Source organism: Pseudonaja textilis, chromosome 7, assembly GCF_049901715.1.
Source record: "Pseudonaja textilis isolate UNSWEBS1 chromosome 7, rPseTex1.2, whole genome shotgun sequence".
In the NCBI taxonomy this organism is placed as follows: domain Eukaryota; kingdom Metazoa; phylum Chordata; class Lepidosauria; order Squamata; family Elapidae; genus Pseudonaja; species Pseudonaja textilis.
In genome coordinates this window covers 19,573,989-19,646,077 of record NC_141996.1, presented here as the reverse complement: position 1 = coordinate 19,646,077, position 72,089 = coordinate 19,573,989, and the positions used below count along the sequence as shown (strand labels likewise).

The following is a 72,089-nucleotide window of genomic DNA, read 5'->3' as shown; positions in this document are numbered from 1 at the left end:
ATTTCCCCAATCTTCTGAAAACAATGGGAATTAACTCAAATAATCCATCCTACTTTTTCTAACACTTTCCCGAAATATTGATTTAATCAAACATGAAATAAATATTTCCCTAAGATGTGCTTATGTGCGTGCACATTTTGGGCTTATGAAGCAGTTCTTAAACAAATTCTTAAGCAGTTCTTAAGAGTTATTTGCAAGTTCCAAGTTTCTGCACTGATAACTTGCTAATTATGGACATACACGCTCTGCATGTTCCAATGGATGCTAGAACAAACTCTCCATCACACTGCAGAAATAAAGCAAAAATAAAACAAAAAATATCTTCAAGGTACCATTTGCAGTTATTTATTATTAACATTCCCTACATGTCAATTTATAGAAAGCAATTTCTAATGTCATTTTTTTTCTTGGAGAATTCTGGGCAATGTGCTAGACCAGTGGTGGCAAACTGGATTTCTTTGAGGGCCAGATCAGCATTGTAGTTCTCCTCCGCGGGTTGGTGGGGGGAAACGGATGCCTCCTGCAGCACTCTGCCAGCCATATTGGGGCGCAGGGGGTCCATATGCAGAGATAACAGATAATCAGAGTTGGAAGGGGCCTTGTAGGTCCCCCGCCCAATGCGACCACCTGCACCTTGTTTTCACCCTCCATGGCCTCCTGCAGCACTCTGCAGACTGTTTTCAGGTCCATTTCAGCCTGTTTTTCAGCCCGTTTTTGGCCCTGGTTTTTTGGCCAGTTTTCAAGCCAATTTTCCAGCCTGTTTTCAGCCTGTTTTCTGGATTGTTTTCAGCCTGTTTTTTTTTTTGCCGGTTTTCAGCCAGTAGAGTGCTACAGGAAGCCATGGAGGGTGAAAACAAGGCACAGAGGCCCACACAGAGTCCATTTTAGCTACCAGAGGCACTGCAGGCTGGTCCTTTGATATTTCCAGGCCAGCACCCTGGGCCTTGGATCTGGCCCATGGGCCCTGAGTTTGACATCCCTGTACTAGACAAAATATTATTTTTTTTGCCTTAGCATTAACAGGCAAGCACTTATATAATCACCTTAAATTTAATATAAAATACTAGGTCAAACCCAAAGAAATAAACAGCAATTCATTTCCCCAGAGTAATAAACCCCAGCTAGATTGCTAAGAGTTTTCATTTGGAGCTGATGCAATAAAAATGATTAAAAGTATATTCACTTTAAGGATGGTTGTTGTGTTTTTATTTCCATCACACCTTACCTATTCCTTGCTTAGCCAGTGCCAGTTTTTCCTGCTTCAATCTTTTTCCAGAGTACTACAATTACTTTAACAGACTGTGGCTGAGAAGGTGATATGCTAAAACATTTTTCTATGGTGTGTGATTTTACTTTTTTATAACCCTCACATGTATGTATATATGGTTCATGAACCCTTCTGAATAGAAATGCACTAGAACAGAATATGGCATCCAGTGGTAAGGAACAAGTGAGTCTTCAGATTCAGAAGCTGAACTGAGCAATAAAGTCTCACTTCAGTCTTCGCCAGGAGAATGATCTGAAGAACATTCAGATCTTTACAGCTGTCTAAGTCATCTAACCCAGAAACTGAATGGCAGAGCAAAGAAAGTCAAACCATCTATTCAAAAGAAAAAAGTGTGATTTAGCAAGCAGTTAACTTAGCAGAAAGAGTTATCGTTAAAGAAACCTGCATAATGACTGCCTTTTTATGGCTATTAATGTTCTATTGCCTGCTAACTCCCTTCCAACTCTGTTATTCTGTTAATTCTATCCATCCATCTGCTTGAGATTCCCTGGAGCACTTCTGGATGGAATCCTGACTACTTATGGATTATTTTTGAACTAGTGTTCTGTCTCCCTGGAGTGGATTATCTGAAAAATAAGCTTTTGTGATTTCATTCCCTAGAAAGTTTGTATGCTGCAATATGTTTCTGGTACTAGAGTTAAGGATTTAGGACTGTAATAAATACCTTGAGTTGTAACAGAAGCCGATTCTGCATGTATAATTGGCATTCAGGCAGATGTATGAACTTCAACTCCCAGAACCTTCAGCAATAGCAAGGGTGGTGATACTGAAGGTTACAATTGCTGCATTTGGAGTGCGCCCAGATTGGGGAAACTGGGTAAACAATAACTGAACCTACTATGTAACCAACCATTTCCTATTTTTCTCCCTATTCTAGAGCCATCTGACACTTTTGATTCCGTAGATCTGTCCTTAATAGACATTATCTTACTGTTGACCTTATCTTGAGGGAGGTAATTACACAGCTGCTAAAATTATAGAAGCAGCCATGACCGCATAATTCCTCAAGATGGCAGATCACCCTTATCTGTGAGAAGGAGTATTATATTGAACCTGTGGAAGCAACATGGCCAAGGAGTAACCTTTGAGGCTGTTTTGTCAGGACACATGACAAGAAGGTACAGTTCCTTATCAATCTGGTGCTGGGCTTTGTGAAGGTCAGGGACACCTTCTCACAGGTCCCAAAGAAAAAGCCATGTCTTCCATCAAAAAAATATTCTGCAGACAGTCACACTTCCTAGACTGCTGATAGAAAAGTTTATAGAACTCATGTTTCATTATTTTTAGGACATATAATAAACCATGTTGGATCAGATCAACCTAGCATTTTGTATCCACAATGGCTGACTGGATGCCTATAGGGAATCTATAAGTAAGTCATGTGAATGTATTTTTTCCATGTATGACGACATGCTTCATATATTTTCAGACCAACTACACGAACCAACAAGCCAAACCATGCACCAAACCAACCTGTGTTATTCGCCTTGCCTTCAGCAGCCTGTATTCTCTCGAAGAACTATGTGTCAATATTTTGATCTACTAATCACGCAATTTTCTTCAGCATATATGCTAATTCTTTTCAATTGAACAATTAAAAGAAATTATATAGATAATGTAGTTGTGTATGTAGTGTTTTTTGAAAATTCACAATTCAATATTAGATTGCCAAAGGCACTGTACTAATATTTTGCCTTTCTCATTGCTTCTTTTTTGACTCTGACATATAATAGTGGAAAAGAGCCAATTACCTAAACATTAATTTTTCAGTAATGCTTACATTAAGTGTCTGTCTACTCACACTATAATTACATCTATTATGCCAACAAATACCTACATACAGGTCTTTGTGGACCAGGTGTACCTAATGTGTAGTTGCTTTATCTCTCAGGAAAGATACACAGATGTACAGAGGAATTTGACAGGCTTTGAAGTGATTACTTAAAACATTTCAGTAAAACCAAATGTACACTTCAGTTCCTCAGTTCACATCATTCCATTTAGTAATAAACATCTGCTGCTATCATTTTAAATATCAAATAGCTATGGGAAAGTCACTTTTAGTGTTTGGTAATTTTCATAATTACAGTTACTTCAGAAACCAGTTTTTAAGTTCTGTGGGGTTCTTCACCCAAGATTTGTCAAGTTCAATTCTTAACATCAGAATAGTTATAAACATTAAAATGGCCTCTTGATATTATCTTCATGTCAGATATTTCCCCCTTAAAAACAGAGTTTGAGTCTAAGTATGTGAGTTTGCCTTGTTCTGTGACATGCAATGTACAGGGAAGACATTCTTGCTTAAATTTGAAATTCGGTTCTTAACTACTTACAGATTATAAAATCACCACAAAAGATAAATTTGTAGTATTTTCTAGAATTAAAAGATGTTTATCTTATTACTAATATGATGGACAGAAGAAAAACACTCAGAATCATCTTGGTAACTGGCTCATTGTCCCTTTATTTGCATATAATTATGTTTTAAATCACCTGAATATGTTTTCTATGGAATAGTGCACTGTGGCAAGATAGGTAGCAAATAAATTTAATTAATTAATTAATTAATTAATTCAATCTTCAGAACTCCAGCCAGATAGTTTTTTCACAATACTCCTTTCTAGCCCCTGTTCCCCAGAAATATGTACATTATCTGCTTTTTAATCACACATAATCTCTATTGGCTTTTAGGTGGAGAGAAGGCAGTGTTTTATTTTTGAACATATTTTGTATTTCCACTCTATTCTGATGGAACCAGAATAAAATATTTTTTTTAAAAAAAGATCAAAGTCATGAAGGAATGGAACACAAACCACTTTTACTTATCTGTGTTTCCTTTCCTTCCTTTATATGGGCAAGAAATGTCAAATTCCTCCATGCTTTCTTAGATACCACGGGGATCGTTCCACTATATTGCTATTTCTGTCCTGCACTAAACCAGTAACTAGAAATAAAGCCATAACAATTATGATAGCCCATAGAGGTGTCTACAGCATGAAAGAAAATGTGACTGTCCAGGGATTGAAAGGGAAGATGTTAGACCATATTGCATATCTTAAAATGGCCAGTGAGCTCTGTTCTGATCCTACCCATTACTAGTCACCTGATTCTGCTTCCAATGTAATGGATAGCAAAGAACAACATATTTTACACACCTTACAGCTGCCACCAGATCTATTACCTTAAGGTGAAAAATGTTAATTTATTATTTTATTGGTTGATTTAACTTACATGACTCCCCATCTCACCATAGTGATTCTGGTCAGTTACCACCACATAAAACCCAATACAATATAAAAAGCATATGTTGGCAACCAAGGACAAAACACAACTAACAATAAATTAACCCCTTACAGCAGGGGTGTCAAACTCGCGCCCCGTGGGCCAGATGAGTCATATGCTGGCGCCACCCTTACCCAGTTTAGCAAAGGGGGGGAAAAGTCCCAATATGTCACGTGACACTGCCATGATGACGCAAATTTGACACCCCTGCCTTACAGTGTCCATTTATCTTCCTGATTCTAATGTCCAGAAACACATCCAAGTTTTGAAATTTTTTTGAAAAGAATTATTGGGAATTGGGCAGCATAGATATTTAATGAATAAATAAGGGGGCACAGCAGTAAACAGATGTTGTCCATTAAATAAAAAAGTCTTAGATTACATTTGAGCAGAGATGGGATTCAAAAATTTTTACTACTGGTTCTGTGGGCATGGCTTGGTGGGCGTGGTAGGGGAAGGATATGTAAAAGGATTTGTCAGAGGTGGTATTTGCTGGTTCTCCGAACTACTCAAAATTTCCGCTATCAGTTCTCCAAACTGGTCAGAACATGCTGAATACCACCTCTGGTTGTGAGTTACTATAAATTAAATCATACTTCTTTGACTATTATCACAAAAAACAGGCGGTTGGGTTTATTAGGATATTTTGAGGCAAGGTAAATTTTCTCTACCTGCTTATTATCTATAGTTATGGTATATGTTTTTGATTCCTCATTCAAATAGAAATTAGTTCTGCAGACAGTCCTCTACTAATTTAAATTCAAATAAAGCAATTGCTTGCCATATTGCTCATATTTTATATCTTGCTTTTTTAAAAATGTTGAAATATATCTAATGAGGAATGCCATGAGGTGGAATTACTATTGTATAACTCCAGCTAAATTCCTAAAACTGCACAATTAATCCAATATGCATGAAGCCAGAGTATTTATTCCAACTTGTAAAATTCCTTTAAGTGGTATAAAAGTTATGTTTGAGCAAATTGGGGATTTTGCATCTCTTTGATGTCAAAGTTTACATCTTAATTAAAAACAGGAAAACTCAGTGTTGAGAGTGTTTCATATGTTGTGGAACTGGATATGTTATGCATGTCATGTGGTCCTTATTAAATGAATTTAGTTGCTTCCTATCCTAGTCTTGACTTTACTCTGAGAACTTCATAACACATGTCATTCCAAATTTTGCACCGACGTGGCTGCCTTTCCACTTGGATATATAATAGATGGCAGACCACTGCTGAATCTTCCAGATGAAAGTTAATCCAAATGAACTCTCCTGTAGTAAGAGATTCATATCTGTGGTTGTCAAGTCTACAGCAGTGCTTCTTAAAATGTAGCTGCAGGTGAGGTCACATATTTATATGGTTATGGACACATACTGGCTCCCTCATAGTAATAGTTCATATTAAATCCACACTAATACTTTACAGTTGCTATATCGCAATCTCTTTCAGCTTTAGAAGAGATAACTAAAAACAAAACACATGTATGCATGTGCAAACAAAAAGATAACTACTCACTTAAATGTGGTAGTAGAGTAGTAGAATGTTGGATTACAATCAGCAAAATTCAAATTCAGAATTCCTGTTAGCTGTAAAGTTTACAGGTTGACTTTGGCCAATCAGTATCATTGTTGCTATGAGTGCATTCATAGCTACAGTACACATATTAAAGTAATTTGATGACATGCTGTCCAAGAGTCATGGTGGCGCACTGGTTAGAATGCAGTACTGCAGGCTATTTCTGCTGACTGCTGGCTGCCAGAAGTTTGGCAGTTCAAATCTCACCAGGCTCAAGGTTGACTCAGCCTTCCATCATTCTGAGGTCGGTAAAATGAGGACCCAGATTATTGAGGGCAATATGCTGATTCTGTAAACCACTTAGATAGGGCTGTAAAGCACTGTGAAGCAGTATATAAGTCTATTGCTATTTGCAGTATATAAGTCTATTGCAATTTGCAGTATATAAGTCTATTGCAATTTGAAGCAGTATATAGGTGCTATTGCTATTTGATGAAATAAATGTCAACTAGTAATCTGTATTACCTCATATAAGGTTGTGATGATAAAATAGGGAGTGGGAAATCATGTAATTTTGTTAAGAAAGCATGTAATAAAATCAGTAATTACCCAATAAAATAAATACTGAGAATCATTAGTCAAAATGTAGTCAGCAACTGATAGTGACTTGCTGAGCCAATTGGGTGGAATATAAATAGGATGTTTAAATTATAAATTATAACTTTTACTAGTATAGGCTTATGCCTGACAGACTAAGATGGTGGGGAGTCCTTGGTGCTCTCTGAGCTTGGTTGTTTTCTTGTAGACATTTTATTACCAAATTAAATTACTTCATCAGTGGTCAAAGAGAGTGAAGTTTGCTCTCATTTTATATACTAGTGGTTTGCTCTGTCAGTATTGGTGAGCATGGTCTTGGTGGTTCTTTGGGGTACAGGCTTGCTGCAAGCTTGTTTGTCCAAATATATAATTCCTTTACCGGAGTATTGTTTGTTTCTTGATTGTTGGTCTAATGTTAATATTGCTATTAGTCTCTGCTCCTCTAGGTGTTGATTGCTGGTGAGGAAGTGTTTTGGTTTTTTTGTTTCCTTTTTGATTACCTCTTTTGAATGGTATGTAATAATATTGTTTATCTCTTTGTGCCTGTTCATGGCTGATTTGTCTGAATGCCAGGCTTTCAGGAATTCTCTTGTATTTTTTAGATTTAACTTGGTCTAGGATGCTCACAGTTTCCCAGTTGAAACTATGCTAAAGTCTGTCCATGTGTTGTGAAATTAAGGAGTTTTCACCATGTCTTCTGACTGCTCACTGGTGTTCATGAATGCACTCTGCTAACCTTCTACCTGTTTGTCCTATATAGTGGCTGTTATAATCCTTACACTGTATGTTGCAAATGGGGCTGCTAGGTCATTTGGTTTCCTTAAGATGTTTTGGAGGATTTTAACTGGTTTATGTGCTTTGGTGGTTTCTGAGATGTTTTTGAGGTATGGCAGACTAGGATGGATTTCAGCTATATAATGTTATATTCATTTAACCCATAGGTGCTAAACATTGGGGTGAAGTAAGAAAATGAAAGGCAACTTGTGCATCTTGGGAATTGCATAGCGAAGGGACAAAGCAAATGTGGGCAAGTCCAAAATGAAAACCATATTTTTTTTTTCCTAAACCTAATCCATTTTCTTCATAAACAGGCTCCACTTACATATATGTATCACATAATCCTTTCTTAAAAGCATTAAAGTTAAATTTAACTCACCAGTAAGGGCTAAGACCAGAGATTAGTCTTTTAGAAATTCTGAAGTTCCACTTTGAATCTTGAAGACAGTTTACTTTACTTTATTGTCATTGCACCTCGTACAATGAAATCAAACACCATCTTCAGTGCACATCATGACCATGAAAATAAACACAAACACACATCCTTCACACTCCACACATTGAACCAAAAATCCGCAACACCGCACCATACAGCAGAATTTAAAAGAGCTACTGCCCTGGGATAGAAGCTGTTTTTCAGCCTATTTGTCCTTGTTTTTATTATTCTCTACCGTCTGCCAGCTGGTAATAGTTCAAAAAAAGGGTGCCCAGGATGAAATGGATCTTTGAGAATGTTTTGAACTTTCTTAAGGCAGCGGGAGCTATAAAGTTCTTCCAAAGAGGGGAGAGGGCAACCCATGATCTTCTGGGTGATGACGTTAACCCTCTGGAGTGCTTTCCTATCTGCCACTGTGCAATTGGCAAACCATACACAGGTGAAGTATGTTAAAATGCTCTCTATGGTGCAGCGGTAGAAGATCACCAGCAGTTTCTCATTCAGTTGTTGTTTTCTGAGAAACCTCAGGTAGTATAATCTCTGCTGAGCCCTTTTGACCAGGGCTGCAATGTGGGCACCCCAGGTCAGGTCCTCTTTTAGGGTAACACCCAGAAACTTAAAACTGGCCACTTGCTCCACTTGGTCTCCACTGATAAGCAAGGGCTGGATGTCTCTTCTGTTCCTTCTATAGTCAATTATAAGCTCCTTGGTCTTATTGGTGTTGAGGACCAAATTATTGTCTCCACACCATGAAAGCAACCAGTCCACCTCATCTCAGTAGGCAGACTCTCCCCCCGAGATAAGTCCCGCCACTGTTGTATCATCTACAAATTTGGTAATAGTATTGCTAGCGTGAGTGGGAATGCAGTCATGCACATAAAGAGTATAGAGTAAGGGACTCAACACGCAACCCTGTGGTGTACCAGTGTTAAGAATAAGGGCTGAAGAGGTATGATTACCTAATCTGACCCTCTGTGAGCGGCCAGACAGGAAATCCATAATCCAAAGGCAGATTGAATTAGAAAGCCCAAGGTCCAGAAATTTAGACACTAGTCTATGTGGAAGAATTGTGTTAAATGCAGAACTAAAATCCACAAAAAGCATCCTCACATAGCCCTCGCGCTGTTCTAGATGAGTCAGAGCAGTGTGAAGAGTGATGGCTATAGCGTCCTCTGTAGATCTATTCCTTCTGTATGCAAACTCGTGTTTATTAAATGTATGCGGAAGACCAGAAATTATGTGCCGGCTTGTTTTTAAGGGGGGCAAAGAGCACCTCTCTGGTCACCTTGCTCTTCTTTTCAGACCCCTCTCATGTGGCATTTTTTTAAACAGGCCTCCTTTGTTACTGGTAGTAGTTGCTGAACTTAATTCTGTGCATCAGCCAAAATAGAAGCTACTGGTCTCAACCTGCTTCGTTTGTACAATGACATTTTTGCATTGCGTTGTCACAAAGTGCCATGCAAAGAACAGGAATAAACCAAGTCACCTGAACTTCTTCTCACAGTTACAAAATTGCGCAAAATCTTTTAGGACAGAATAGAAGATAAACTCATTTACAGGGGGGACAATTAAGTTAATAATCTCTGGCCTCATAGTTATTTTATGAGGAGAGCCCACATTAACATTGACAATCTGTATTTGGTTGATATCCCGCACTGAAGGAAGTATACATCTTGTTCTCGCCTCCTAATTTTCCCTGCAATAAAAAACCCGTGTGATAGTGGATCAGTCAACCAATAAGCTGGCATGGTTGAGGTTGAAATAAAACCTGGTTCTTCCTTCTCCAAGACTTTAACCACTACACCACAAAGTTCTTACTAGAAGATTTTTTCAGGGGAACCAGGGGTGGGTTTCTACCAGTTCTGTCCACCTCTATAGAACCGGTAGCTCTGAAGAGCAGCAGACATAGAACCGGTTCTATGTCTGCTAATGTGTTTGCCCATCCACCCACCCGGGCTCTTACCTGATCTTTATTTCCGGATTTTTCAACTTCAGCTGCTGAACAAGACACAGCTGCAGTTAGAAAAGCAAGAAAAGAGGGCTGTTTCAAAGGCTGCTTCTCTGCAGGAAGCTGCTGATGACAATTTACAGGCGCGCAGCGAGCAGCCTGCAAGGAAGCTCATAAATCCCGAACTGGTAGTTAACCTTGTTGTATCCCACCCCTGAGGGGAACCCCATTGCTGTGAGCTTCTGAAACTCAAAAAGAAATTGCACTATGAAGTTGTAATGTTTCTGCCACAAATTAATTAAATTAGACACATCTTGGATACACAAATTGGTAACCAGTGATTAGTGCATCACCAATTAGATATGGCATTTTAGAAGTACATTGGGCTACAATCGTACAGTTCACTATATTTCAAAATGGGTATCCTTTTTTTGCTCCTGCTATCAAAAACCGGCTGCTTTCATTAAAGAAAGACTATGACATTCAGTTCAGCAATCTCTTCTTGACATCAATTGGAAATTACTTGACAGATTCACAGTTCTCTCATTTTCTCCTAATCCCTTCAGCCAACCATAAGGCATATAAGCTGTGAGGGGAAACTCCTCTTCCTTCACCACATTTTGAAATTTTTATTTTTACAATGCCTAACTGCACCAAGAAGCTATTCTTGGTCTTTTAATATGTTATACATTGACACATTAATTTCAACACATTAATTTTGACCCTTCAAGATTCAATCCATGACTTTATTGCAAAAAGTCAACGTGATACCTAAGGATGCTTATTCTTTCCACAGCAATGTATCTTAAAGAAGCAATTTACATTTTATAAAAAGTGATTATTTACAGCAGTTCTCTTGAGCTCATGGTTTTATCTGAAGGTTATTTTTGGCAAAATAAGCTTACTTCCTAAACTGCAATACTATAAATGCTCATTTTAATACATTCTCTTGCAATTACATCCCTGGTCATTCTGGTTCAAAATAGTGATTAGAGAATGTTGTTCTGTTTCATACTCATTTATGAAATGGAATTGAACATTTTTTATAAGGTACCTGATTTGTTTCTAACTTTGTAGTTTATCATCATGAAAGTAGCAGCATTTGAAAGACACCCCAAATGTTCCCCAACTATTTCTCTTGCCTCTGAGTTCAATTTCCAGCGCCTCCAAAGATGGTCAGAAGAAAAAGAGCAGCAGCTGTTTCTTCTTGCTCCATTTATTCATTCATGCTTTTTTCCTCTAGGCTAATGACCTAGAAAAAGAAGAGTGAAAATACAACAGAAATGCTGCCTAATAATACCAGTCCTTGATTTCTAACTTTGATACAAGCATATCTCCAAATAAATTGCTATAATCTTCTTCCTTTTCTGCAAAGGTTCCTATCCACCTCACCTATATATACAGAAGTTCCTGAGCTATTCTCTCTCTCTCTCTCTCTCCCTCTCTCTCTCTCTCTCCACCTTTCTTCAATAATAATAAGTCTTTATTGATTAGCCCTTGGGCCATATCAAAGTGCAAAGTTCCAGCAACAATTTGTTATTAAGATTTAATAAAAGCAATTCAAAATGAAATTTGATAAAATACAATTTAAAATGGAATCTAGACAAAATACGATTTAAGATGAAATAGTAATAAAATACAATCCAAAATAAAATTGTAATAATGTACAATGATTTAAGATATAGATAAAATATAATAACGTTATATTTCGGAGTCACCCTTGCAATCTACCCCAATCAATCCCACATATGCAGATCTCAACCGAATCATTTTGTTTAAATACTGTGCTACTTTAAATGTTATTTTCAAGTTCTGGACGGACATGAGGTAGGTTATTTTGATATGGGTATCCCAATGGGTCATTCGTCTGATATATAGACCAAGATACCTGTCTCTCATCCTCTTATACAGGCAACAACCTTTCTTCAAGTGGTCTACTTGCTTTGTGTTCAAGCCCTTGCATGTTTACCCAATCATATTTCTGACACTTTATTTTTTAAAAAGAGAAAAAGAAAGAAAACAGGTTTGTGCACTTGAGGCAAAGGAAGTAACTATTTGATTTAGCACCCGGTGGACTTATCCCTGACTTGCCTGAATTTTTCCTAATGGGGATGATTTTGGATAGGGGTGGGGTTCCCCCCCACCCCCACTTTCTAGCAGGCTACACCATTGCCTCATGAGTTTTCATCCATGACTGTCAAGTTGTTCAGCTGCAAACTTTACTGGGTTATAAGCCTGCAAATAATATGTATATAGCAGTGGTCGTAACAATAGTACTGGGAAACTGGATGCTGAGGAAAAAAAAGTGGGAGAAAAAAAACATTTTTTTAATCATGGATTTCAAGATAGTTGATAATTAGACTCTCATGGACTTCAAAAAGTACCTGTGAATTAATGTAGAGATATAGCAATATAGACAAATAGAGATAGATAGACAATAAAGAAGATATATAATATCCAGAAAAGAGGGGGGGATGTCCTGAAAGAACTACAACTTATGACTAAACAAATGTGAAAATACTAAGCATTTAGCTATGCAGTCACCAGGAGCAGTGGTGGTATTCAGCCAGTTCGCATTGGATCGGGAGAACCGATAGCAAGAATTTGGCATGGGTCGCCAAACCGGTAGTAAGTTCTGGCTGGCTGCGCCCCCCACCCAGTCACCCTCGCGCCCGATGCTCGCTGACCCCGCCCGCCCACCTGACATTCGCCTAAAGTATTTCTTTCTTTTTTCCCCCTCCTGACAATCAGCTGTAGATAAGATCAACTGTGTCGAGATTCTCCTTGCTGAGGCCCACGAAGGCAAAAAATGGAGGAAGGAGCTCAGCCCCCTTTCCATTTTTTGCCTTCCAGAGCCCCAGAGGAGCCTTAGGAGAGCAAAAATCCCACCCCCAGGCTTCTCTGAGGCTAGGAAGCTCCCAAAATGGAGCTTGGAGGAGTGCTGCATGCCCCTCCCATGCTCTGTTCCTTTTCTTCCAGAGCCCCAGGGGAACCTTAGGGGAGCACACACACCCCAGGCTTCTCTGAGGCTAGGAAGCTCCCAAAAATGTGTGGGAGCTGCAAAAAAAGCCACGCCTACCCAGTCACATGGCCACGCCCACCAAGCCACACCCACAGAGCCGGTAGTAAAAGTTTTTGAATCCCACCACTGACCAGGAGCCAAACATTACTTCACAACATCTAAGTGACTTACTTTTGAAGGACAGAGTACTGCCACTTAAATCTAGTTATAGCTAGGTATATCTAAATGACCTGTTTTCCATAGAGGAGAGCTGTTCACTATCAGCAGCACTGCAATTGAATTGTAAGTTGCAGTGATTGCAACAATTATGTTTTATCTCTGTCTGGAGAGTAATATTTGATCCTTACTTTCTAAAAAAAATGGTTGAGACTTTTAGTTAACTATAATAACTTGTCTTACAGTATTTAGAACAACATATTTAAATGCTTACAATAAAAAATGTCCTACTCAGTATTAATAAGGATTGTTCTGTCTAAATAAATAGTTGATTTATCTGTCTATAGAAACTAGTTTCTATAACATGCAGTCTTCACTTTGTGTGTCATTATCACAGCCATCATGCTTGAAGAGAAGGAACACAATGGAAGTTGTGATCTTTTTGGTGATAGTACCTCAGTCTCAGAGTCTCTTGGAAAGTTCATTTGAGTTTATCAAGATATTATCATATAGCCATTATGTTTTTTAAAACCATTTATTAACATTAGATATTGTTAAGATCAATCTTGGGTGCAGTCTCATGATACTTAGAACAATTGTGTACTTAGTTACTCTAAGGTTTGGTAGTTACTATAAGTTCACAAATAGGAGCTCCAATTCACTTTCAGATTCTATGTGGCATCACTTGTTATTTTTATCTCTTAAAATTAAAAGAAGAAATTACATAACATTCAGTTTAAACATTTTGTCCAGCAGCACTAAAGTGTCTGTATTTGCATTAGGACAAGCAGGATATGCAAATGAACTGTAACTCTTCCATAATTGATATACTTGTCCTCGCATTCTAAGCACAATGTGCCTTTTCATACATATTTGCCAACTTCAGCTCATTCTGAGAGTTGCTTTTTCTCGCTTTACAGAGCACACCATGCATTCACTCCACCCATCTTTTCATCTCTTCTTTGTGTCCTTTTTTTTCAGGTCTTGATTAAGCTTTTTGCGGCATCACAATGGCTGATGCTTCTTCGATCCACCATTTTTTTCTTCCTGGAATTGTTTGTCATTGTGCTTGTTAATGTCTCGAATTTTGAAAGGAATTTTCATCTATCTTGAACTTCTTTTCCCACTGGCTATTCCTCCATAGAATTTTGCTTAACATATTATGGAGTTTATTAAAACCTGTCTTTTTTTTTAAAGGTATAACTACATCAGTTTAAATTTAGCCCCAGCTAGATTTTCTTTTAACTGAAGATCTTCACATTAACTCACATATTTTAGTTTGCTTTTTCTGTGCAAAACATTGATGGAAATGCAGACAATTGTGAAGAAGGCTTCTTTTTTCCAAGATTTTCAATTTTGCTTTTCTTTTTTTTTTTTTGCAGTTGGATCTGTGCTTACGGTCATCTCCAGCCTGTCACTGCAAATCTCCTATATTGTGTTCTTGGTCTTGAGGTGAATGTGACATGTCTTAGTTCAGGGGTCTCCAACCTTGGTAACTTTAAGCCTGGAGGACTTCAACTCCCAGAATTCCCCAGCCAGAAACTCCCCCTGTGCCACTCTCCAGAATTCTGGGAGTTGAAGTCCTCCAGGCTTCAAGTTGCCAAGGTTGGAGACCCCTATCTTGGTTTACCTTTCTTAGGCAATGGATTGATGGTGCAGCAGACAAATCCAGGACAAGATTGTTTTTGTATTGTCAGGTCTGTTTTTGTGTATTGTGATTGTAACAAGCAGAAGTCATACTCCTTTTCTCGCACACAGATGTGACAGTATGCCATCCTTCTGAACCAATCTAAAATACTATTCTTAATGCTAAATAAATGCATGGAGTTCCTTAAGCAACTAGGTCTTTGCAATAATTAGGATGGACGATAGGCAAGTTTTCTATTTCTTAGTAACTTTGGTCCTTGAATTTGCCAGTGAGCTCTAGTTACAATCTGTCTTTTCCCACATCAACTCTAGTAGATACTTCTGCAATTACCTAAATTGAAAATCCAGTGAAATAGAAAAATATCCTCCGAGCTGTTCGAAATAAGCAAGGAGAATAATAAGGTAATTTTTGTGCCATATCCAGAGTTTCATTTACATCACTTAGGACGTAAAGTCAAATAATGTTTTGTCCTATATATTCAAAGCCCAGTGCTTCCCTGTTTCTCCCAAAGGCCTTCCATCAGCATAAAAAAATGCAGTGGCAACGGTCCATTTATCTGGACACAGGATGTCTCTGTTGCAAGAAAACATGTGCACATCCACCAATCCCTCATTTTGTACTAGCAACTAACTATTATTTTGCTCTTCAAAGATAATAGTGATCCCTACTATTAGGTCAAATCCAACAACATCAGAGATAAACCAAATATATTATGACATAATAACGCTTCCAGCTTAACAATTTGCTTAGAGTAACTCAGTCTATCATAAAAGAGAGAGAATGTTTTGAAGTAGATCCAATAATGACTCTTTTTCTGATTTTCAACTCTGTGTACAACAGTAAGCATTATGCTTCACTGAATTTGTTTTGGAGTCAGCAGACAAGGCAGAGTTGTTGGCATAAAAATGTGAAATCCTCTCCACTGCTAACTGACAGATATCACTGCAAGATTTTCTTGCACTTTTGCTGACTCATTGCAGCACTGATATTTTTTGTAAAGGATGTGCATAAAAAAATCCATTAGCACATTAGATAAAACTCAAGATCTGCCAAAATGACTTGTGAATCAGCTTTTTTAATGCATACATTTACATATTTATAATACAGGGAATCAGCTCTCCATTAATTCTATATTATCGTCTCTATCCCCTATATCATCCCTTCTAAGGAAAAGAAAGAAGCTAAGGATTAGCTGAAATATAGCAAGAAGACCAACTTCACACGGTCACAGGGACTAATGCTGCATATAGCCTTCATGTCAGTGAGAGCGGGCAAATAATTAAACGTGGCAAGAATTAAATGGCAAAAAAGTGCCAAGTTGACTTGAATAATGGTCTTCCTGGAGTAATTTGAGTAGTTTATTTTCTATAATCACTGTTGATCAGTATCTTTGGGTAGAGACTAGGAGCTTCCAGTATAAAACTCTATGTTTAGAGCTCTTAAATGTTGGAACAATTTCTACTGTTTGTGGCAGGCTGATTTCAACATTATGAATTTTGAAGTGTCTTTCATTATTATTTATTTGACCTTTGCTGTAACTTTGTTGATAATTTCCTGCCAAACTACTGAACCTGCAATTGATAAGGAGCAGTACTTTTTCCTATAATTGCCTTGTTACTATAATTATCTTGTTAGTTTTGACCTTGAATTGTCAGCCTATAGTTTCTGCCCTGCCATGGGGGCCCTAAAATAGGTCAAATCTGCCTGCAGTTTGATTAATTTCTTACATATCAAAGGTTACATGAAACAATAATTGCAATTGTATACTATTTATGCTTCTAGGATTAGCTTTAAGAACTGATATTCTTGACAAAATATTGAGACATGACAAGATTTCTTCTCCATCCATAAAAAGATGCTTTCTGTTTGTTGATGTTGGATAAATTATAGGTATACTACATTAAATCTGCAGTTCTGAAAATTCTTGGCCATTGTTTCGTCAAATTATAGGTACACTGTTCAGTGTTTTTTTGAATGTGAAAAAAGTGAGATTACACCAGTGGCACATAACAGTAGTGATACCACTTAGACTTATATATTGACCAATAGTGCTTTACACGCTCTCTGAGTAGTTTACAAATGTCAGCATATTGCCCCCAATAATCAGAGTCCTCATTTTATTGATCTCAGAAGGATGGAAGGCTGAGTCAACCTTGTGCTGATCAGGATCAAACTCCTGGCTATGGGCAGAGTTAGCCTGAAATGCTGCAGTCTAACCACTGCACCACCACATCTCACATAAAGACTCTACTCTGTTCTCTATACACATACAGACTTTATACATGAAAAAGATTATGCTTCTTCTTAGATATCCAGCTGCATGAACATAGCTTTGCACAATTACTGGATATTCATATGTTACATGGGAGGGGTTCAAATTTTTTAACAACTGGTTCTGTGGGCGTGGCTTAGTTGGTGGGCGTGGCTTGGTGGTCATGTTATTGGCTGGGTGTGGCCAACTCAATATTACTCACATCGAGGCACATATCTCCTCGCCTGGCCTCTCTGTGGGGATGCTGCAACAGTCGTACGTGTGAAAAATTGTCATATGTCACTTTTTTCAGTGCCATTGTAACTTTGAATGGTCACTCCACACAAACAAAGTTCCAGCAAAGGAGGGGGAAAAAAACTCCAGAGACGCTCCTGAGACAGGAAGTCTAGTCCTGCCAAGAATGTAATAAGGGTTAACGGAGAGGCAATTTCTGTAAGCAACACCAGAATGTTTCCTTCCTGCCTTCCTTACAGGATTAGGCCAGTAATTTCTTCTAATAACCGGTTCTCTGAACTGCTTAGAATGTTAACAACTGGTTCTAGCGAATAGGTGCGAACTGGTAGAATCCCACCCCTGCATATGTATATAGGAATATATTATATTATATATGTTATTGCACTTTATATTATTATATTACAGAATATAGATGTATGGCCTTAACTGTAGCCACTCCTTTCCTCTGTGTAGGTTCAGAAAATTCTGTGAAATCCAGCTATCTATATTTCATCCATTCATCCTTCCAGCTAAGGACTGAATGAAATCTTCATGTTATAAGTCACAATACTCCGATGTGCACTACTGATGTGCTAAGGTCTGGTGTATTATTCAGCATTTGGGTTTTTATTTTTTCAGTTGTTGACAAGTTGCTCTGAGACTAAGTTTTATTATTTGTGAAATAAAATGAAAGCAGTGAGAACTTATCAATGCAATACTTTATGATTTTTGACTGCTGGAAACATCTCCAGAATTTAAATTCATTGCCAGATGCAGATTATTTATGGTTATGACTGTTGACATGACTGGGGCAAGAAAAATATAAAAATCAGGAACTAGGAAGAACTGATTCATGTGATCAAGAATGAAGTGGATGGCCTGTGACAGCGGTAGGTAGTGATTTTTACGTGAGAAAAATAGATGATCCGATTAAGGACAATTGCAGAATTAATCAAAGAGAAATTATTTCAAGTCTGGCATTTTCTGGAATGTATGGGTCACGTTACCATTCTTTTTTCAATATCAGAAAAGTTGTACAAGATGGGTTTCTTACATGCTGATGGCACAGATAAAAGCTCTAAGTATTGGAATATGCCAGGAATTGTTGTCATGCTATAAGAAGCTGAGGAATTTCTTCATACCCTTGTTACAGACAAGTGAAACATTAGTTCATCATTATGATCCCAAAATTTGTGTAAGTCTATGGAATATCATCACCAAGTTTTAACTACGGGGCAGGGGGAAATCCAAACTATACTTTGGCAGGAAAAGTCATGATTAGTTTTCTGGAATCAGAATGGTATATACATGGACTTTCTTGAATTTGGCATGACTGTCCATTCTGGATGCTAGATCAACAACACTCCAGACTTTGAAACAATGATTAAATTCAGGAGCACAAGAAGGAAGTTCAGCTTCCTTGTTGCATAAAGAGAGAAAAACTCTAAGGGCTCTACCAATTAATTTCTTGAAAAAAGTACTAAGGAAAAATCTTGTTGGAAAACTACTTGTCTTCTTTATTTCTGGTAGCTAACTTAAAGAGATATAATCTAGTTTAACAGCCCTCTGAAAAGGAAACTAAAAACTTAAACAGGGCCAGATCTGGGTAATTTTTTAGATAACTAGTGGCCTCCTGGGATCTATCTCCTAATCTGCTAGAAACAGCAGGACTTAAGTTTCTGTCTCTACCATGCTATCAGACTTAAACAGAATTTGTCGGCTTAAGTACTATATTGACAAAAATCAATAATGACATCTACATTTTCACTTACCTAGCAAAAGCAATGCAGCTGACTTTTTCTCATGTTTAAGAGATATACTTTATGATATAATAATGCTCCAATACTGTAGTTCTTAAGATCTGAAATTGCCTTAAATTACAATTGGATGGTTTTTATGGAATTTTAACAATGTTAATATTTTAATTATGCTACTATCCCTTAATAATTTTATAACTGTAAATTGGGTAAGATAGAAGGGGAAGGGGAAATTTACTAAATTCAATGACTATTAAAAATGGGCTTCAGTGAAATTCAAAACTAAGGCAGATCTGAATAAAATGTTACCAAATATTGTCCAAAAACTTTTGTTAGTTTTCATGAGTGAATTAAAGTCAACCCTGTCTATCTTGTAAACTGAGATTAATCAGTGTTCTATTAGCAAGAATGTGTCTCCAAAGTGGTGACCGAGATAAATTCAGATTTTGGTCCTAAGCAATTGAAAAGGTGAATCACTAGAACACTGGGTTAAATGCTATTACCCATAATTATAATGGAGGTAGAGTAAATGTGAATGTGAAATCTATTCATCTGTTCTAAAAATAATGTATAGATTCTTTAATTAAATGGCATGTTGAAGAATTTACTAGTCAGTTAGTTTTGTCTGTGTTCTGCAGAAATGGCCCAACTATTTTTGCCACAGGGCTGATTTGTTAATGGAAAATGGGAGAATCTTACTGATTTCCTTGAGAATAGATTGGTCCTTTAATATATGATAAATAACATATAGAAACCAAAGCTAGGCATCACCAATTGTTAAATATAGTAGCTCCATGGATTCCAAAGTATATTTGAAGAACACAAAATTGCCCCACAAAATTTAAGCGGTTTCACATAACCCACTGATAGGCAGTTCTGTGAATACAATTTTACAGCCAATTGTAAATCCTAACAATAAATATATACAAAGTGCAAATCTATTTTGTCTTTACAGTTTCATGTAATTGGGTAACATTTATGGGTTTAGCATTTTTGTTTGTGTGAATTATTAAAAAGTGCCAGTGTTACATAACACTGTATATAGAACTGAATAGCAACAATAAAGATTTCTTCATATTACAAATGTCTCCCCAAAGTCAGTAGGTTATAGTAAAATCATCAAGATACTGACTGTGATGGTGTGATTAAAGTTTGCTCTTTATACACAATATATCCCTGGCTAGAAACCAGGAGACTGCTGGCTATGGAGATTCTGTCATAGAGGTTGTCCCAATGCTGCTTTTACAAAAGCCTGACTGCAAGGAATATAAATCCTTCCATTCCCCACCATTTGGTCAGAACAGAAGAAGCTTATTGGATGAGAAGCTAAATGTCTACAAGTCCAGTTACCCTTTGAAAAAGCACCTTTGGGACAGGAGACCGTGAGTTCTACTTCTGCCTTAAGCACAAAGACAGTAGGATGACCTTGGACCCATCACTCATTTCCAACCACTTCTGAAATGTAGCCAAGAAATTGTCTGAGGCTACTCCAAGCAGTTGTGATGGAATGTAGTCCAGATTTTCAAGAGGGAAGGAGAGCATTCCGGAGGAGCAAAAGATGAAAAGACTTAAAGCCACTCTTCCCTAGTCGTTCTCCGAGTATGTGTTAATGGCAGAAGTTGTCTATAGGCAAAGAACCATAAAGGAAACTGCTTAGAAAAAACTCCATATCTTTGTTTTTGGAGCTCAACGGGCAGTTAAATGGAGTCAACACTAACTTTAGACCCCCAAAAATCACATCTACCATCTTTATTTTTTTCCTGCCATACTTGGAAAACCCTCTCTAATAGAAGGCACTTTCTTTGCCTTTTCCAAATGCAAGTGTTAGATGTAGCCTTGTCTATGAAGACCTGTTTGGAATAAACCATTATCTGTAAGGCCACACAATTGATATAAAAACAAATGTCTATACAACAAGGGTCAGTAAAGGGTGCAACCCTTGAGATTTAATTGCTGATGCCTTATGGCGAAGAAGATAAAATTGATCCTAATTCTGGAATTATTGCATCTTGCTTAGAGGAATAAAAGGATAAGATAGGTAGAAAACAGTGTTTTGTTGAATGGAAATTGTTTGTCCAAGAAAATATCTATGATAATTCCGTATCTCTAAATATTCAAATATCCAACACAACACTATGGGTTATTTGAATATATTGGTTATAGTTTATTGTATCAACTGCCACAAAGTCATAACATTTTTTTCTTGCTTATTTTTAGTCCTTTCTTTAAAAAATACAAAAAAATAAATTAAAACACATTAAGTAATATTAATGATCTGTCTGTGATCAACCCCTCCCCCTCCCCCAGCAAATTCCACATTAAGGCTAAAAATATGGTCTTATTTATTCTGGTCAGTTGTGGCAAAACTGACTTTGCTTATGGGTGTCCTTAATATTTTTGTGGACATAGTGCAAATCTGGATGCTTATTGCTCCTTGAATCCATCTTTATGCAACTACATAGGTAGACATGCATACATACACACATACCTATATCTATCATACATATAGATAGATATACATATACATACTTTTATCCATATAGATATACATGTGTACATCTTTCTACTACTAGATGTTGAACATGCTGTCCTTTATCCGACTTCCTCGTAAGATGATCAATTTATCGTCCAAATTTTAAGGATACAGTTGAAAAGTAATTTATATTTAAAATCATCTTAAAAACTCTTTTATCATTTTTCCAGTGAAAGTGGTTTGACCATTAAAACAAGAGGTCTGTGCAACTTGTGAACCATCAAGTTGAATACAGACCGGCATTAAGGCTTATCAGGTGCTTGACATGCCACCTATGTCTGCAGTCTCTGGCAGGCAATTTTATAAAGCTGTAGATGGATTGCTCATGTGCTTTCAGTGAGCATTGATCTTGTTACTTAATACTGTATTGCATGTGCCTATTTTATAGATAAAGATGCAACTGATTCATTATTTCAATGTGAAGCAAAGGTTAAAAAAAGATAACAGACAAGTGGTGATAAAAAGGTTATTACAAAATAGACTAACTTCTTAAATAATTGGCTCTGAGCAAAAATTAACAGTTCAATCCTGGTCATAGTTATTAAAGAAGTCATGCTGGATTTCAAAGGGTTGATTCTCAGTTCAGTATTCAAGATACCACTCGAAATATATTTATATGGTTTACAGGTTTAATTGTTCTGTAATTATATGTTTGGAGTTTCTTGGGATCAATCTAGGTGTCGATTTGAAAGGATTGATCCTAGTCTAATTTTCTTAACAATTCAGAACTAAATTGAGAAAAATAGATTGGTAATACCTTTTTCATTTTAATGTCATGGAGAGCTCTCGTTGATCTTAGTAAAATGAGCATTTTTTGTGGTAAACCAGCAATGAATAATGTACATATTATGACATTCACCAATGTCTTGAGAAAAGGTGGAGGTTGTTTTAAAAAAAAGGCAAGATGGCATGAAGGCATTACAAGAGACACATGCAAATTCACAAATATACACAAAGGGCTAGAGTTTCTACTGTGCTGTCATGACCTCATCTTGACTTTTTTGATGTCCTTCCCCCTTTTGGATGCTGCTTATGGCATTCACACCAATACAGCTGATAGTTATATGGGACAGCTCTCCAACAAACTATAATCATGAATAGCTGCATCTTATCACATCTAGAAATTACCCAAGACTAGGTTTTGTAGATTAGCTAACACTATGGATAGATTTGACACAGGCTTATTCCTAAAATAGTAGTCCCATATTTGTTTTCCATCTTTCATTGTATGTATGTCGTGTTTTCAAAACTAGTCTTGAACCACTGATTATTTTAGAAATGGCAAGAAAATGTTTAACTCACTGGCTTCAAGAGTAGAGATGGCTTAATACTTCAGGAGAACAAGTAGAATATAAGAAATTGTTCTGACCTAAAGCTGATCTTATGAATTCACTGCATTTTCTTGTCATCTTTCTTTCCAAAGGACAACCATTTAAAAAATGTTTAATTCATCTTGAACATATTAACCATTTTTTCAGTATATTCGCAAGCACATACATCAAGATTTATTCCTAACTGCCTGCTACTTCAGACCTGAAATGGCTTGTTGTTTGAGAAGACCTTCTTGTGGAAAATCAGGGTATAAATATATGGTTCTGGGGTTGCTTCAATAGCAATAGAAATAGCACTTAGACTTATATACCGCTTCACAGTGCTTTACCGCAATCTCTGAGCAGTTTACAATGTCAGCATATTTCCTCCAACAATCTGGGTGCTCATTTTACCAACCTCAGAAGGATGGAAGGCTGAGTCAACCTTGAGCCCCAGCAGGATTGAACTCCAGACTGTGGGCAGAGTTAGCCTGCAATATTGCATTCAAACCATTGCACCACAAGGGCTCCTAGTAGCTTCCAGTAGAACTGTCCTGTTTTAGCAGAGGTTGAGATGAATTTTGAGTTCACAATGAGCAACTCTTTCTAGCAAATTATTTTTGCATTGCAGCATAATCAGTGCATATGCTAGTATTCTCCTACAATTCCTTTAGGCTTGGCTATAATGCAAAGCATATATTTCTAATGTGAACTACTTCTGCATCTAATTCCAATCCAGAATTTTTACCCATGTTTTATTAAACATCAATTTTGCAGGTGAAAAATATATTTTTTTTTCTAATTGCAAAAAGAAAAGACCAAAACAAACCAAAAAAGGCAGGATTTTGGTATATGACAAAATATAATGAACACAAGCCAGGTCTTGTAACTCAGCAACAACATTAATTTCAGACTGAGGTTTGCTGCCCCCAAATAAGACACATTTTCTTTATTGGGCCGCTCTGCATCTTATACATCGTGAATGTTAGTTACTAATCTTTATTGTATGGCATAGTGTTATGTGCAAATCCTGCTACAGAGAACAATGGAGCACTCCATTTTACATAGAATCCAGGCTATAACCAGAGCCATGTTGAGCTGACTGTATTACTGTAGTCTAAACTCTCTACATTTCCTCTGCCAACTTTTATTGAAATGGTATGTACATGTAAGTGCATGAACTGCAGTCATTGTCAAGGTTTCTGTGGCCTCTGTTGATCTTAGGGCTTTATGACAAAGCCTCTCCTCTATGGGTAAGCCCAAATTATAGCTACTAACAAAAGGTATGCTTGCACTCATTATGTTACACAATCCTCACTGATACACATTATGCAGTGCAGCCAGCACAATATGCTTTAAGAACATTTGAAACATAATTTAAGTATAGTACTTTCACCCACATTGTAATTCTCAATAGAAATGTACTCTTGTCATCTGCAAGAGTCCTCTATGTATTATAATAGACCACAATGAAAGCATTTTTCCCATGAAAGATAATAACCCCACATGGAACTTGTGTAATTTCAGAGTAGATAATCAAGTGCACAATTAAACAAGTTTACAAGAGTGAAAGCCTTGTCTCTGGTCTTTGTTACTACTTGTGTGAGGCAACCTTAATTGGTATAAAAATATCCTAATAGGCATTAGAATATTTCTGATATTCTGCTTAAGTAAAAAAAAACCATACATATTTATGATGTAATTTTGGTATTATATGCAGTAGGTTTAACAAGTAAAATGTATCATATACCAACCCTTCTTTTTATTTCTTTGCGTTTTTTATTCCACAATGGGAAGTTTGTAGATTTTAAGTTTGATAAGTTGCTTATCAAAGAGGAAATACTACAGACACAGAATTAAAGTTTTGAAGACCCAGTTTTATCTTTAATCCTCAGTAAGAGAGGGAGAGGAAAGGGGGAGATTTTAAGCTATGAAACAAGCAGTCAGAAGAGTGAGCACTCAAGAGTTATGAGTGGTGTGCATAATTTTACAATAATATGGGCACAAAAAATATTGTCGCCTTTAATACATTAGGATCCCTAGATTCCTCCTTGCCTCCATGCATCTTTATGTTTGACTTGTATGAATTTAATCACACGGTCGTAGCGGCCTTTGCTGTTGAAATGTTTTTTAGAGCTTATAACTTTCAATCTGCCTATCTGGCCTGTACACTTGTCATTAAAAATAAACTCTATGTAATAAATAAATATATAAAATAAATAAAATGTTGCCTTTGGATTTCTATAAATAAATTTAACTTTTTTTAAAAAAAAAATCCTGTATTACTAAGAGGTCTTTACTTAAAATTCATTAAGGAAGCAGTCAAACTGAAAATAAGTCTCTTTTTTCCTATGTGGATTTTAGACAGACCATACCCTCCATGCCTTTGCTTTAAAAAAAATGCAGCGTACACTTGAGCAGGCCACCAGCCAAAATTCTTCATGAGTCAAAGTATGGCAGCTATGCTGATCTAGGATGAAGTATACAACAGACCAAAATTTTTTTAAAGCGTGTCTATTTCCCAGCATGCATCAGGCCTTTCCCCCCTTCCTTCGTTCTTCAGCTTCTGCTTTCACTCTCAAACATCCTCACTCTTTCTTTCTCACTCAATAAATCAAGCAATGGGCATAGGCTCTCTTCCAGAAGACAAACCTTTTAAGTGCGGAACACCATCAGCAAGTTTCATCCAAGCCTCCATCATATATTATGCATGCGACATAGTTTGGCAATAGTGGAGCTGATGTGATGACACAGCTAATCAATTAAGAACCCACCGCATGAAACCTTTATAGTGGTTGTTGGTTTTTAAGGGCTCAAGTGAAGGAAATGTCTTTGTCAACTTTGGCTTAAAATATCCTTATATAGTTCAGGGACTTTCTCAGGGTCCACTGGCCTAGGTAAAAAATGTGTGAATTTCTGATGCCGTTTAGTCCTGGTCCCTTCTCTGGGAGTTCCATCTCTATTTAACGCGACATAATATCGTCTTCCAGTGTCCACATGCTTATATAGGTTTGATGAGTATGTATTATACCAGTTCTCTTCAAATTGCTCTCTGAACACACACTCCTGGGTCAATTTATCCTGTAAATATAAGAGAGAGAAAAAGTCATGAGTGGATTGTTTTCCCATATATTGTTAAACAAGGGTGTTGCATTTGGAACAAAGATGAATAATACATTTTATTCTCCCCTTTATTATTTTTACTTCAAAGTGAAGGACACACTCAATACTCCTTTCTCCTATTTTCTGTTGAGTTGGGCTACAAAAAACTAATCTAAATATTTTATTCCTCCTATTGGTTTCTAATTCATTTATTTCTTAAACATCTGAATCTTTGAGCAGCTCATAGATCTACATTCTTATTACTATATATACTCTTTCTTAGCCTACTGTCCTTCAAAACTTTTGGATTACACTACAGCATTTCTCATTCAGCAATCTGCCAGGAAAAAAATCACATCTAAAAGCCACCTAAGTGGGAAGGCTGAACTACTGTGATACCTACATGATTAAATAGATTTTCATTAATTTCTAAATCCTAAACATTTAAAAATTAATACATCTTTTGCTTTAAAAAATAGGATTGTCCCACTTGAACAGTGCTGCTACAATTATAAAGACATATATTAAAAATGCTTAGAATATATTTCTACCAATGTTGTCTGAAAATATTTCCATGGTCATGTAGCCAGCATGACTATACACTGAGACCATAGAACACTATTATCTTTCCACCAACATGGTATCAATTTATCTACTCGCATTTGCATGCTTTTGAACTGCTAGGTAGGCAAGAGCTGGGGCAAGTAACAGGAGCTCACCCGTTGCACAGCACTCTGGTCTTGAACCCCAAGCTATCAGCTTTTCAGCTGACAACTCAGCGTCCTTAACTGTTGAGCTACCATGTCCCTTGGAATGAAGTAATAGCATAATATTATGATGCAATGTTGTAACAGGGTGGGTTTCTCTGTTTACATATAGCATATAGTATATAATCTAGTAGTTTGTAAAATAGCAAATTGTACGGCCCTTAAACCAACACTTTATTGAGATATACTCTTTAAGAGGGGGTATATGATATATTCAAGATTCTTGCTCGCTAAAGTTGGCTTAAAATAGACATTTTAAAAATCCATTGAATGACGATAAAAGAATAAGAAAACACCTTTACATTCATTAAGTGCTAGCTCTTAAGAACAATATATAGCAACTAAAAGAAACTTCTCTATCAACGAATTAAGAATGTAAGGGGAAGAAAAGTTAATGAAGTAAAAAGAAGAAAACAAAATTAAAGTTACTCTTTAGCTCAGATGCTAATAATATGCTCCACAGATAACTTCTTCAGTGTAAGACCATGCTTTGCCAGATGACACATTCTCTGACACTACATTGGCTGCATACAAATAAAAACTTTTAAAAATAAAACTCAGTTGCCCAGTATCACCGGATTTGATCTACTATTTTTAATTTAAAAAAAAATAGAAATGCTGAAGCAGATATGATTGTGCCCACGGAGTAAGCATTTCTTTCTTATTTATTTACAGCATTACTATACTACTTGTCATCAAAAAAAAAATCAAGTGGTTTCCAATATATTTCCATATGAAATATACAGTGCAACACAATTATCATCTATATATTTTCTTTTCAGGTCAGTTTCATTTATAGCAAAGCTTTCAAGGTAACCTCTGATAGATATAATTATTTCAGTATTTATATATACTCATTCAAGCTGGTCAAGAAACCTCTGCTTTGAAATTTTGAATAAAGAAAAAGCAATGTAGAAATTTTATACATAAAATGATGAATAAAAATGTTTACATTGCATTGCAGATGGTGAACATATGGGCTTATCTGAAAGGGAAACATCCACTTACATTTCCCATAATGAATTCAAGAGCTGTTAGGCAGTGATAGTTACAAGCTGAACATATTTAGTGAGAATGACTACACCATTCCCACCACACACAGAGATTATGTATCAAGAGGACTAGAGATTTCAGTACTACAAGAAAGTGGAAGATATTCTTCTCACACCCAGCATATGAATTTCCTGAAGGTTATTCATTGAAGGAAGAGAGTTTTATTGAACAGTATTTGGTCTGATCCAGGATTATTCTTATTATGGTCTTAAACTGCTCTTTTAGTGGTGGGAAATATCCTTCAAAGATCCAGTGAAAGACAAAAGTTCTCAGTTCCAGATAAGACCTTATGGTGTATACAAAACTTTTCACACTCTGATTTTTATAGTGCTCTTAAGTTTAAATTAGTTTTTTTTAGGGAGGATTTGCATGTCTTTTTTTTTTTTCACTTTTTCCCCTTCTGGCTTCCTAGCAAGCTTGGCTGACCTTGAAAGAAACGAAAGAAACTGGTTATTACTTTAATTGAACACCACAAGGAAATCACAGAGCTGTAGGCTCAACTGGAAAAAAAAACAAAGAATATGGTAAACTTCTTCCACATTGTACGCAAAAAAACTACCCTTCATTGTGATATCCATGTTATCAATATTAGCTGAGTTTGAGTTTAGGATGTTTTACCTTTATGTTAAATTTACAAATACTATAAATAATTTTCCATTGTTCCTGCAATTTTAGCTCTCAAAGAAGTTGTTCATATAATCACTTAATCACTGTAACCCTCACCATGGACTTCTCAAAACAGCTTTAATACCATATGCTATAAACAAACATACATATTAATCAGTATGGAGGGGGAAGATCCTTACAAAGGCTTAGATGGATAAGCACTTTACCCATTATCACATCTACTTCAACCAAAATTGTTAATAGAGAAAAAGAACCAACTCTGATGTTTCAACCTCATTGTGCATCATCAATTTTACTGAATTCTACAATAGGTAAGAGTTGAATGTGTTCTAATAGCCTCCCACAGCTTATCTAAGAAGAAGAATGCAAGCAGCTTTGTAATCAATCTCTTCTTTTTATTTGCTGAATAGTCTTTAAATACAGCATTTCCTATCTTAACGTTCCTTTGAAAAAATTTTAAAATTACTTTGAGTTCTTTCAATTGTAAATCCAGATGCTGTATAGAAGTCAAATGCACTGTCAGAGAAACTGGCAAGAAACTTAATGGTTTTTTTTTAATTCTTATTTTCTTCAGACAAATTAGATCATATAAAGTTACACTGCAGAGTGCATTCTGCAATGTAACTCTGTATGATTTAAAGAGGCATATTAAATGCCTCTCAGTCTGTTCCTGAGTCAGTTATTCAGTTTTCCATACATATTTGATGCCATTATTTGAAAATAAGTTGAATCTGTAAGATAATTTATTTGTTCTTCTGGAAAACTTAAATTAATTATAAACACCACCACAGGATAGTAGCAGGTTTCCATTTTGAAAACAGAATTGGATTATTTCTACAAAGAATTATAATAAAATACACAACAGGATGGTATGATAAGACATAGCATCATATGAAGAAATTATCCAATCTTTTGACTTGCCTGGGCCGCACTGAGGGATTAAGAATTATCTTGGGCTGCATACAAAATATATAGTATAGTTACTGTATATAAACAACAAACTTCCTTTATTTTTTTTAATTATGGAGCCACATTACCAGCTGTCCAGAGCCACATATGGCCCACAGGTTGGACATACCTAAGTTAGTTTACGTATGTCATAATAAATATGGGATATAATCATAATAAAGGTTTATAAAATTAAAACTTAAGAGGAAAAAACCTTGGAATTCCGTGTTTTGCTTTCCATATTTTTAACATTTTGTCAGTTCCCAAACAATATTAGAATTATACAATAGTCACACAGGGTACAATATTTTTTAAAAAATTTGCAGCCAAATCTTTTGTTCCAACCATCCCTACTTGCATTATTACCAATGAGTTGCACTATTACCAATAAGCTGCACCACTGTGCCCCTCTTCTTCCCTATACTGCAGAAGCACTACAGTAGTGGGAAATTGAATGGTAGACATTGGATGACTGCTATTTCTCTAGGGCCAGAACATTTTGCTTTAGTCAGTCCGGTACAACATCTCCCACATGTTGACAATTGAATTACATTCTTTTAATACTATGAATGGCCAAAATATGGATATTTCTAAAGGTGCATTAATCAATATGCTATATAATAGAAATTAATGCATTCTATTTAGATTATGCAGTAAGACAACATCCTTTCTTTAGAGACATATGATATCCCCTGGATTTTGAGCTAGTCAACCACATCATCAAGTCAAATACTAAAGTCAAATACTTTAGTTCACAAATGCAGAATCACTCAGCAGAATAAATAGCCTGAGAGCTGAGCCTATTTTTAATTAAATTAATTAATACAATCTAAGAAAACCTTTCATCCCATTAATGCTATTAGCATTTAAACTAGAAGAAAATCTATCACAATAACTATTTCTCTTTTAAAGCTCTTCCTGTTTTTAACTACCATCATTACAACATCAAGATTATTATGTTGGAGAAACAATTTAATGCCTACAGTGAAAGAGGTTGTTGTAATCTGAAAACAGAGCTTGGGAAAGAGCTTGGCAGAGAGCTTGGGCCACCACAGGTGCCCCTGACATGAATGATGTTGAGCTGGGCATGCACCACTCTGGCCATGCTCCCCTCGCCCCCCCCCCCGAAGTCAAACACAACCCTGATGTGGCCCTCAATGAAATTGAGTTTGACATCCCTGTCCTAGAAGAAGGATAGCCAGGCGAAGATCCATTTGCATCTGAACAAAGGGATATCTACAGGAATGGTGAATTGGTGGCTTCAACTATGCAACTAAAGCCCACACCCTTTTTCATAGATGTTATACAATTGACACTTTTTAAAAAGGCAAGGCTTGATCAAATGGCTATGGATGCTAACTTAACTTTTCTGATCTTCTATAGATTCTCCCCTCCCCCATAAGAGCAACTTTATGAGAACCTCAAAATCCCCCTTCCAGTTGCTGAAATCTGGCAGAAACCATTTAGCAGTCTTTGTTATTGCAAATGGGCCAATCACAATTGTCTGATTCCAAAGTCTGCTCTATTGTATCTTCTCCATGCCCATTTCTTGGCTATTTCAGGTGCTGCCAGCCAGGATATACAAACTGGGCATTTATTGGTAGCACTAGCATTCATCTGCAATCAGGGACATGGACCACTTATGATCAATTTCTCTCTCCTTTTCTTTTCTTTAGAGAGAACCCTGGTTAGTCTGATGACTAGTTAGACAAGTGAATTCACCTCACTCCATATTAAGAAACATGATTAATGAGTGTTTTCCCATCAGGAGGAGATGCTTGATGGAAGGGGATATGAAGCCAGGGGTCAAGGATCGCAATTCAGGTGCTTGTCAATCAGCACACGGTTACAACCTGTGAGTGGCCTGAAGTCACACAATCCTGATTTGCCAGTTCATTTTTGGCACACACACAAAACCTGGCAAAAAAATCAATTAAGGAAGATAGATTTGCTTAGCAAGCTTGTGATTCACTTAATGACCACCATAAAATTGTTGTAAAATGAGGAATGACTCACTTTACCACCACAATGACTTATGACAGAAATTATGACCCCAACTGTGGCTGTAAGATCAGGACTACCTGTATCACCAAGCCAGACTTCCCCCATCTAAGATTTGTGCCTTACACTTTTCTGTCTGATGCAAAACTTTACATTTCTATTGTTAAATTCCATTTTGTTCATATCAGTGCATGAGTAAAGCTTATCTAAGTCTTTACATTGTTTTCCCCCTCAAAAGTATTAACTCTCTTCCAGCTCTGTTTCATCTGCAAATAACTCTGTCGGCTTCCTGTCATATCTAAGTGTAGTCACTAGAATATTAAAATAACCTACTTTTAAGGTCATATATTTACTGGGGCTGTTCTATTCTCACCCAGAATGATTGAGCAAATCTTTTGAAAAAGTGTGAAAAGAGAAACTAGATACTATAGACACCACAGAATTGCAGATTTTACAGGATGCAGTTTATAGAACTTTAGAATAATTTCATAATTATCAACTTAATACTTAATCTTAATACTTCAATGTATTTATTTGTAATATATCTATCTACCATAGTCTTTTCCACTTGTTGGAATATTCAAGTCAAGGCCAAGTTACACTGAAGTTGAACGATTTCAAAAATACAGTAAAACTAGAATAATACAGAGACTTAAACCTCTCCAAAAGATAGTATGTATAATACTAATACTACTTTTTTTTCAATAGGTCAATGAAAGATTGTAAGTCAAGAAGAGCGGGCTATATTCTAACTAGCATTAACCGGGAAAGGCATTTTATCTTGTTTCCATAAACTCTGCCTCAGCTACTGAGAGGGATAATCATTCCTCTCAGCTATTCAATGTAGAGAAGATCTGTATAGCATTATCCTGCTAGATTTACTAAATAAAGATAGAATTTCCTATTAAACAGAAATGTTTGGAATTTCTCATGTTGATATATAATTCATACCATATATATATTAATTGGTGTATATCAACTTAATTTGAACAGTGTGAACTTCTAAATCGACAAACGATACTATAAATATGAAGCACTAATCTAACATTAACATGTTTATTTATTCTTACTAGTCTCTGCTTAAAAATCTCTTTTCTATTTCTTTATTATTTTCTTTTCTGTTTCTTTTCCTTGTGTTCTTAAATATTTATTAAGATAAATAAAAAATTTTGAGTAGTTCAAAGGACCAGAAAATACCACCTTTGACTGGTCCTGCCCCCATCTATCCTCTGCCTCCTGAGTTCCAGCTGATTGGCTGGGCCTTCTTTTGTTGCCCTGCACAGGAGAACAGAGCTGGAAAGCAGGTTAGTGGGGTGGGGAGGGAATGGGATTTTGCAGTATCCTTCCCCTACCACGCCTACCAAGCCACGCCCACAGAACCAGTAGTAAAAAAAATTGAATCGCACCATTGGACCATATATTGTTTAAGCAAGAACTTCATGTGATTGCGACTTCCAACTTCCTGCCAACTTCCTCACTGACTTTGCTTGTGGGAATAATAGATAACAGATAATCAGAGTTGGAAGGGACCTTGTAGGTCATCTAGTCCAATATCTCGCCCAAGCAGGGGACCCTACACCATTTCTGACAAATGGCCGTCGAATCTCTTCTTAAAAGTCTCACGTGAGATCTCAAGTGAGGAAGTCAGCAAGAAACGTCACAAACTCTAAACACATCACCATGAGACACTGCAACGGCCCTATGTGTGAGGGTAAGTAACCCTCATTCAATACTGTCATAACTTTGAACAGTCACTGAACTAGCAGTACTTAAATGAGGATCACCTGTATTTATAAAAAATAATGTTCATGCTAATTTTCCAAAAGTTTGCATGCAAATGGGTGCTTCAGATCCATGCATAGACCAAATGTACTTCAGCTGGGCCTGTGCACAGATGAAACATATGGCTAGGTCCAGGGAAGGCTCATCATGTACATCCAGACGTTGCATATCTCTTGTGCATATGATAGGCTTGTTGGATCAGGCCAAGGCCTATCTTACTCTAGCAATCTTGTTTTTCCGCAATTCCCAAAAGTGGGAGATGGCAACATGCTCCTGGTCACTGCAGTATTCCTATAACATCTGGAGGAATGCTTCCTCCAACCTGGGGGCCACATTGAGCCTCCCAGTTCATCTGGCTTTTCCAATGAATTTTTCCAATCCTGTCTTTAAAAACCAAGTTAGTGGCTTAAAAGTTGAATCATAGCAACTGGACCAATAAAGATGCTTTACTGCACATAAATATGTGTTAAAATATTCATATTGGCTTTTCATACATAATCTGAGTAGAAATGCATCCAAAGTAAGGAAAATAAGGAACTATATAAATGACCTTTTCTGTTTTCTGAAAACAGGCTGTAATGGTATCTGGTGGGGGTGAAGAGATTATGTTTAGAAATGGTCAGATAGCCCGTAGCTGGATATTGAGCGGAGAAAGAGAAAGAGGTTCAGAAGGGACCCTCCCCTGTTTGTTGAGCTATAAAGGAGACAACAGGAGAAATGTATTTTCAGACATGCAAGGTTTTGTTATTATAGCTTTACAATAAAGTGAAATTAGCTTATCTGATTGTATTTTCTGTCTGGTCTATCTGGTAAGGCTTAAAAAGGCAAGCAGGGAAGCCAATACAGGTAGCCCACAATTGGGACTGGATCTCAGCTGTTGACTGACGCAATCGTAAAGTGAGGTGCCCACATGACTTCTCAATACTCCTGGTTGTGATCATTAAAGCGACCTCACAGATCTAAGCAGAGTCCCAGGTAGGGGTGGGCTTCAAATATGTTAGCAACGGGTTCTCTGCCTGGTTGTTGGGTGGGCGTGGCTATGGCGGGCGTGGCCTAGTCGGCCTTCTGAACCATGGCCGGGGTGTGTGTTTTTGCCCTCCCCAGCCTCTGGAGACTTTCCTCGAGCCTCCATGAGGGCAAAAACGGCCTCCCTAGATTCTGGAGGTTCTCTGGAAGCTGGAAATGAGCCCATTTCCAGCCTTCCTGAACTTCCGGGAAGCCTGTTTTTCGCCCTCCTCAAGCTTCCACACGTGCCCTGCACTTACCTGCATCCAAAACAGGCCACGTGGGGACTCCTGGAAGGGGAGAGGTGGGCAGGGCCAGCCAGGAGTGGGATTTGGGGGTTCTCAGGACCATGCAGAATCTTAACTAGAGGATCTCCCGAACCCCTGAAAACCCCCAGCAGCCCATCCCTGGTCCCAGGTAAGAAAAGTGGGATCCTATGGGGGCTGGGGCAGAACTTAGGAGGTTACATTCAGGAGCTGAAAATCCTCCATCCTGAAATCCAAGCAAGATTTTCAGTGGAGTGAAGAGAACTCATTTGTGTCCTGCACCAGGCATTCCAGTGCCTCCCCTACTTCCCTGAGGCACCCCCCACAACTTACATTATGCCTTACTACCTCATCTCAGCTCCCTCTTGTCTCTGTTGGTTGGCTGAAAGCCAACATAATTCCAGACCATCATTAAACAAAGTTATAATTTGAAGAATACCCGCACAGGAAGAGATAATATAATCTTTAAAATTACATGTGATCGGTATCTTTTCATCTGCATTTTATAACAAATTATCTTTTAAAATCACTTTCATGCAGGGAGCATTACAATTATTGGCCTGAGACAAAGCTTTTCCTTCTTCAAATGCATGACAGTATGGAAAGGTCTTAGATTTGTGACTTGTTTAAAGCTTCTTGAAATTTAATGCTGGCTAATCTAGTAACTGTCAACAATTAATTTTCAGAATTGCCTTGCCCTAAGAAAAATCCATACCTATTTAGTAATTTATGCACAAGAGCTAAGCAGAATTGTGGATAGATAACACAGGCTAGTAATGTTGGTAGCTTCATATCCTCTACCAATTTTAATCTTGGCCAGTAAATCAAGACTGTAAACCTAATTTTAGATATCATCAAACAGAAAGTCATCTCCAATTTAAGAATGACTGTTGATGCATTGCCTGGAAGCAAAAATAAGATTCTGGGAAAGATATTTGAACTGTTTTTATAGTTGAGATTTCCCACAGCTATATTTAAAATAGCTACTTCTTCAAATAAGGTACTCTTTACTATCTAGTGATGCCACATTGGTTTTGACCCATAGTACCTTCTTCTGGGCTGTAGATTCTCTTAATACTTTTTAAGTACCTTGGTGCAAGGAAAAAGCAAGGAAAAGATCCATGTGTAATGTTCTAGTTTTTCCTCCATGCATCTTCCATATTTAAACAGACAATATACCAAGAACTCTTGCAGACCCTCAGGCTTCCTGTTTTCCACTTCCTGCCAAGTCAGTTTAAAACTCATCCAAGATTGATCTGAATTGTCTTCATTATTTGTAGCTTTATTCTTATATTAAAATGGTTTAGACATTATCATATCTTTACATTTTCAAGTCTGGAATTCACAGAGGACACATCCTTATAGTCTTTGTTCATGTGTTTTCCTCCCATCCTTGATTCAGCAGGAAAGTACATCTGTATATGGAAAAGGACTGACTCACACCCTACATTATCAACAACCAGGCCAGTTAATGTTGCTGCCGTCACACAATTTAAGTCAGTTTGGTTTCAGGGCAGTGACTGGTAGGTTGCTTGCTATCTTTAATCAGTCATCCATTAGTGATGGGCAGGATGAGCATGGCTCATCATAATTTTCTGCATTATTTACCTTGTAAAATCGTTTTAAAGCAATATCCCCCCCATCAACCAATCTTTAGGTGTGCTGAGACTATAAACTGATACAGAATTCCCAGCATTTCTAATACCGGTATTTCTATAAGTATTTCTAATACTTATATAATTATAAGCCGTAATTATAGTGGGCTGGAGTTGCTTTCTGCAAGTTTTAGTTTAACAATCATCCCTATTCATGCAACAACATGCAATATAACTAAAAAACAGGCTGGGAAAAATTACTTGCTTTATTTCTCAATTCTCAATTTAAAGACATCAATGCTTTGTCGCTTGTCTCTCTCACATGCAAATCCATCTTATGTACAGTTACTTTCAGCTTGGATGATGTTTTATGTCAATTATTTAATAATTTGTATACATTCAATTTTCAACTGAACTGGTAAGTGAAGATATCAGAGAATAGGCAGCCATCTTGCTAGAAATCACATTAGACTTTCCTGAGGCCAGAAATTTTTAGCACTCAGGCTCTGAATAGCAATATATATTGCAATTACTGCACTATTTTTCAAAGCTAAAATGGAAGATAGGAGAAAGTATCATTTTTCTGTTGAGACCAGTGGCCATATAAATTATACATACATACATACATACATACATACATACATACATACATACATACACACACACACACACACCTGATCCCACCCTGCAATTCCTCATTAACTAGACCAGGATTTTCTCAAAGCCCAAAGCAAGTACTTCAATGTAGATCCAGTATTTATGAATTAAAATGAAAATCTATCATATGAAATGCAAGAAAAGGATCAGGAATGTGTTATTCCAATCCTTACCATGCTTGATGTACATATGAAGGACAATTCATCGGAGGAGTCCTTAAGTTAGTGGCAAAAGAATGATCTGAACAAGAGATGGCTTTTTCACAGATTAGTTTCTCAGCAACTGTATTACAGCACAATAAAAATGTTGCCAATACCTTATTAGGCACCTGTGAAAATCCACTGGCTTCAACAGAATTTATACATGACCAATTTAATTCAGGTCAAGGTAAGGCAGAATGTAAAAGTACATATTCAGGAAGAACGTAGATTTCCTGGTTCTGCTAGGACAAAAAGGCTCAGGGTTAATAAAAGTGCATCCCCATTTGAGAGGTGAGGAGGTGAAATTTGGGTGTGTGTGGGGGTGACCATTTCATTTCACATTGCCTTTAATATATTTCAGAATCTAAAAAGATGGATCTGTCAAATATCTGATAATAAAAGTTGATGCTCTGAGATCAAAGAGACTTGTTATTGCTTGGTAATTCATTTGGCTTCATAGACCTCAGACTCTGACAAAAAAAAACATTGTGGGATATTACCTGTAAATACAGTACTGCAGGCTATATTATTCAGTGTGTGTAAACACAATCCCTGTACTATGAACTATACCTGCTAAAATATGGTGCTGCTGAAACTCTACAAGACAGATTTTAAAACATTGCTATCAAAACTAGCAATCTGATTATCACTTTTCTGTCCTGTTAAGGCTTCATAATATACTGAAATCCTGGTTTCATAATAAAGTGAATAAATGAAATCTGTCAAACACATGGGGGAAAACTTCCCAAAGTCAATATAAGGCCAGGGATTTAGAATTCTGCTCTTAAAATAGAGAATAAAAGGATTAAGTCCCAATTACATAAAAAGGCTCCTAATAAGTAATTTCCAAATGTGTGCATGCTTACTAGAAAATAAACCCAATGGATACTGTTGAATGTAATTTAAATGAATGTAATCAGCCTGTGGAAGCAAGATTTGACTTTCTTTCTAGATACTCCTTGATTTTTCCTTGTATCCAGCAGATTCAACACAACCAATAACCATAGAGCTAAATTAAGGTAAAATGTTTTATTATAGGAACCCTACTGAAGTCCACCCGCCTTCTCTAATATGATAGGTCATATATTTTCATTTCTATTTTTGCATTGCAATTATTTGTTGCATCAAAACCATCCTTAACTATAATTTCAGAGGTTGAAGTTTAGCCAGCTTTAGACCACTGAACATTGTCATCCTGCATAATATTCTGGTTTGAGGCCAGTATTTTTGGAAACCTCTTTCTTCTTTTATAAACGTGCCAATAAACTGCAGTCATCTGAGGTCCTGTTGTATGTCTTGCCTATTAAAAGTATGACATGCTGAAGATACATAAAATACAGTTTAGCTGTATTGTGTGTCCACCAGCCTTGTAGTGTTTTTGCTTGAAAATATAAGAAATTAGCCAAGAAGTATTTTCAAGATCATTTATTTTTCATTTTTAACACTATACCTGACCACCTGGCTGGAGATTTTGAAATAATTATTCTTTTAAATATTCCTTTCATACATTTTATAAATAGTAGATGACACTAGTTTTCATGCAATTCAAGGCCAGTATTAAGTAGTCACATGAATTTTGTGTAGTTCATATATACATTGCATATTATCACATACAGTATTATTCTACATATAAAAAAAGGACTTAAAAGGAACGTTATATTGAAAATGGAGAACAGAGAATGGTGAAATTATTCTTACTGATAAATAATTGAGTTTCTTCTTGACTGTTCTACATGTTAAGCAGAAGAACGGCCTGCCTCCTCAGGTCATAGATACTCCATCAGTGGAAGCTTTAAAGCAAAGGTTGAATAATCCTTTCCCTGGAATGATCAGAGCATTCCTGTCTCTCATTCATAAGAATACAGAGTCAGAGACAATGCATGATGGACTTTAAAAAGTCCAAGGTCTTTTCCAACATGCTTTGACTTTTTATTATTATCAATATCAACAAGGACAAATTGAGATGCTTGGGTATCTCTTTTTATGTCATCCCTTTGAGGCTGTTCAGAATATAAAAGACTCCAGGGGTCCTTTGTGCTCTCTGAGCTTGTTTGTTTTCTTGCAGATATTTCATTACCCAAACTAGGTAACTAATAAGGGCTAATAAGGAATGTGAATTGCTGTCAGTTTATAAAGTATTCTTGTGGCTTGCCCTTTTTCAGTGTTGGTGGGGGTTCTTAGAGATTCTTTGGTTGGGCTCTTTACTGTTAGCTTCTTTGGTAATTTCTTGATTGGGGTATTGTTTTCCCCAATAACAGAACACTGAATAATAGAGTTGGTCTGATGTTAATTGTGGAGTTAATCTATTCTGATGTAGGAGGTGCTGATTGCTGGTGAAGAGATGCTTGGATCTTTTGTTCCCTTTTTGGCTGGTTTTGCATAATCTATAGATGTTCTTAATGTCCATGTGTCTATTGAAGGTTAATTTGTCAGAGTAGCAGATTTCTAGAAATTCCCTGACTCTTTTGGACTTGGCTCAGTCTAGGATGTCATAATTTCCCAAATAAAACTATAAGTCTATCTATTTGTTGTGAAATTGAATAGTTTTCTCACTGGTATTTGGTATTCATGGATGAGTTCTGCCAGTCTTCTTCCTGTTTGTCCAACATAGTGGTTGTTGCAGTCATTACACTGTATGTTGTAGATTACTCCTGGTTTGTTTGTTTTGTCCTAGGGCTGGGTCTTTAGATTTGTTTAGGATGTTTTGAAGGGCTTTAGTTGGCTTGTGTGTTATGCTGATTCCATGTGGTTGCAGTAGTCTGTTAATATAATATCAAGAATATCAAGATATAGAGTCCTGGGGGAAAAAACCTCCAATAAAATATATAGTCCAGGATTGAACTCCAGAAGACTAGAACTATTATTGACTGAGATTGGCTGTGGAAATAAAATCTTGCAAGTCCAATTAAGTTTTCCCTTCCTTCCTTTTTATACCCATTATGGCTTTTGGTGCTTTGGAAAATAGTTTGACCCCCTTTTCTTTGTAGGTATTTTGTCTTTGTAGGGATGACAGTTTCCTGGGAATTGTAATGAAATTGTCCATAAGCATAGGCATGCATGTCTGTCATGTTCTCCTATGATCTCTCCAATTCTGGATGGCCCTCCAGTGAATCAGATATTCCAATTATTTCCCTTGCAACTAAAACACAGAATAGTTTCCACTTCATATACCTCTTTCTATCCATCAAAATGGGAAGAGTAAATTTTCTTACAGATTAAGCTGTGTTCCTGAATCTGTTTCAGTTTGACCATTAAAGGTTGAATGTCAAGAAGATAACAAATGGGTTTTAATGTCTAATAATTGGAAGAGGACCTTCTAAAAGTTGGAGGTAAGTTAAGATCACGACTGACTAGGTTTCTGTACCTAAAACATGTTCAAAAAATTTGTGCTTTTTCCTAAGCTGATGGGAATCCCTTGCAAGGAATGAAATGAGCCATTTTTGTAAACAAATCTACAACCCCAAGAATGCCAGTACAATCTTGCAAGAAGTGTAGGGTGGGGAGAGGAGTAAAACCCACTGAAGTGTAATCCCAGTTCATAAACAGGAACTCAGAGGGAGAAGCAAGTCAATGAGTTTTCCATGAATAGACTTTGCTCAGCATCAACCATGACAAGATGAAATGTAATCTCTGTCATCACTCTCACACTTGACCATGAGAACTATCTGAGCACCTAATGCAGTTTTAAACACATCCCAGTATCCAGCAGTTCTACTATCATGACAGTGTTATAAACCTTTCTCTTCTTAAAGGGAACCTATAAATGGCTGTTGTGAAATACCACCCTTTCAGACATGTAAGGTGAAAAAACATCTTGCAAGACTCCATGGATATTATCCATCCAAGACCTGAAGTAAGCATTCTGCCTCTCTTTCAGGAGGGTCTAACTCCTAGCAATGGCATAGTTACAGCAGGGGGAGATTATCATATTCTGGTTTATGTGACAGGGCATTTAATAGCTTGATCTGTGAGTCAGGGAAAATAAGATACAGGAATTGATGCTGGGAGGAAAATTGTGCCCACTCGATCTTCCAAGTTCTAACGTTTTGCAGAAGTTCCAAATTCACATGGTCTGTGCATACTTGTACTAGGTGTCCTGGCCTTCCAGGAAGTGTCTTCATTGCTGGAACGCTGCCTTCATATAATTGCATTCAGCTGATAAAAGCAATCTGGAATAAAATGCATATGACAAGAGATCCATTCTGCCCTCATTCTGTGCCTGAAGAACTACTTCAGCCACCATTTCTAAAACATTAACTTACATCATGAATTGGAATGTGATGTTTGGATATCTGAGTAGGAGCTGTAATGGGGAAAGATCTTTCTATTTCTGAAATGCTGTTCCCTTTTGAGTAGACCATATGAAAGTATGTCCTATCTTTAATAGATGAGTTTTATGCAGTTGCAAAATTATGAACTTTTTATAGAAATTAGGAAAAACATGAAAGGTGTAGATCCTTCACATTTTCAAGTAATTGCTGTGAAAATATGGCTTGTACTTCTAAAGGAACCATTTGTATGCATTCAGCAGAAATCCTGTTACTGAAAACACACATTTCTCCAATGTAGCAAAACGCTTGTGTTTGTGGAGTCTTTTAAAGATCCTTCCAGTATGGGTTGTGTGTCAGGAAGGGTCTTCCCCCACCACCCAAAAAAATCAGTATGTCACCAAATACACTGCAACATATTTGCCCAAAATATCAAAAACTTTTAATTCATAAATCTGAATCATGAATCATAAAACTCTACTGAAAAAGGCTATAGTAACAGACTCTTGCAAGACTGATTATATTGTTCCATTGATTCCTCTTAGACCCCTAGGAATCACGGAGCAGCCAGTGTGAGTCTTTTCCTAATACTTTCTCTTTTCTCAAAGCTCAGGGCAAGCTTCTGCACATTTTCTTTATGCAGTGATTTCTGAAATTTTTTCCCCCAAGGTCATCTCCATGGCTCCCTACAGTTTATGTGACTTTAGTAATCACATGATCTGAGTGTCTGTAGGTCTTTAAAAGTCTAGCATGGCTGTCACTCTGGAAGAGGGAATTTACAACAATAAACTATTTCAGCACAGGCTATATTTGCTAATGGATACATGTGTCATTTGGCAAATGTCAGTACTTCAGTATCAGCATCCAGCCACACTTCTACAGCCTTGGCACCCAAAATACCACAACCCTCAGATTTTTAACCCTGTTACCAGTATGGTACTTGAAATAATCCAACACCTTGAGCACTATTTTTGGCATATGCTTCCAGAACCCAGGAGGATAGGAAAATATATACCGACTCCAGACCATAACCAGACTATTTGTGCTACTGTTGGCAGCTGTTAAAATGTAGGTATTAATTATGCCAGTGTCAACAAGACCCTAAAGGATCATGAATATTAGATGATACATTTCATTGAAACTAATGGAATTACACTACAGCCACTTTTCATCACATTGCAGTTTAGCAGTAAAGCCCATTTTCTGTTGACAGCATTTCAAGCCAATTCTTTCAGTCTTAGGGGACAATGCCCCAGGCATTTTTCCTGTGCAAACCCCACCAGTGGAAATAGGAATTTCCACAGCATATGGCTCAAACACACCATTGCCACGTACTTCATTAAACTTTGTGTACATATTCAACAACAACAAAAAGCTTCTATACTTCAACATGGCATTAAAATGTCTATAGGTACCTATTGCAAAATTAACTGAGGAAGGAAAGATACCCGCTCAGATTCAAAACCAGTTACTTATCAAATCAATTTCATTAGTAAAATAAACCAGTTTCAAGTATTTGGCTTTGATGCATTTAAATATTGTTTTACACTGCAATAGCTATTAAGCAACACTGTCTTTTTTAATTTGAGTGCTAGCTTGTTTTCCATGCAAACTTGATTTCAGAACTAATATACTTCAGACAGCCAATAGTTATTTTCAATCCTGTTGCACAATTAGCAAATGACATGGCTAATTTACATATTTTTCATATGTTATATTGTAAGACAATTTTGAATATGCAACAGTGAATATATCACATGTACAGTTGCATTTCTTTTTGTCTTAAAAGGACTCTTGGAACTGGGCTGTAAGTCACCCAGAGTCGCTTCAAAATGAGATGGTCGGCAAATAAATGTAATTAATAAATAAATAATGCTGAAATAGAACCTCACTTTGGTATTTTTTCCAAGGCCAATTTTTTTCACATTTTTAAAAAAGTGTATTTAATGATACCTGTTTTTAAGTGTAAGCTTTTTTCTGCAAATACTTAAAATTCTCCCCTTAAATCATCAAATATTTAGAAGGGATATGTGATTCTATAAAAAGAGGAATGGAAATTTGGTCCTATTTAACATTTCTTCCATTTACTTACATTTCAGTTCCCTCATTCAAATTGCACCATTTTAAAAAAGCACTTGAACAACTGGGAAGTTCTCTTTTGATTGTTTCACATTCTGAAAGGTCCCAGAAATTCAGATGTATTGATAAAATTTGCAAATACAGAAATAAGTGGGGCTATACCATTATATGAAGAAACATAGAGGAATGTAGAACTCAGGTCTTACAAATTTATTGTCTTTTATTTATACCTGTAAATGTTCCTGTGCTAGATAGGTTAGGAAAGGCCAAATTAAATTGAGGGAGAAATACAGCTAGTCCTTGACTTACAACCACAATTGAGCCCAAATTTCTGTGATTAAATGAGACATTTATTATTTATTATTTTACAATCTTTCTTGCCACGATTATTAAGTGAATCACTGCAGTTGATAAGTTAGTAACATGGTTGTTAAGTGAATCTGGCTTTGTTCGTTGGAACGTCGCAAAAGGCGATCACATGAACCAGGGACACTGCAACCAACGTAAATATGAACTAGGTGCCAAGTGTCCAAATGTTGATCACATGATCATGGGGATGTTGCAAAGATCGTAATTCTGAAAAACGGTCATAAGTCACTTTTTCCAGTGCTGTTGTAACTTTCAATGGTCACTAAATGAACTTGTCAACTCATAAAACATTTTGTATACACATTTTATAGTTGACAACAGAAGTGGGGGAATTTCAAAGAGCAGACAGCAGTGTGGAATCGAAAGTACATTCCATTCATATTTTCTTCAAAGACTGATTAGATGATGGATGATACACCAGGGGGAGTGGGGAGCAGGATCAAGAGTGACAGTGAATTATGTATCTCAGAGTTGGCTATGCCCAAGTTAATGCCAGACGTAAAATGTTAACTTCAAATAAATCTTTTTTAGTTTTGGGAGTATGGCTTGAGGCTCATGATTTAATTGGAGTAACTGCCGGAATCCTGACAGAACTGTTGTAAGTTGAGGACTACATGTACAAAGAGTGAGAGTGGTCTTCAACTGATTTAGTTCTCCTCAATTGACCGAATACTACAGTACTACTTTTGATAACACAATTACATAAGTTCATGCCAGCACAAAGCAGTTTTTCCTCTGACAGCCTGTCTATATTAATTCGAATTCAGAAAGGAATGAGGCAAACATGCATTCTAGTCCCACATTTTCCATTTTAATTCCACGAGCCAAACTTTAACAATGAACTATATCCCACTAAATTGGCAGTCCTTCTTTCTACTAATGACACAACATCTTATCTACAACACAAGTAGAATTAAAGCAGAGAATCCCCATAATGGCCCCCATAACATAGACATCACAACTTAATAATCAGAATTCCAAGACCAAAACAGCGATCATTATTAAAAAGTATGTTAGGCATAACAACTATTTGAAAACGGTATCTACAGATCCCTCACATCCTGGACATAAACTCTTTCAACTCCTTCCCCTAAAACGACGCTATAGACCACTGCACACCAGAACAACTAGACACAAGGACAATTTTTCCCCAAACGCCATCATTCTGCTAAACAAATAATTCTCTCAACACTGTCCAATTATTTACAAAGTCTGCACTACTATTACTACTAATCTTCTCATCACTCCTTATCACCCATCCCCTCCCACTTGTAACTGTATGACCGTAACTTTGACACGTATCCTTACGATCTATAATGACTGTTTCCTAGTATGATTTGATTGCTTATTGTACCCTATGACTATTATTAATTGTTGTACCTTATGACTCTTGACGAATGTAACTTTTCTTCTATGTACACTGAGAGCATTTGCACCAAGAAAAATTCCTTGTGTGTCCAATCACACTTGGCCAATAAAGAATTCTATTCTATTCATAGAATAAATCAAGGCCCTTAAGTACCGGGGACCATTTTTTAACCTTCTTCTACTTGGAGGGAAACAAATAAGCACTTTCACTAGTCCATAAGATTGCTAACAGAGTTGTATTTTTACTAGTGGAAAAGCAAGTGTCATATGTCTGTTGCCATAATCATTTACAGTGGTAAGGGGACTAGACTCAGATATCCTCAGATACGGCTTTCAGTTATCGTGGGGGGGAAAGACACTGAATCAGACCTCAGATCTTTCAGCACAATCTTTGACTTCATCTGGACATCAGAGAGAAATGTGGAGCTGAAACAATACATCTTTCAGACTGGTCTATAGAGTAACTGGAGTACAATCCGTGCTATTAAACAGTTGGTCTATGGAAGACCCTTCAATTCAGCCAGCTATTTTTCCAATGTCCCTTGCATGCCACACCAACTTCTCCCAACTTACATTTGGTTCCCTGCCACTTATATTAGTGTTCTATAATTGTGTTTCCCTATTTGAGAAACATTGTTATGGAGCATGATCAATTATGACTTTGCTCAGTGTGGGAAATTGAAATTACATTGCACTGTATGTCCTGCCCTTTTTACATGGACTGTTGCTTACATTTAATAACTCTCTAACTGCTTAATTGCTTCGGTAGAATGAGGAAAAAGTTCTTTACAGGCCCATTTATCTTCAGAAATACCGTGGCACATAAATATATTTTGTAGTATAACCACTGTTATTCTGGGGCTAATAGCTTATACTCTTCATGTGTGTGTGAGACAGAGGGGGGAGGGGTAGAGAGAGGTATTTCACCCACATTAGTAAGCAATTCGCTTCAACATTCTGCTTCCCCCCCCCACCCCCAATGTGCCTTTCTGATATGTAATAAGCACTGACAGTTCATCTTCAACTGTAAATATTTACTAACTTTCTAAAGCTGAGGAAGAAAAAGATACAAGATAAAGTGGGACCCATTTTTCTGAATAAAAGAGCATTCTCCCAAGGATTATTTATTATGGCTGCATGCCAGTGACATCACTTGCGTTCTTTGGTTATGAAGCTTGAAAGGAGGACAGATTAATAAAAATATTAAGCAACTGCTTATGTAAGGCATTTGAAGTTAAGATTATGATCCTGATGGGATTCTGGAGATGCAGTTTCCATCTACTGTGTCCACCAAATGCAACATGCTCCAGTATAGCTATCAGATGCCATTCAACTTATAATAGTTCCACAGGGACTGGAATGCCTTAGAATTTCTAAGTATTCTGCTACCCCAAGTCCTACCTCTGTTTATTTATATGACATATAAAAGTTTTGGCAACACTATAGGAATTATACATCTATTGTATTCCTTGGCTGTTCTTGAAAAAGCAAACAAGGTTGAATCTGGTTTTCCTGACATATCAATCATTAGGAAATCCCAGGATTATAGACAATATTGGGAAATTGGAAAACTCAGATGATAATGCAATACACATCCTTATAATTTTTGAGAATTACAGGAATATTGTCAGATAATCACCAAGAAATAATTTTGATTTATAGAGGTTTTTATCGAAACCTAAGAAAGTTAGCTGCTATGTGATGCTATCCAGGTGATGTGTCAATATAACACTCTAGATGAAATAACACAAACAGCAGCTCATGACAGTGCAAATACAACTGGATTATCATATTTATCTATTACTAATAGCTATAATTACTAGTAGGATCTTATTCATTAATGTATCTATTACATTTATACACCACATTTCCTCCAGAGTTCAAAGCATAAATTTTATCCATACAAAATTGACACGACAGAAATATTGAGTGATAGAAATAAAGTTAACTAATATATTTTATGGCTCAACAAAGATTTAAACCAAAATTCAAATATTCCTTTAAAGGTGCAGTTTTATAATTCAGTTCTCCCACCCCAATCTCTAGTTTTACATCATCATCATCATCATAATACCAGGAGGCTGTACCAGGAGACGGCAGAGTCAAAGAAAAGGAACTAGAAAAAAAATCACAAAATATCACAACCTGGCCATCGAAACTACGCAATTATGGATGAAACATGTAACAGTGATACCCATTGTCACCAGGGCACTTGATACCATGTCCAAGAATTTTATAAAATACATCAAGAAATTGCAGCTTTCTGCAATAACATCAGAAGAACTGCAAAACACAGCGCTACTCAGAACATTATATATCTTAAGAAGATACCTGATTGATACCTAGGATGCTGGCAGCAACCCGTATCAACCATTAGCACTAGTCAGTTATATTTGTGATACATGTTTAAATGTTCAGTTGATTTGAGTTTCATGTTTAATGAATAAAAGAGACAATAATAGTAGTAGTAGTCTTGGTAGTACTTGAATTGTTAAATTTCCAGCAATCTTAAACTGTGAATTTAACTGTCGATTACCTACACATAAAGCAGATTAATAGTGCTCAAAAATCAAATTCTAAGCACAAAAGAAATGCATACAAAAATGTGCATCTTTGTTTAAGTGAAATATAAGATTCACCTAAATTGAATTAAATAAATTGGAAAAAATAAGCATTGGTAGATTTGGGTATTTTCCTAATATTACATAATCGCTGATGATATGGTTGAATAAATATTTTTTTAAAAGCCCATCAGACACAAAAATAATCAAAACTGACTAGGTAATGCCACATTTTGACTGCAAAATACTTACCGAGCCATATAATTCTCCTTTTTCATTCATTCCCAAATAAAGTCCACTGTCTACCCCTCGAATGCTGACCAGGCCGACTGCTATACTGATAAATTCCAGGATACCTGCAAAATATATAAAGCAAGCGTATTAATATAGATTTCATTCTCCTGTTTTAATACATGTGTTGACTTTTAATTGACTCAGTCGTATTGTTAAAATTGCACCTGTTTTTCTGCCAAAAAGAATGCCAGCAATCAGCAACTACTACAGCTACAGGTAGTCCTAATACATAAGCAAACAGTGCTGAGCTTTTCCTCAAATTATTGTGGAACAATCATTATACAAGAATAAAGACAAGGGGTTTTAACACATACAACTGTCAATTGATAAAGGATTTGTAATCTGATATGTTACCAGAATCTACATACCCAACCTATCTTCCTCTCCTCTCCCCCAATTTACCCCAATTTAAATTCTTCATCAATCTAGCCACCATGGTTATATATCCATCTTTCTTGTTCAAATTCATATCACGTTATTACTTATTCTGTTTTCTTTTAAATATTCCCAAATATTATATTCATTAAACCTATTTTATTAAATTTCAGTTCATAACTTATTTCATTTTTCTTAAAATATTCTCATAACTTGCTTTACAGTATTATCTAGGATTCTTATTTCTTTTCTATATTCATTATACATATTACTTTTATCTGAATGTGACTAAAATGTTGAAAACTTTTAAAAATGGCTATATCAAAATTATAGGCTTAAAATGTACATGAGAATAGGCAAGGGTTGAGTGGAATGAGAAAGGAAAGAGAATTTAATGGACAGGAATGCAATTATAAACTCCACTAACGCATAAAGAAAATGTGACTAATAGGAAAACACACTCTAGATTTTGTAAAATAATAACTGCACATCTTTTATAAAAAGTTATTGCAGGATGCAATAACCTATCTCAGCAGCATAAATCCGGCAACAAGGAAAAAAACTGACAGGTGAAGTTCTGGAACATGTCATGTAAAGTTCTATGCAACTATTATTGAGCTTTGCTTTATATATTATTCATCACTGCATCTGACGGCATCTGATTTACAGCTTGGATGACAGTGGCCTACTGGAGTCCAGACATTTAAAATTACTACCAGTAGAGTAACAGTTTTATCAAATAATAAACAAACCAAACTAATCAACAGAACAACAACAATATGTAAAAAGCAAGGACAGGGAAATTGCCCAGATCAAAATGCAGTCAGCTTGTTCTGAATGTCCAATGGATGTTCTAATGTTAGGCCTTATGAAGCCATGACTTTAATGACAAAAGCTATGAGACTAATTATGCTTTTTGTATAATTTTGCATGGATTGTTCTGAACAGCAGCAGATACCATCAAAGATGGCAGGGACTAAGCAGGGAAGCAGGACAGAGAAACCCAGGTCTCTTTCTGATACTTCAAAATAGAACTCCGTTGTTGATTGGATTATTTTTGAACTATTCCAGGAAAGCACTATTCCCTTTGAATATATTCATAAAAAAATATTTACAGAATGAGTTTGAACAATGATTAAACTTGCTAGTTTAGTCATCTGTCAAAACTTACCTCTTGCCCAACCTATCCCGGATTACAAAGAAGGATGATAGAATCACAGAATATCACCAATTGGTGATATTGGGTGGAATGGAAGGAAAATGAAGGCAAGGGAATCCTCCCCCCCCAACCACACCATGTTCTCTGTGATATAGAGATAGCAATGTTTGCTAAGCTAGGGATTACCAACGGGATAGCAAAAGTTATACTATTATAAGTTTCTGTTGGCATGAGTATAGCACTAAAATGTTAAATAGCACATTAATTTGGCTATGAAGAATAGTTCTGAATTACTGATCTGTAATACACATAAGCTGTGTATCAGAATGTAAATATATTTATTTATTCATGAATCATCATTCCAGCTGCATATGACCAGTTCCTGTCGGGTATAATGCAACATTCTTTCAAAGCTGCATTCAACTGTTTTCATTCTGCTGTTGAATGTATGCAGTTTACTGCAATTCTCCTTGAGACATTTAAAAGGTAGATGACCAAATATATTTTTCATCAGCAAAAAGTTCACCTACATTTACAAACACGCTAAGCTGTGATCTGTTTAATCATCATTTATTGACTATAACCAGAATAGCTGGGGTCATATGATACGCTAGGCCATTTATAAGCATAACTGCTAGATTTTTAACAATCAGGAAATTCACATTCTGATTTATGTTCACCCAGCTCTACCCAGAATTGGGAGTAAGATTTAATCCAAGCTTTTCTTCAATCCAGAATCTACAACTGAGCTCTGAACTAAGTCTTCCTTGAAATAAAACTGTTGTGTGTCTGTTCTGCTCTCCACAACAGCAAAACTAAACACTTTGCAATGCAACCTATCCCACTGTAACTTACTTTATTGTTAAGCCCCATAGAAGGATGTTTCTCCTGGCCATTCTTTTAATACCGGAATAAAGCTTTTTGTCACCCTTAATGTTTAAATCTACCTCAAATATTGCTGTACTGTCTTACAGGTAGTCCTTGATTGGGATTGGAACTTCCATTACTAAGCATGTAGTTAATACTTTGGGTTATCCTAATATCAGCACACAATCCTAGACCTCAGAATTTCCTCTAGCCACTGTAGAAATGAACATGTTATTAACAAAATAATAAACCTATAACAGCTATTTATATGCAATTCACTAAACCACTATAGATTTAAAATTACAATTGTATCCACCAAGTACTGCTTTGTTTGCATTAACTACCTATGTTCTTTACCCCCTGTTGGCAAGGTAGTATCTTTTCAATAGAAGTGATGCCTTCACAGCTTGGTGTCAAAGAATCTGAAAGAATCCCCCTCCTTGTATGTTTCTACCTATACTTTAAGACCATCTTCAGCCATCCCAGACCATCATATCATCTCCAGCCCATAACTGAGGCTACTTAAAACTATTTTCACCCATCCCAATTCTCAAATTGTGTTTCTCTGTTCTACTACACAATGAATACAATCTAGAACTCTTAATCAACGTGGTTAAATTAATCAATGTGGTTAGAGATTGGGATTTCCCAGTCTCACTGGCTACTCTAGGTTGCTTTAGGTATGACTTCTCCTCTCAAATCACTGGACACCGGCCTCCAAGACCATTTTGGTTTTGGCTGCATAGCACAGTTGTTTTCAGAAGGCACCTTCCAAAGCATTTGACAAATCTTAATACTGTAAGTTTCCTTATTACATGGGTTTAATGGGGTTTGCGGGGGGGTGTTTTTGAGAAAACATGAGTTCAATGCTGCATAAGTTAGTTCAAACAGGAAAGAAATGAGTTTTGCTATGCTATCTCTATAGTTTTGGTTCTATCCTCAATAGGGATCTTGTAGGTTTTCTGATGTTTCCACTGACAAAGGGTTTTCACTTACCAATATCATCTGTTGTTTTGAGGGGTGGATGGGAAACAGCTACACTTTGTGACATTTTGGTTGTTCCATGGTAGAACTAGCTGAGGATGAAACGCTCATATCCCTGACTGCTTCCTTCTGTTTCATGATGAGCCTACTGCAAGTGAGCCAAATTCTTCGAACATGGATCTATAGTAGGAGTCCCCAAGCTTGGCAGCTTTAATACTTGTGGATTTCAACTCCCAGAATTCTTCAGCTAGCTTTGCTGGCTGAGGAATTCTGGGAGTTGAAGTCCACAAGTCATAAAGTTGCCAAGTTTGGAGACCTCTGATCTATAGCATTCTTTTGAAAGAGTGCCAAAGCATCTTCAGAAAAAGCTTGACTTCAAGGACACTAGCAAAGAGGAAAGTCCATACTGAGCAGAACCTTCAGGAAAACTCCTTTTTCTTTCCACTTCTCCCTTCGGCTCTCCTCCATGTATGCAATCAATCAGATTAGCTGTTTTGAGAAATAAATTTAGCATTTTTCCAGAAGATGCTTAGACCCACATTCAAAATTAGCATGCCTAAGAGATAACAGGTGAGAGGCACCTCTATACTTATGGTGTATTAAATGAGCAATTTGACCAGTAGCTCATCCAGCTGTTCAAAGAACTTAGCTACACTCACCCAATCTCCTATAGCAAAAGATTTTTTTAAAATGTTTTAGATCAGGGATGTCAAATTCGTTCAGCACAGTGGCATCATGTGATATATCGGGACTTTTTTCCCCTTCGCTAAACCAGGCATGGGCATGACCAGTGTGTGATACATTGAGCCCATGGACTGCGAGTTTGACAGCCCTGCTTTAGACTAACAGTTTGCAATGGATCATGGCACACTGCAGTTAACTGTAACTATGATTAATTTCAAACAAGTCAATTTCAGACTGAATGCATAGCCTATCTTTCCGGCCCACAATTATAATTAATCACAGTTTAGGATTTAGGTGTAAAGAAAATGGAAACAAGATGGAGAAGGTAGAAGGTTAGGGCTATAGTTCAACTTAGTAGTATTAAACAAAGCATCACTTATTCAAAAAGAAAAAAAATTCAGAAGACAAAGTAGCACAGAACTCAAGGTCAACAGTATTAGTCTTAGAAGTGGACTAAGTTTCACATGTATGCTTCTTAGCATGTAAAACTATAACTGCACTCTTGAAAAAAAGATTACTGAAAATTGAAATACTTCCAAGTTCCAAGAAGAATTTTAAGTATCAAGGAGAAATTTGAGACTCAGAAATATAATGATGTAACAATCAGTACATCAAGAAGTAGGACATGGCAACGAGAGATATCTAGGGAAAGCTGTGACTCTGTATTTTATATAATAGAGACTGACAATGCTTAAATCACTAAATTATGAACATCAGAATTTTTACAAATGTTGCCTTAGAAGACATATGCTGGATACTCTTATCAACTTAATGGGGGAACCTGTAAAATGCCAAGTCATATATCATTCTTTAAAAATCACCATAAGGCAAAATGGGCAGCAAAGAAATCTATCTAATAAATAAATAAAAATCTGACAAGCACATACCATGCTAAGCCAATACTGAACAAACCACATTATTGTTTGCTACATAATTGAACCCCTAAAAGAGAAGATACTTTCATATCAAGTTGTTTTCAGCTTGCACTACATCCATAGCAGTGTGTACTGCTGAAGCCTGAAAAAGTAGGGGACTCACCAAATCATTCTAATCTGTATTCCCTGCAGCTGACCAACAAGGAACTGCAAAAGCACAATTTGAGAACAACCCCCCTATTTTAATTGCTGCAAGTATTAGAGAAGCTGGAAATTAAATCTCTCTTCCCCAGCTCCACACAAAAAAGAAATCAAGACAAATTGTATCTTCCCGTACACGCATGATGGGAAACAAGATCCTGAGAAGGGGAGGATATCTAAGCCCTCTTATATCCAACGCAACATTGTTTATTACAGAATCTGAAAGTATTTATTAAATTAGATTCATAATTAGCTTCTCTTTAATCCATTCATTTTGCCTTGTTTGTTCAAAATCAATACTTGCATCATCATAGAACTAATGAAAAGGTCCAGTTTCAAGGGAATTAATATATTCAGACCACTAGGACTATGTAGGTTTGAGAGCCAACCTCATGATACAAGTATCTTCCATCTGTTGAACTGAAAATACACTGCCCATTGCAATTGTCTCATCAGATTCTACAAAACAGCTGGCACTATAGTTGAATGCAGAATATGCAGCTACTGCATTTCATCTGCAGTCTTTCTGAAAAACTGAACTGTGTTTCCTCAGTCTTTGCAAAGATCTGACTGCTGCATCATCACCCATGTGAGCTGGAGTCACAAGCTATGCATGGAAGGTCACAGATTGCAGAAGAATGAAAAAAAAAAACAGGGACTCTTCAGACCCCTCTCCAGAAACCGGTATGTTTTTGCTTTGTTTTTTAATTTCCTGTCCTTCCATATAAGAGGATTAATTATCTTCCATTCAGAAATTGTTTTTGCCTGGAGAAGAATGTAAAGAAAACTCCCTGAAGGTAATGGGAAATATGTTTGCCAAATGCTTTCCCAATTTCAAAGTGTTGGCTCTGCTTCCAGAACAGCATAAATAATAAAAGTTAACAGGCATCTTTTATTTAAGGAATCTGTAACTCTATAGAAAAGGGAAAATCCACACACCTGCCAAATGTTTCATTTTTTAAAAAAATGCCCAACATTAAAACAGGCAGGTGTGTATGTGACAGGAAGGCTTATATATTGCAGGAATCTCAAAGAATCAAGACATGTGATTTAATTTCCATCTCATTTTTCCTTCAACAAACTCAGGGCAACATATGTAGATAGTGGTTACTGTTTCAGACATTTATTGAAAGAGGTTAGGAAAGAATTTGTAATACGGAGGCAATACTCTCTACTTCTGCAGTTTGACACATAGTCTGTTGATAAATGTCATGGATGCCAAAACCAGTGATGATGTGGCATAAAATCTTATGTCACTTCCTTGGGGTCTTTCCAAGATATACAGGTAATCCTCAACTTATGATCACAACTGAACTCCAAATTTCTGTTGCTAAGAAAAACAGTTGAGTTTTTCCTTTTTGCCAATTAGGCAAATCACCGGTTGTTAAGTGAATCATGCAGATGTTAAGTGAATCTGGCTTCCCCCACTGACTTTGCTTGTCAGAAGCCAGTTGGGAAGATTACAAATGGTGATCATATGATCCCAGGAAAGTGCAACTGTCATAACTACATGCCAGTTACTGAGTGCCTGAAGTTTGATCATGTGACTATGGGGATGCTGTAATGGTCGTAAGTATGAGAACTGATCATAAGTCACTCACTTCAGTGCTGTTATAATTTTGAACGGGTCACTAATTGAATGGTTGGACTACCAATACTTGGAAAATTAAAAATTGTAATTTGCTATAGCTCACAGCTGTTTGTTATGTATGCACATTTGTCCAGGGGGGGAAAAACAAAAGTTAACTTGAATAGTAGAAAGTATTTGAGGGACTTAAATAGGTAAGACAAAGCAATCACAACAGCTTCCTTTAGGTAAGTGGAAAAGTTGTCAATAGCCAGGACATTATAGTAGCCATTTTGGGTAACAGATAAACAATAGCTGTATTCTAGCTATTTGAGAGATCCAAAAATGCCAAAAGGACTATTGGGCCTAAAGACAGCCTACCACTCATGTATAGAAAAGACAACAGAATGAAAACAGCTATTTGAAGCTCTGATTCCAATGACTTGCTCAAAGCAAGAAATTAAATTAATTTCTAAACACCCTGCTCAACAGATGACTGCTCAAACTTCACCTGAATATAGTTAGTAAATCCGAGCTTACCACTTCTCTAGTTATTTGATTTTACTTTTGAACTGAGAGCTAGTTTGGTGCAGAAGTTAAGATACCAGACTAGAAACTGGGAAACGGTGAATTCTAGTCCCACCTTGGCATGAAGCAAACTGGGTGACCTTGGGACAGTCACACACTCTAAACCAGGGCTGTCAAAGTCCTGGCCCTCGGGCCAGATGTGTCATGTCCTGGCCATGCCCATGCCCAGTTTAGCAAAGGGGTGGGTAGGGAAATCGCAATACATCACATGATGACACCATGAGTTTGACACCCCTGGTCTAAACTCTGGAAAGATGCAATGGCAAACCACTTCTGAAAAAATCTTGGAAAGAAAACTGCAGTGACTGCAGTTGCCAAGGAGTCAACACTAATTTGAAGATGCACACACACATTCCCCTTTGAACTACTCTTATTACAAGGAAAAGAACTTCTAATATTCAATTGGAATCTGCTGTCCTATAACTCAAACCATCATTCCATGTTCCTAACACATGGGAGACCTTTTCTAGACAATATATTTTCAGGTATCTACAGAGTGCTCCCATATGCTGCTCCCATATGACCTGTTCCTTCCACCTATCTTCAGAGAACTTAATTTCTAGGCTCCCAATTTTCCCTGTTGTTTAAATCTTTTTTATAATATGGCAAGCAGAATGCAGAATAAACTGGAACATTATTTTGGGTCATTTAGAAGCTATAGTTCTGCACCATAAAATTGCATTTGTGCTTTTGGCAGCCACATCATAATGATTTAACATTTAGTTCTCAATAAGCTATTATTCCTATTTCACCAGTATCATTACCAAGCCAGAACACTATCTTATACATGTAGATTTCATTTATTTTTCTTAAGATCAATTTACATTTCTCCCTCTGCTAAATTTCATTCTATTCAGCCAACTTTTATTTAATATTTCAGGTTTATCATCAAAGGTTATGTTAGTCTCTACTAACTTATATACTGTACTACCAGAAAAGCACAACTCTTGACAAAACTGAATTCTGCCACTGGTCACCAGTCTTGTCAGCTAGCATGCCTATCCAATCAATCCCCTGACAGTTCATGGGTAGAAAATCTACATCACTCAACAAGGCCACATCCATAGATATCATTCCCAAATTCTGTCAGAAGTCAAACTTTTCCAATAGGTCCTGCATAATCTAACACAGAGGTCCAGCCAGCTCTGAATTCTGGGAGTTGAAGTCCACAAGTCTTAAAGTTGCCAAGCTTGGGCACCCCTGTTCTAACACATTGTCAAATCTAGCAATGAAACACTCCTGGGACTGGGGTGAAGATGGAACAACCTAACAGTTAGCTATTTAATTAAGAGCCAAGTCATCCAACCAACATTTCAAAAGCTTGCTAATCAGAATGTCAGAAGATATAGTCAATTGTTTTGTTATAAATAAGATAAATTATGTCTATAGCATTCCAACAGTTCAGGAAGCTTCAAAGTTTGCTTGAGTGAGGACCAACTGAAAATTCCAGGGAAATTAGGCCATGTTGAAAAAATATCTTTGAAGAAGGAAATAATAAACCACGTCCCCAAATCCTTACATCACCTCCCAGTGTTCTATTCCATTTCAAAGGCTTCTTTTTCCCCCTCAAGATTCTTGAAATTTTTTGAGTAGGTATAGATACTTCTATAATTTCTCATCCCTTTCTATTGCTTTTGTTGTTTTGAATAAATTGCATCCTCAGCTGCTAAATTCCTGTTTGGAGAGTCAGACTTTACATGTTTGATTAAACACTTCAGATATGGAGTATAGTTTAATGGATAGATCTGGACTTCCAATAAACAATGGAATAAATGACTAGATGGCCCCAAGCATTCTGTATTGCTTAACTTGCCCCACAGGTTGGATTTACACAATGTACTAAACTTGAATTACATATATTTCCTAAGGTTACGTTAGATTTGACTGATTATGGAACCTCAAGATGTTATTTAGTGACTACAGATATATTTTCTTCATGATGATCTCTCCCTAACCTGGTCCTTCAGCTTTTCCAACACTGCACTCATCATCACAGTAACTAAGTCTATTCACTTTGCTGTTGATAGTCCTCTTTTCTTCTGTCTTTTCACCATTAGACCCTTCTCCAGAGCTCACATAAGATACTTTGCCCAAATAATAATCCGTATTATAGCATAACCTGGTTCACCCATCATATTAAGCTTCCATACAAAACCACATACCGTCCAACTCTACCTTAGCCAAGCATGCTGTACAAAACCAACTGCAGAACCATAATGTTGGATACACCTACACCTAGTAATCCCTTGTTCAATGCAAGATCTTCCCAGAGCTCCTCAGTGTCCTCTTTCCCTGGTAAACAAGTATCATAGTCTCCATTTAATCTTTCCAGTTGTGTAAAAGGGCAGCTTCCCAATTCGATGTTCCAATGTCGAACAACTTTTATCTATAGAGCAGGGGGTCTTCAAACTTGACAGCTTTAAGACTTGTGGACTTCAACTCCCAGAATTCCTCCTCCAGTCATGTTAGCTCAGGAATTCTGGGAGTTGAAGTCCACAAGTCTTAAAGTTGCCAAGTTTGGGGACCCCTACATAGAGCATTCCCCCACAAAAGTCCTGAACATTTTTGCTATGATTACATTTTCTAACCCTACTTTCTGAACAGTAGAAAACAAGGTGATCTCCTTCCGAAGTGGCAAGTCCTGGATATTTCAAACCACCTTTTTGTACAAGCCCATTTAGGGCAGGGAGAAAAGGGGAAACGATATAAAGATACATACACCTAACGATCAGTTTACATGGGAGCACAAACTAAAAACAAGCCTGGCGGCTGCATTTCAGTTTTGGCTCTGCGGCTGCACGGTGGAAGGAAAAGAAAGGGCGAGGAAAGACAAAAATAGCTCCTGAAGCAGCAAGCTCTGTTTAGCAGCCGCAGGCAGCGAGGGAAATAAAAGCGGGCAGCGAGGCGAGGTCAGTCCTCCGCGGGAGAGGCTCGAGTGCCTGCCTCTCTCTCCTCCGCCTTCGGCACCACCTTGCTCTTCCAAAGGCCTAAAACCGGGGAGGGCAGCGGGCAGCTTGGGCAAAAGAGAGAAGAGCTCCCTCCGCGCGCTGTCCCCAAAAGCCTTATTGCGGGTCCCTCTTCTCCATTTTCCGAGCGATTTATGTGCAACTGGAGGGTGGGGGTGGGGATGACAATGAATGGCGGGGGAGGGGAATCGCACACCTGCAGTTGTTGGAATTTCACGTCCCCGCGGGGCGGAGTGCAAGAAAAAAAAAAGCGGGTTGACCCTGAAAGCCGTTTGCAGCCCTGAGAAGCCATCTTTGCGCTGCACAATTCCGGACAACCGGGGGGGGGGGCGCCTCCAAGAGTTAGCATTTTCTTTCTTTGCCCCCCCCCCACACACACACCCTGGCGGCGTTCCGGATTCCTGTTGGCCCAGCTCCCTAGTTTTAAGTGGGTGCACTGCAGTCTTGCCAGGCGGCTGAAAGGATCTCGCAAGAGGACGTTCCGCACTTCACGAAGATGTGCGCCCCCACCCCGGCTCCCAGTCGGGACGGCGCTTGGGGCATATATAACCTTGCACCACAGTTTCCCTACGTCAGAATTGGCCCTGCCAACCTTATCCGGGAGGCGCGAACCGTCCTGTCACGCAGCTGCCGGGTTCTCCCCTGCCCGCTATTGCGTAGAGCTCACTGGATAGAGCGCGCGGCTCCAAATTTCTGTCTCAGTCCCGCGGCCTTTAATTACTCGGGCTGGATTTATTGGACTCTAAACCGTGGAGGGTTACTTTGCGGTTTAGTCAATTTTCTCTCCTCTCTCTCTCTCTATTCTCCTTTTGCCAGCAGCTAACTGCGGAAAGGGGAGGGGCAGTCAGAGAAAACCACGAGGGATGCGTGTAGTAGTAGTGAGTAGGGCCAACGCAATCACACTTCTACAGATTATGGTTGCCAAATTTTGGGAGACTGCGATACTTTGTATAGTGACAGGTTAAAAAAAAAAAACCCGGCTTGGTCACCCAGAATCGCGTTACAGGGTTTTCAAGACCAGAAGACTAAAAATGTTGCTGAAAAAGCAACACCCTTTACCACAGTTTAAACAGATTTATTCCGGTGTAAACTTTACAGCAAGATAAAACTGGCACATAGGGTTTGTTTGCTTTTTACATCGCTGAACACATTTACTAATGTGAGGAGGGTGTAAACACCACAGCGAATCTATAGGTTAGATTCTTTGGCATGAAGGTACAATGGACTTTAAATCAAATGCAAAAATTGATGAAATTGCTAGAAAATGGCAGAGTTTTCTATACTTCTTGGTTAATAACCACTAATAGCCTGAATTTTTGCAGTACACTTCTGGTGGTAGCCTAAATAGATAGATCAATAACCTGGAAACTATATACAATCATTGACAGAGAGACACTAGAACAATATTTCCAGAACCAGTGCCTTCTAGATACACTGGAAATTTGGAAGTTGCACACCTGGAATGCACTGGGGAAGAGTTTTTCAGAAGCTATTATGCATAGTGTAGTTGCACTACTAACTGCAGTCCCCAAACCTACTAGAACCGTATTTTTCTGTTTTGAATAGATATTTCCTGTCAGCTATAGCTAATTTAAGAAGAGTGGATCCAAGTATGGTACTGAATAATTCCCTGTTACTGATCTTAATAACAAGGCAAGCTTTTTAAAAAGTATATTCTAAAACTTTTATATCACTGCATGACTGCCCTGGTCTCTGTACAATCTAGAAATCAAATTAGATATAAAAGAAGTCAAGATATATAAAGCTTGATGTCTTGCCAGAGATATTCAGGGAGGCTCTGTCCTAGGTTTCCCCCACTCTAAAATATATAATGTATACCACAGGTGGTTTTTATTCTTTTGGAATCACTGTGCTCTGCAGGTGCCATTCCAGGAATCTGAATTGTACATGCAGCTTTTCTTTTTCATGTTTATCGCTCTATTAATCTAGTTCATCTACAATGAGGATTCCTATGCAACAGCTGGGCATACTGTAAAGTCAGCTTGCAGGCTGCACAGCTTCAGAAATAGCACCTGTGGGTTTGCTTCACACAATATGCATGCTGAAAATAGGGCCTATCAACTCAGGAAGTTGGATTTATTCAGTTAATGATGGAGCAACAAGTTATATGTAAATAGCTACTGAATTCAGTGGCATCTGCCCTAAATGGGTGGTCATGGGGTTTGCAGCCATATAATTTTCACTGCATGATTTGCTGTGATGAAGCAAAACCTGTATTTATTACTTATTTCTAATAGACATTTGGTCACACTGGCACTTTCTACACATTTTGAACTTCAGCAACCACTATTACTCAGCACAAAGTTACTGGATCTGAATTCCAACACCAGTAGAAAACAAGGATGTTGGGGGGGTGTTAAAAATATTCAAGGTGGTGATCACAGCTACATACTGCAATCTAAGCACCATCTTTTTTTCAGTGTGCTTTGTGATGAACATGACTTCAACTTCCAGAATTCCTGAGCTAACATGACTGGAGGAAAAATTCTGGGAGTTGAAGTCCACAAGTCTTAAAGCTGTCAAGTTTAAGACCCCTGATTTAAAAAGGAAGGAAGGGGGTGGATCTCATGGTGGTGGGTGCCCCTTGCCTTTTTTTGGGGGGGGGGCAACCCTGCAAACATCCTGCTAGAAAAGATACACCACATCGAGCCCTATAGCTTTACCTAATCTTCTAGATTTTCTTGTGTACCACTCCAAAAGCTATTCTTTTCAAGTGAAGAAAACAGATGAATTTTTGTTACATTTAAAGAAGCAAAAAAAAAAGTTTCTGATTTATAAAACAATATTAGCTGGCATAATTTCCCCATTCTGTGTAATAAACAGTCCCCTAATTGAATTTTCCTTGAATCAAAGTCAACTCCACGTGGACAGCCCATAGTGTTTCCCCTGATAACAATGCAGAAGTGATTTGCCACTGTCTTCTCAGCCATCTGATCTGCGCTCCTGGGATTTTTCCCATCGGACTACTACTTAACTTTTCATAGACTTCCACCCTTCAAAATCAACACTTTAAGAGCCCCCAGTTGTAACAGGTAAGATGGATAGCCATTTAAATCAAAGGAAGGACCTTGAATTTAACTGCAAATGATGCATTGCTCTGAATCGCTGGCATAGCCAGTGCCCCTTAGATTTTTTTTTTTTAAAGAGCTGTAAAGGAGCCTATTCAATTCAGGGCCACCTCAAGCGAGTGGAGAGAGAGGGGAAATGGCGGAGTTTAGGACCCCGCGGCATTGTCTTCGAGCTGCTGCTGTTGCCGCCGCGCAAATGCGCGAGGGAGCGGCGGCGGCGGCAGCTTCAGCCCGGCCACCGTACACCTGCTGCCGGCTGAGCCTGCGGGCTTGGTGCTGAGCGTCAAACCCGGCTTGCAGACCTCGCCTTTTAGCACACAGCCGCTCCCGACTTTCGCACCCGAAATATATATATATATATATATATATCTCCATACAGCCACGCTCTCACACACCCTGCACCAGATCTCAACAGCTGCATCTAAGGGCCACGCAAAGCCATTTCGGAGCGAAAGGGGCGTGCGGGAAGACGGAGCAGGCTCAAACTCCATTCCTGCTTCGTCGCCCAACTTTCTTCCCTCGGGGAATTGCTACCGCCTCTTTTAGATTCCTTTCAATGTCACGCGCGCCCCCCACGTCTACACTTCAACGACCTTAATAAAATTAAGGGAAAGGGGGTTGGTTCCTAGCAGCTTCGCAGTTCTCTTCGAAAACCGTGTTGGGGGGCTGAAAAGCGGGTGTGTGTCCTCAAAGCTAAGGAGACCCAATTTAGGCAAGAATAAAAGGAGATGTGTGTGTGTGTGTGTGTGTGAGGAGGGGGCGTTATAACAATACCTGGTACATGTTTCCCCTTCGAAGGGCATCCTTTCGTTACAGAACTGCGGCATTTCCAAACGGCTCTCGAAAGCAGTAAAAGACACGAAAGGGAGATTTTGTTCGGGTAACAACTGGCTTTAAAGCATGGCGGCAGAAAGGGGAGGGAAACCACCACTGAACTTTTTTTTTTTTATCTTTTGTGATCTGGGCCAAGTGCAGTCAGGTGGATTTCCCCGCAAGTCAAGTCCTTCCAACAGCACCTTGAAGCCCGGGCTCTCCGAAGTGGGGCTGCTTTAATTCTCTCCCCTTTCCAAAGTTCAGTCCGCACAATTAAACCAGACTTAAACCCCAGCGATATCAAATCAAAACGCGCGGACGGTCCCTTTGAACGCGCGGCATGGCATCCTGCCCCCACCCCAAGAGATAGGAACTACAACTCCCATCATTCCCAAATCATGCTACTTGGGGGACAAAGGCGTTTGCGGTTCCAGGATCTCTGGAGTGCGGGCGAGTTGGGGAAAGGCTGAACAAGTTCGCCGGCTGTCTATGCTGAGTCACAGAGATTTCTTCAGAGAGGGCTTAAAAAAAAAAAACTTTAAGCGAAGTCTGCGTTCAGCTATTAGCCAGCGCGGGTCCTTAATTTGACACGGGGATATCTAAGCATGCGGACATCCATCCATGCAACAGAAACGCGAAGATAACCCAAGCCTGCCTTTCCTTCCCAGAACAGAATCGTGCTAGAATTATTGCGGGACCAAAACGTCTTGGTTTATTATGACGGTACCAACAGGCAGCGGGGCTAGCTGGGTTCGAACAGCCCTTCTCTCTTTTTTTTTTAAAAAAAAGGTGGGGGGTGTCCCTCCAGCAGCAAAGAGCTAGTGCGGCGACGAGACGGCCAAAACCGGCTCTTCGAAACGTTCTGCTGCAGTTTAGGCAGGTGGATGGAAGCAGATAGGGGGAAAAGGGGGTAGGCAGAGCAGATCGCGAAAACACGTTAGAGAATTACGAAAGTGAAGAGCCCAAATTCTCTGCACGTCTGCTTGAAGCTTACTTAGGAGTTAAAGAGACGCCCGGGCTAAACGGGCAGTGGACTCCTGCCCTGACTGGAAACTGATTCACTGGCTGCACCTCTGCGGAGAGGACCTTTCCCTCTCGTTATTAAGGCTTGCATTTACTCATCGAGCGAGCGCCGGGAGAGCGAGCGCCGGGCCGCATCTGTGATTTTTACCACGCCATACTGCTCGTTGTTGGTTTCCCCCCCACCCCCTTACTTGGACACTTGCTGGAGGTCTGCAAATTCTTGAGGCTTCACCACAATGCCATCCACCAACAGCGCCCACTCCTTTTCCTCCCCGCCCCCCCCCACCCACTCACCCACCTTGCGCAGGAAAAGGGTCAGGATGACTTCTGCCACAGCCCTCCCGCGGCCACCAGGGGGTTAAGCGCCCATACCTACCAAATCTGCTGTGGTCTTGCCTGGTTCCTTGGATCGTACCATTGGGGAAAATCTCTAAGTGAAATCCAGTCCTGCAATAGAGCTGCCTCCGCCTCAGGATGCCTTTTAAGTGATCCAGGTCCGTTACTGCAGGCCCCCGGGGGAGTCCACCTGCTTCGGACTGCCCCAGGTGGTCGCTTAACAAAACCGGGCTGTCCGCCGGCAACACGGGCACGTTCCCAAAGGGGCCCGCGTCTTGGACCCCGAGATAGTTCCCAACTTCAGCTAAAGGAGCCATCAGGAGCGGGGAGGGGAGGAGGAGGGGGGGAAGGTAAGCGCTTCTCCTTTTTTTGGCAGCAAATTGTAATCGCTGGTGCCCAACCTAAGATTTTTTTCCCCTTTAATATATATATTTTTTTTAAAAAAGAGCGTGTTTCCACTCCGTTCTTCCCCCTTCCACTTGCAGTTACGTTGAGAGAAGGTGGGTAGGGGAAAAAAAGATTTCTGTTTTAATCCATCAATAATCGCACGGATTCCACACTAAAAAAAAAAAATGACACCAGAATAAAAGTAGCCCGCAGTTTTGGCTGGCCTCAGGGTTCAAGGTCAAATCGCCACCTCAGTCTGAAAAAAGCAGCGCGCTCGCTCCGCACCGGGACATAGCTCTCGGCCCCCTCGGGTTGTGGCTCTAGAAGCAGCGGACGAGGTCTACGCTCCCGGGGCTCTTAACAGGCGGTGAGGTCTTCTGCCCATTCAGCCGTAAAAAAGAATGAAAATCCGTAGTTTCTCCATGGGGTTGAGGAGCGGAATGACCATAGCAACTTCGGCGCCTTAGGCGTTACAGAGGGTAGCGGGGACATACATTATCGATATATGGCATCTCAGACTCCCGGCCCGACGCCAGGCATTTTTTTTATGGGTTCTGCTTCCCCAAAGACATGCGCTCTTTTTAGTCTATACCAGGCTGCATCTATCAGCATGAATCCTAAAAAGGAGGGGAAAGGGGGGGGAGAAGAATAAAGGGGGGGGACATTCACATTTGCTGGCCGAGGTAAATCCTCCCCGCGAAAGGAGAACGGGATTTCTGAAAATAATATTTTTAAAAAACTTTTTTGACGTCCAGATCTATTATCCAGAATCCTACGCGGATGCTCCTCGGTTCAGCCCGGCCGACGTTCCAGCCTCGAACCACCCAGGCAAGAGGGAAGGCAGCTCCCGTCCAAAGTGCGGGGTGGGGTGGGGAGAGGTGGCGATGATCTTTTCCTCGAGTTGCCTCGGAACAGGTGTAGCTTCGGCAGAGCTGGCCGGGCGATGTTGTACTCCAGCCCCGAGCTGCTGCGGCTCTCGTCTGTGGCTCTCCCATCCAAGCACGCAGGGAAAAGTGGCGCAGGAAGAGGCATTGGGCTGGGTTTAAGGTAGTCCAGCTTGCGGGCGGCGGAGGGGGCTCTCCCAGGTCCTAGCGCTCAACATTACCTGCTGCAATAGAAGCTACCCCCCACACCCAGCCTGATCCAGGCAAATTGAATCGCCGCGCTCTCTCACCAGGACCGACACGCAGACACACCACACACAAAATTCTTCTTTTTTTTTTTACTGGTCTGCGACACTCCTGGATCCGTGGGTATGCAGTAGGGCAGAAAACGATGCGGACCAGGAACTTTGAAGCCGCAATTGAGTCAGGAGCTCACAGAAGAGGGAGGGAGGGAGAAAGAGCAGCGCGGCCTTAGATCAAAGTAAATCTGATTGGGATTTATTTATTTATTTATTTATTTATATTTATATTTTTTTTACTTTACTTGAATTCGCCGAGTATGTCCTGTATCACAGCTCACAATTGCTTCCTAACCTATCCAATTCCCATACATTGGCTGGACAGCAACGGAGTATGTAAAAGGGAGGGCCGGGCCCTCCCGCCCCAAATCAAAGCTTGATGTTCTGCGTTCAGCCCGGCTCCAGTTTTTCCAGGAGGCTAAGTGGCATATTATTATTTTAAACCAAACGCTTTTTACTTGGGACAAAGTTTTATGGTGGGAGAAACACGCGCGCTCTGCAAAACGCACGCGCTTTTTTTTCCCCCTTCCCCTTTTCTTTTCAAGCGGCGAGTCCACGTTCACAAACTTCCCTGGGAAGCAACTTCCAGGCGTCTCCAGAATTCGCGCACGGAACGGTCCTTTGGGGCCTCCCCCCCCACAAATATCTCTAATGAGGCTCAGGTGCTTTTTTGGCTACTCGGAAGTCCAACCACCAGAAGACGGGGGAGATGGGGGGCTCTGGAGTGACGCCTCCTCCTAAGCCTCTCCCCCGAATGCGGAGGTAGCGTTTTTTCTGAGGGCACCTGAGGTGGATTTGTCCTCCTTTTGAGAGTCATTGGAGTTCTTCTGCCTAAACCCTCTGCTTCAGGTCATTTTTTTCCCCTAGCATCTTTATCAACCATTCCCACGCCAGCAGCTCCGAATTCACGCGGGCGCCCATCGCTTCTGCAGCATTACAGCAGGCTGCTGAGCAGCCCACGCGGGAGGATGGCCGGAAAGCCTCGTTGCCCAGCCGAACCGGCGCGAGCTGAGGCGGGCCTTGACAAGTCGCCACGCGCTTGCGCTTTTTTTTTTTTTTTTAATTTGCCGGGGCGCAAAGCTGATTAGGAAACCGCTCCCGGAGGCTGGGGTGCCGTTTCCCACGTGGACTCTGGAACCTGAGGTGTTTTTTGTTTGTTTGTTTGTTTTAACGGCTGCTTGAATGCAACCAAAGGGTTTGAGCAAAAGGCCGATAGAAGGGACACGCTTGGAGCAGTGGTGGGATTCAATTTTTTTTTACTACCGGTTGTGTGGGCGTAGGTTGGTGGGCATGGCAGGGGAAGGTACTGTAAAATCTCCAGTCAGAGGTAGTATTTGCCAGTTCTTCGAACTACTCAAAATTTCCACTACCAGTTCTCCAGAACTGGTCAGAAACTGCTGAATACCACCTCTGGCTTGAAGCTCTTTTCTTTGTTACCCTCCTGGAAATGTTCCAATGTGGGGTTCGGTTGTGAAGAAGACCCCCCACCCCTCAGGTGGTAAAGTGTCCCTAGCATCAAAGTTCAGCCACGGGTTTGCTTTTCTGTGTCAAGGTACCCTTTTCAACCATGTGAAGTAAGAATCAGGCTTTGCTCTAGTTTGGACTCTCGTTTGCAGCCAGCATGGAGTTGTCCTCTAAGCATAACAGAACGCCACCTTTAATGGCATGGCAAGATGGATGTCAGACGTTTTTTAAGTTGCTTTGAAACCAGTGGTGGGATTCAAAATTTTCCTACCGGTTCTGTGGTCATTGTTTGGTGGGCGTGGCAGGGGAAGGTTACTGCAAAATCCCATTCCATCCTCACCCCACTAACCTGCTTTCCAGCTCTGTTCTCCTGTGCAGGGCAACAAAAGAAGACCCAGCGGATCAGCTGGGACTCAGGAGATAGAGAATAGATGGGGGTGGGGCCAGTCAGAGGTGGTACTTGCCAGTTCTCCAAACTACTCAAAATTTCTGCTACTGGTTCTCCAGAACTGGTCAGAACCTGCTGAATACAACCTTTGCTTGAAGCTAACTTGAAACATATGAAAGATGAGAGGCATTGCCTGTATATTTAGTATTTCAGTTCCTCAGCAAATACCTAATAAAATCGCCATTGCCCTGCACAACTATGTATATAAATGTACATCCTCTTAAAACTGGGATAGCATGCAGTAGTCTAATGCAACATGTCTTCTCCATCTAAGCTTATGAAATAATACATCTTACAATGCAACAAGACATGCTAAACTAGGGTTTGTCGACTGAATTTCAACAGATTGAATTTCATACCTAACTTTAAGCCACAATCTACACAGCATGATGGTTGTGTTCAAAGCCAATCATATGATGACTTAGAATGATGTTCAAAACCCATCAGTGATGTTATTGTGAAACAGAAATTCAGCTAAAATAGCTCACAGCATGTTTTTTGAGGACTGCAAGATGCAGCAAGTTTACTCTGGTCTCAAAAAGTTAAACAAGGACAAGAATAGGAAACCATTGGAAAGTTCTAAGACTTTGGCTAGACTCCTAGTCCTAATTCCTAGTCCTAATTAGACTCATAGTCCTTGATTTCTTAAATCATAAAGTTCTGGAATAAGCCACTGGCAAATACTGTTAAGTTTCCTGTTTTTGCCTTTAAAAATCCATATAGTCACAGTGAAACCTAGATCAGAAGTTAATAGTCAGAAGGCATCTTGGATAAAACCTATTTCAACTTCCTAACCCAGGGCTATCAAACTCTGGTCCGTGGGCCGTACGCACTGGCCACTCCCACACCCAATTTAGTGAAGGGAGAAAAAGTCCTGATACATCATATGACACTGCCATGATGACATGAGTTTGACACCCCTGCCCTAACCAATGCAGAAATCCACAGCTACCACGGCAGTTGGGTTTAAATGGCTTCAAGGGTGTTTTGTTTGTATAATTTAGCTAATGTATTGAGTTTCAAATGAGTTCTTGTGTTCACCTGAACAAGGGCAGAGCATCAGATAATTCTGTAGGAATTAATCAAATCTCTCTTCTGCAATGGGGACACCGGCAGGAAGTTGGAAATTGTTCCCGCTCCCACCACTTTTGCCTGCCCTTGGTCAATCTGTTTCTCTGTTTAGATAAGGAAATATTTCTGAAATGATGACCCAACAGGGTACAGGCGATCTAGTAAATATTGAAACTGTCATTTTCCAGGTGTTCCTTTGATTTGTATAATCCAGGAGACGGCTGCTTAAATACATCATGACTACTATTCTAATACAGGTTTGGTGCCAGGTATGGTGTTTTTTTTTTAGTGAGGTATTTCAGAGCAAAGGAGAAAAACAGAAAAATGTATTATTCAACTACTTTATGGGCATTAAGTAACAGGAAGGAAGGAATCGTCTAACAATCTTAACCATTTTTTTGGCATTAATTTTGCAATATACTAAATATGCACAGAGCTTTATAGAAGTCTCCTTCCTATGGATGTGTCCTTGCTCATTCTCCAACATGAATTTTGGTTAGAATATTCTGTATTTATTTTGTACAGTTCAAAGTGGCATATGTAAGGCTCCCATCTCCTATTTTCCTCACAACTATATAAGGTGGGTTGGGAATTTGCCCCAAATGATCCAACCAGCTTTCATGTCTAAGGGAACATTAGAGCTATGATCTCCAATACCTTAAAGATTATATCAAGCGAGGTCCAATTCAATCTGAACCTCTTTTGTACATGCAGAGAACATGATGCACAGTGGACAAAGCTTGCATTTTGACAATGCAATATACTGCATCATTTCTCCTTATTCTCCTGCTCCCCATTCCCCTCTGTGAAAGTTGGATTTTGAAAAAACAAGGTAGGAACAGTATTAATGTTTTCTGAACTTTGTTGTTGGACAAGATTCCTGAGAATATTATGGACAATCAAGAAAACAAATAAATGGATCATTGAACAAATCAACATAGAGTTCTCACTTGAAAAACAAATGATCAAGTTCAAATTATTTACTCCAGACACATTATATAAATCCAGCTCTCTAAAGAAGGATATAATGCTGAGAAAGTTGAAGGAAAAGAATAAAAATACAAGGCAATAGAGTGCATAGACTCTATTTTAGTGGCAGTTAATGCACCCTTGGAAGATCTGAAGGACCTTTTTAGGAACAGATTGACCTGGAGTAGATCTATCTATCTATGTGGTCACTAAGAGTGAACAACAAATAGAAGCACAAAATGAATCAAAAAGTAGATACGTTGGGAATTGCCTGGAAATTGTAGGCCTGCTTGGCATCTAAGCCATGAAGCTGGGGGGAAAAACATTTCAAAGAAGGTAACTCCAAGACACCTCCGTAATTCTGCCAAGAAAAATTCATGGCTGCAATAATCAGAGTTGTTGGGTGTTGGGCAGCACACAAATTTAATAAGTAAATGTAATAAGTGAATGAGATCTGAAATTTTATATTTTTACTTTTGGATTTGTGCAAGGCCCTGAACACTAACTCAATCCCTTGTTCACATTCAACTGAAGATTTCCTGGTTTGTGGCTAATTTCATCCTGCCCTTGACATATAGAGAAATGCACCTTATCAGAAACATTCATCTCATACTTCAATAACTTTGGCCTGCAAACCTGCTTTTAACACTCATTAGATCACTATCCTCATGCTTTCATGAGTAGCAACATCCAAACTTACTTATTTAGAAAATGTATATTGCCGCTTACTCGCACATGGCTGAAGGCAACTTACAAGGACATAAAAGCATAATATAAAATAAATTTTAAAAAAATAAAGAAGAAAAATAATAAAATAATAACCCCCCATCCCGATGACAACATACCAGCCGTTTAACGTGCTCCATCCCACTCTGGGTTCCCCAGGCCTGCTGGCAGGACCACATCTCCTTATTCTGGGGACAGACTTCTATCTATGTTCACTGTTTATGCTATACACTTTTACCAAATACAAAGTGAACAACCACATTTTAGTTACTATGTTATGTGAACCAAACTCACAAAGTTAGCTTTTGTTTCAGTGTGTCATAGCAACCACAGAAAATTATTAGACTGTTTCACCCAGGCAATTAATGGACCTAATTATGTTTCAATGGGAGTGTCAGCTTGTTCTAGAATAGGGGTTTCCAACCTTGGCAACTTTAAACCTAGTGGACTTCAACTCCCAGGCTGAGGAATTCTGGGAGTTGAATAGAATAGAATACAATTCTTTCTTGGCCAAGTGTGATTGGACACACAAGGAATTTGTCTTGGTGCAAATGCTCTCAGTGTACATAAAAGAAAAGTAACATTCATCAAGAGTCAAGAATCATAAGGTACAACACTTAATGATAGTCATAGGGTACAATAAGCAATCAAATTGAAGTCCTCCGGGTTTAAAGTTGCCAAGGTTGGAGACCCCTGTTCTAGAAGGTCTACTGCAGGGTTCAACTGAAGCCCTTGCAGATATAAAAGGGCCATCTAGAGCTATGGATCTGATTACACTCAAATGGATCTCCACGGATCCTGGAACTCCACCTGGTTTATAGAGAGGCTAAGAGTGATGAAGAAGGAAAGGACCTGCTTAGAGTACCTTTGGGTCAGAAGAAGGAGCTAACTTAATCAACCATGAGCTAGACATGCTAAAGCAGGGGTGTCAAACTTGATTTCATTGAGGGCTGCATCTGGGTTGTGTTTGATGTTGGTGGGGTGGGGTGTATGGCCAGCTTGACATCACTTGTCTCGGGGGTTCCTATGGTGGCCCAGGCAGGGCTAGAGGGAACCATTCTCTCCAGCGGAGAAAGGTGAGACCAGGGAGAGCACTAAGTGATGGTGTCTTGCAGCCCTCTGCCAGCGAAAACTGAGCTCGCAGCCTTCCCAGACTCCATTTTCGCTGGCAGAGGCATCGTGCACTTTTTCCAGGGCAGACTCACGGGCCAGACCTAAGCACTCTGCGGGGCAGAGTTGGCCCCTGGGCCTTGAGTTTGACACCCCTGTGCTAGTGTAAAGGGGACAAAATGTCAATATTTCTCCACCTTTATTGCACTCACAGATAGCCATCCAGCGATCTTGTTTCAGGTAACCAGAGGCCTTGTGGGAGAGAGTAGCCCTGGAATTCAGTTGAAAGTTCTTCATGAAATATGGGACTCATTTATATAAAATACATTTTAAAAAAAACACCACAATACAGTAGTTACGTGTGTATATGTGTGTGTATGTGTGTAGATAAATTTTCATAATATGTGTATGTGTGTGACTGATCATTGTTATAACAACATATTACACCATACTAAGTAAATCTGGCTTCCCCATTGACTGCTTGTCAGAAGGTTGCAAATTATATGATGCTGGGATACTACAAGCATCATAAATATGAGTCAGTTGCCAAGCCTACAGATTTTGATCACATGACCATGGGGATGCTGCAGTGGTCATAAGTGTGAAAAATGGGCATAAATCTCCATATATCAACAACTTAGGTATCCAACAGTCATTTATCAGCACTACTGTTTGTAATAAGGATCAAGGACCACTTCACAGAGAGAGCCCAGGAGATTTTCTCTGTTGATGGATTTAAAGCTTCAAAAACCTACAGGGTTCTACTCTCGCCATCTAGTTTTGGTGATAGCTTGGTCAACAGAGTAACTAAAGCAATCTCCATATATCCAATATAAAAACCCAAGTGGATCCAGACAATTAGTTTATTCTCTCTGGGTAAAATTCAGTCAAAGTCAAGGCATTTCAAAGTCTGTTACTTTTCTCCTCTCTCTGAAATTAAAGTAGTTAACCTTGGCTGGTATTCCCCTAGTTTCTTTCCAACACGCAAATCTCAACTACACAGTAATAAAAAATAATACTATCCAGGTGGTTGATTTTTTTCAGCTGAAAATTTGAAAACATATGCTACACTGTTTTGCCTCTGGGAGGAAAGACAGCAAAACTAATTTTACCAGCAATGCCAAAATAGCTAGGGTTGGCCTGACAATAATAGCTATCGTGTAAACATAATCTTTCTATATAAAGACACTTGGGCCTCATTCCTTGACGGGGATATCAAAATTCTTCATATTCTTCCAGAACACACAGAAAGATCCAAACTGGTACACAGATTGTCCACACACACTATTTACTGCAGAGGTCTTAAAATAGGACTTAAAAATTTTTTTTTCCAAATGCACAGGGTACAGCAACATATCAGTAACTAATGCTCTCAGAAGCAAGCCAAGGTACATGAGATGGAAGACAGGATTATGGAAATTCTTCCTTTACTCTTTGCAAAGTAATTTCACATTGGGAAAGAGGAATTAGCAGTGTTAAGTAAGGAATGTGCATTAAAGGGAGT

At 38.5% G+C, this 72,089-nt stretch overlaps 1 protein-coding gene across 1 annotated transcript; it reads right to left on the bottom strand.

The window, feature by feature from the left end:
* Positions 1–24,616: 24,616 nt before the first annotated feature.
* FGF9 (fibroblast growth factor 9) lies at positions 24,617–64,657 on the bottom strand. Its single transcript, XM_026708852.2, has 3 exons — positions 63,268–64,657; positions 47,659–47,762; positions 24,617–25,839 (listed from the first exon to the last, which is right to left on the bottom strand). The coding sequence occupies exons 1-3, from the start codon at positions 63,542–63,544 to the stop codon at positions 25,594–25,596; spliced, it is 627 nt and encodes a 208-aa protein (XP_026564637.1). The 5' UTR covers positions 63,545–64,657; the 3' UTR covers positions 24,617–25,593.
* Between the last annotated feature and the right edge of the window lie 7,432 nt (positions 64,658–72,089).

Bases quoted from the DNA above. Each gene is read 5' to 3' on its own strand.
- FGF9 (XM_026708852.2), bottom strand. From the start codon at position 63,544: ATGGCTCCTTTAGCTGAAGTTGGGAACTATCTCGGGGTCCAAGACGCG. The intron at 47,763-63,267 runs GTAGGTATGGGC...TATATTTTGCAG, and splicing joins GCAAGACCACAGCAGATTTG to GTATCCTGGAATTTATCAGT. The intron at 25,840-47,658 runs GTAAGTATTTTG...TTATATTTACAG, and splicing joins AAGGAGAATTATATGGCTCG to GATAAATTGACCCAGGAGTG.